Consider the following 72,089-nt stretch of genomic DNA (forward strand, 5'->3'; position numbering starts at 1 on the left):
AAATTCGAAACAGCTGCAGGGACTAAACTAAAAAGGGAAAAAGGAGAAAGGAGAGGGTTTAAATTCCATTAAGACTGTAAACAAGGGGAGCGCAAAGGCTGCAACTCCGCAGCTCCATACCTGGCGGTGCTCTGGTGGGAAAGGTGAATCCCCAGGAATAGAGTGAGGTCTGGGAGGTTCTCAGGCCACACGGGGAAAAGCGGTTCCACTGCTGGAAGGACATTTGGTAGAGACTGTTGAAGCCACCTGGTCCCAGCAGACCCCGGAAGGCAGCCACATTCGCTGGTGCTGGGGCAAGGGTGTTGAGGGTGAAGCCTGTTGCCAGATGTGTGCTGCAATTTTCCTTAATCCCTGAAACACTGATGCTATACTGTCTTGCGATCTTTTTGGGGGGCGGGCTGGCACCTGGCCGCAGTCTCAGGGCACCAGCAACAGCAGGGTCCAGTGGGCATTCCTGGGTGCAGCCTACATTCGGCCATTGCTCTTTCAGCCATTGCTCAGTGAGACCCTCCTGCAGAGGGGTGGAACGAGTCAAAGCCGCAGTCCTTCGGAAGTAAGGGGCCGGGGAAAACAGCCGCATCTGAGACAAAACTTGGGAGAGAGATACTGCCTGGGGCCTGGTCACGGAGAGTGGAAAAGCGGAGAGTGGAAGAGAGCTGAAGACGGAGGACCGGTGCACGATTGCTGATCTGGGAGAACAGACTGGGTGGCTGGGTGGCGCCATTTTTCACGGCTCCTGCGCATGCGCACGCGCACCTACAAGCGCCGCAGCAATCCACCCCAGTAGGCTAGCAGCGCCATCTAGTGGAGAGAGGAGCTGTTACACCAAGCCCCACCCAACTGGGCCAACTTTGCTCTTCAAGAACGCAAACCTCACCGCTGGCTTAATGTATGGACTATAAAGAGCTACATGGACTGACCTCTAGGGGAAAATGAAGCAATTTGAGTCCTACTTCAATCTGTTAGCAGGTTCATCTATTCAATTTTTTTTCTTTTTTTTCTCTTTTTCCTTTTTCTCTTTTACACTTTTCTTTTTCTTGAATACAGAAAGAGAAAAACTCATTTTTATTTTCAATTTTTATTAAAAATACCTGTCTTTAATTTTTTTTACTATATTTTTTATTTTTGTGCAATTTTTTTCAAATTCTACTTTACTTCCATCATTTTATTTTAGTCTACTTCAGTGTACTCACCTTTTCAAATTTTCAAACAATTTCTTTTTTTTCTTTTTTTCTCTTTTTCATTTCTTTTCTTTTTATTGAATGCAGAAATAGAAAAACTTCATTTTTACTTTCAATTTCTTTTAAAAATATTTTTATTTAATATTTATTACTATATTTTTTGTTTTTATGTAAATTTTTTCAAATTCTATCTTACTCCCATCATTTTATTTCAGTCTACTACAGTGTATTCACTTTTTCAAATTTTCAAATGATTTCTTTTTTTCTTTTCTTTTCTTTTGTCTTCTTTTATCCTTTTTCTGTTTTTAGTTTCTTTTCTTTTTCTTAAATACAGAAAATGAAAAAATTCATTTCTTTTAAATTTTTATTAAAATTACTTTTCTATAATTTTTTCTACTAAATTCTCTAATTTTGTGTATATTTTTTCAAATTCTATTTTACCCACATCATCTTTTTTCAAATTCTCAAACGATTTCCTTTTTTTTCTACCCCCCCTTTTTTTTTGTTTCTCTAATCTCTCAAACGATTTTCAACACCCAGACCAAAACACACCTAGGATCTAGCATCATCTATTTGATTTTTGTGTGTGTGTGTGTGTTTAATTTTTAATTTTTAATTTTAATTTTTTTTTAATTTTAATTTTTTTAATTTCAATTTCTCTACCTCATTAATTCTTTTTCTCCCTTGAAAATGACAAAATGAAGGAATTCACCCCAAAAGAAACAGCATGAAGAAATGACAGCCAGGGATTTAACCAACACAGACACAAGCAAGATGTCTGAACCAGAATTTAGAATCACAATAATAAAAATACTAGCTGGAGTTGAAAATAGATTAGAATCCCTTTCTGCAGAGATGAAAGAAGTAAAAAATAGCCAGAATGAAATTTAAAATGCTATAACTGAGCTGCAATCACGGATGAATGCAGTGGCAGCAAGGATGGATGAGGGAGAACAGAGAATCAGCGATACAGAGGACAAACTTATAGAGAATAACGAAGCAGAAAAAAAGTGGGAGATTAAGGCAAAAGAGTACAATTTAAGATTTAGAGAAATCAGTGACTCATTAAAAAGGAACAACATCAGAATCATGGGGGTCTCAGAGGAGGAAGAGACAGAAATAGAGATAGAAGGGTTATGTGAGAAAATCATAGCAGAAAACTTTCATAACCTGGGGAAAGACACAGACATCAAAATCCAGGAAGCACAGAGGACTCCCATTAGATTCAACAAAAACCGACCATCAACAAGGCATATCATAGTCAAATTCACAAAATACTCAGACAAGCAGAGAAACATGAAAGCAGCAAGGGAAAAAAAGTCCCTAACCTACAAGGGAAGACAGATCAGGTTTGCAGCAGACCTATCCACAGAAACTTGGCAGGCCAGAAAGGAGTGGCAGGATATATTCAGTGTGCTGAATCAGAAAAATATGCAGCCGGGAATTCTTTATCCAGCAAGGCTGTCATTCAAAATAGAAGGAGAGATAAAAAGTTTCCCAGAAAAACTAAAATTAAAGGAGTTTGTGAGCACTAAACCACCCCTGCAAGAAATTTTAAGGAGGACTCTCTGAGGAGAGAAAAGATAAAAAAAAAAGTATATATATATATATATATACAAATAAATAAATAAATACCAAAAGCAACAAAAGATTAGAAAGGGCCAGAGAACATCACCAGACTCCAACTCTACAAGCATCATAATGGCAATAGATTCATATCTTTCAGTACTCACTCTAAACGTCAATGGTCTCAATGCTCCAATCAAAAGACATAGGGTAACAGAATGGATAAGAAAACAAGATCCATCTATACAATGTTTACAAGAGACCCACTTTAGACCTAAAGACACCTACGGATTGAAAATAAGGGTATGGAGAACCATCTATCATGCTAATGGTCAACAAAAGAAAGCCAGAGTAGCCATACTTATGTCAGACAATCTAGACTTTAAAACAAAGACTGTATCAAGAGATGCAGAAGGTCATTATATCATAATCAAGGGGTCTATAGACCAAGAAGACCTAACAATTGTAAACATTTATGCAACAAATGTGAAAGCACCCAAATATATAAATCAGTTAATCACAAACATAAAGAAACTCATCGATAGTAATACCATAATAGTAGGAGACTTCGACACCCCACTCACAGCAATGGACAGATCATCTAATCAAAAAATCAACAAGGAAACAATGGCTTTGAATGACACACTGGACCAGATGGACTTAACAGATATATTCAGAACATTTCATCCTAAAGCAGCAGTGCACATAGAATGTTCTCCAGAATAGACCATATACTGGGATACAAATCAGTCCTAAGTAAGTACAAAAAGATAGGGATCATACTGTACATATTTTCAGACCACAATGCTATGAACCTCAAAATCAACCACAAGAAAAAATTTGGAAAGGTAACAAATACTTGGAGACTGAAGAACATCCTACTAAAGAATGAATGGGCTAACCAAGCAGTTAAAGAAGAAATTAAAAAGTATATGGAAGCCAATGAAAATGATAACACCACAACCCAAAACCTCTGGGGCACAGCAAAGGCGGTCATAAGAGGAACGTACATAGCAATCCAGGCCTTCCTAAAGAAGGAAGGAAGGTCTCAGATACACAACCTAACCTTATGCCTTAAGGAGCTGGAAAAAGAACAGAAAATAAAACCCAAAACCAGCAGAAGACAGGAAATAATAAAGATTAGAGCAGAAATTAATGCTATCGAAACCAAAAAGACAGTAGAACAGATCAATGAAACCAGAACCTGGTTCTTTGAAAGAATTAACAAAATTGATAAACCACTAGTCAGTTGGATCAAAAAGAAAAAGGAAAGGACCCAAATAAGTAAAATCAAGAGAGTTGCGGCAAGATGGCGGCTTAGGAGGACGCTGGGCTCACCGCACGTCCTGCTGATCACTTAGATTCCATCTACACCTGCCTAAATAACCCAGAAAACCGCCAGAGGATTAGCAGAACGGAGTCGCCGGAGCCAAACGCAGACGAGAGGCCCACGGAAGAGGGTAGGAAGGGCGGCGAGGCGGTGCGCGCTCCACGGACTGGCGGGAGGGAGCCGGGGCGGAGGGGCGGCTCGCCGGCCAAGCAGAGCCCCCGAGTCTGGCTTGCAAAAGCGGAGGGGCCTGACGGACTGTGTTCCGACAGCAAGCGCAACTTAGCGTCTGGGAGGTCATAAGTTAACAGCTCTGGTCGGAAAGCGGGAAGGCTGGAGGACAAAGGGAGGGAGAGCTGCTGAGCCCCCTGACAACAGAGCTCAGTTTGGTGGGGAACAAAGGCGCTCGCCAGCGCCATCTCCCCCGCCCATCCCCCAGCCGAAATCCCAAAGGGAACCGGTTCCTGCCAGGGAACTTGCTCGCTCCGCGCAAACACCCAACTCTGCGCTTCGGCGGAGCCAAACCTCCGGCAGCGGATCTGACTCCCTCCCGCTGCCACAGGGCCCCTCCTGAAGTGGATCACCTAAGGAGAAGCGATCTAAGCCTGCCCCTCCTGCCCCCGAGCACCTTGCCTACCCACCCCAGCTAATACGCCAGATCCCCAGCATCACAAGCCTGGCACGGTGCAAGTAGCCCAGACGAGCCACACCACCCCACAGTGAATCCCGCCCCTAGGAGAGGGGAAGAGAAGGCACACACCAGTCTGACTGTGGCCCCAGCGGTGGGCTGGGGGCAGACATCAGGTCTGACTGCGGCCCCGCCCACCAACTCCAGTTATACACCACAGCACAGGGGAAGTGCCCTGCAGGTCCTCACCACGCCAGGGACTATCCAAAATGACCAAGCGGAAGAACTCCCCTCAGAAGAATCTCCAGGAAATAACAACAGCTAATGAGCTGATCAAAAAGGATTTAAATAATATAACAGAAAGTGAATTTAGAATAATAGTCATAAAATTAATCGCTGGGCTTGAAAACAGTATACAGGACAGCAGAGAATCTCTTGCTACAGAGATCAAGGGACTAAGGAACAGTCACGAGGAGCTGAAAAACGCTTTAAACGAAATGCATAACAAAATGGAAACCACCACAGCTCGGCTTGAAGAGGCAGAGGAGAGAATAGGTGAACTAGAAGATAAAGTTATGGAAAAAGAGGAAGCTGAGAAAAAGAGAGATAAAAAAATCCAGGAGTATGAGGGGAAAATTAGAGAACTAAGTGATACACTAAAAAGAAATAATATACGCATAATTGGTATCCCAGAGGAGGAAGAGAGAGGGAAAGGTGCTGAAGGGGTACTTGAAGAAATCATAGCTGAGAACTTCCCTGAACTGGGGAAGGAAAAAGGCATTGAAATCCAAGAGGCACAGAGAACACCCTTCAGACGTAACTTGAATCGATCTTCTGCACGACATATCATAGTGAAACTGGCAAAATACAAGGATAAAGAGAAAATTCTGAAAGCAGCAAGGGGTAAATGTGCCCTCACATATAAAGGGAGACCTATAAGACTCGTGACTGATCTCTCTTTTGAAACTTGGCAGGCCAGAAAGAATTGGCACGAGATTTTCAGGGTGCTAGACAGAAAAAATATGCAGCCGAGAATCCTTTATCCAGCAAGTCTGTCATTTAGAATAGAAGGAGAGATAAAGGTCTTCCCAAACAAACAAAAACTGAAGGAATTTGTCACCACTAAACCAGCCCTACAAGAGATCCTAAGGGGGACCCTGTGAGACAAAGTCCCAGAGACATCACTACAAGCATAAAACATACAGACATCACAATGACTCTAAACCCGTATCTTTCTATAATAACACTGAATGTAAATGGATTAAGTGCGCCAACCAAAAGACATAGGGTATCAGAATGGATAAAAAAACAAGACCCATCTATTTGCTGCCTACAAGAGACTCATTTTAGACCTGAGGACACCTTTAGATTGAGAGTGAGGGGATGGAGAACTATTTATCATGCGACTGGAAGCCAAAAGAAAGCTGGAGTAGCCATACTTATATCAGACAAACTAGACTTTAAATTAAAGGCTGTAACAAGAGATGAAGAAGGACATTATATAATAGTTACAGGGTCTATCCATCAGGAAGAGCTAACAATTATAAATGTCTATGCGCCGAATACCGGAGCCCCCAAATATATAAAACAATTACTCATAAACATAAGCAACCTTATTGATAAGAATGTGGTAATTGCAGGGGACTTTAATACACCACTTACAGAAATGGATAGATCATCTAGACACACGGTCAACAAAGAAACAAGGGCCCTGAATGAGACATTGGATCAGATGGACTTGACAGATATATTTAGAACTCTGCATCCCAAAGCAACAGAATATACTTTCTTCTCGAGTGCACATGGAACATTCTCCAAGATAGATCATATACTGGGTCACAAAACAGCCCTTCATAAGTTTACAAGAATTGAAATTATACCATGCTTACTTTCAGACCACAATGCTATGAAGCTTGAAATCAACCACAGAAAAAAGTCTGGAAAACCTCCAAAAGCATGGAGGTTAAAGAACACCCTACTAACGAATGAGTGGGTCAACCAGGCAATTAGAGAAGAAATTAAAAAATATATGGAAACAAACGAAAATGAAAATACAACAATCCAAACGCTTTGGGACGCAGCAAAGGCAGTCCTGAGAGGAAAATACATTGCAATCCAGGCCTATCTCAAGAAACAAGAAAAATCCCAAATACAAAATCTAACAGCACACCTAAAGGAACTAGAAGCAGAACAGCAAAGGCAGCCTAAGCCCAGCAGAAGAAGAGAAATAATAAAGATCAGAGCAGAAATAAACAATATAGAAACTAAAAGAACTGTAGAGCAGATCAACGAAACCAAGAGTTGGTTTTTTGAAAAAATAAACAAAATTGACAAACCTCTAGCCAGGCTTCTCAAAAAGAAAAGGGAGATGACCCAAATAGATAAAATCATGAGTGAAAATGGAATTATTACAACCAATACCTCAGAGATACAAACAATTATCAGGGAATACTATGAAAAATTATATGCCAACAAATTGGACAACCTGGAAGAAATGGACAAATTCCTGAACACCCACACTCTTCCAAAACTCAATCAGGAGGAAACAGAAAGCTTGAACAGACCCATAACCAGCGAAGAAATTGAATCGGTTATCAAAAATCTCCCAACAAATAAGAGTCCAGGACCAGATGGCTTCCCAGGGGAGTTCTACCAGACGTTTAAAGCAGAGATAATACCTATCCTTCTCAAGCTATTCCAAGAAATAGAAAGGGAAGGAAAACTTCCAGACTCATTCTATGAAGCCAGTATTCCTTTGATTCCTAAACCAGACAGAGACCCAGTAAAAAAAGAGAACTACAGGCCAATATCCCTGATGAATATGGATGCAAAAATTCTCAATAAGATACTAGCAAATCGAATTCAACGGCATATAAAAAGAATTATTCACCATGATCAAGTGGGATTCATTCCTGGGATGCAGGGCTGGTTCAACATTCGCAAATCAATCAACGTGATACATCACATTAACAAAAAAAGAGAGAAGAACCATATGATCCTGTCAATCGATGCAGAAAAGGCCTTCGACAAAATCCAGCACCCTTTCTTAATAAAAACCCTTGAGAAAGTCGGGATAGAAGGAACATACTTAAAGATCATAAAAGCCATTTATGAAAAGCCCACAGCTAACATCATCCTCAATGGGGAAAAACTGAGAGCTTTTTCCCTGAGATCAGGAACACGACAAGGATGCCCACTCTCACCGCTGCTATTTAACATAGTGCTGGAAGTTCTAGCATCAGCAATCAGACAACAAAAGGAAATCAAAGGCATCAAAATTGGCAAAGATGAGGTCAAGCTTTCGCTTTTTGCAGATGACATGATATTATACATGGAAAATCCGATAGACTCCACCAAAAGTCTGCTAGAACTGATACATGAATTCAGCAAAGTTGCAGGATACAAAATCAATGTACAGAAATCAGTTGCATTCTTATACACTAACAATGAAGCAACAGAAAGACAAATAAAGAAACTGATCCCATTCACAATTGCACCAAGAAGCATAAAATACCTAGGAATAAATCTAACCAAAGATGTAAAGGATCTGTATGCTGAAAACTATAGAAAGCTTATGAAGGAAATTGAAGACAATTTAAAGAAATGGAAAGACATTCCCTGCTCATGGATTGGAAAAATAAATATTGTCAAAATGTCAATACTACCCAAAGCTATCTACACATTCAATGCAATCCCAATCAAAATTGCACCAGCATTCTTCTCGAAACTAGAACAAGCAATCCTAAAATTCATATGGAACCACAAAAGGCCCCGAATAGCCAAAGGAATTTTGAGGAAGAAGACCAAAGCAGGAGGCATCACAATCCCAGACTTTAGCCTCTACTACAAAGCTGTCATCATCAAGACAGCATGGTATTGGCACCAAAACAGACACATAGACCAATGGAATAGAATAGAAACCCCAGAACTAGACCCACAAACGTATGGCCAACTCATCTTTGACAAAGCAGGAAAGAACATCCAATGGAAAAAAGACAGCCTCTTTAACAAATGGTGCTGGGAGAATTGGACAGCAACATGCAGAAGGTTGAAACTAGACCACTTTCTCACACCATTCACAAAAATAAACTCAAAATGGATAAAGGACCTAAATGTGAGACAGGAAACCATCAAAACCTTAGAGGAGAAAGCAGGAAAAGACCTCTCTGACCTCAGCCGTAGCAATCTCTTACTCGACACATCCCCAAAGGCAAGGGAATTAAAAGCAAAAGTGAATTACTGGGACCTTATGAAGATAAAAAGCTTCTGCACAGCAAAGGAAACAACCAACAAAACTAAAAGGCAACCAACGGAATGGGAAAAGATATTCGCAAATGACATATTGGACAAAGGGCTAGTATCCAAAATCTATAAAGAGCTCACCAAACTCCACACCCAAAAAACAAATAACCCAGTGAAGAAATGGGCAGAAAACATGAATAGACACTTCTCTAAAGAAGACATCCGGATGGCCAACAGGCACATGAAAAGATGTTCAGCATCGCTCCTTATCAGGGAAATACAAATCAAAACCACACTCAGGTATCACCTCACTCCAGTCAGAGTGGCCAAAATGAACAAATCAGGAGACTATAGATGCTGGAGAGGATGTGGAGAAACGGGAACCCTCTTGCACTGTTGGTGGGAATGCAAATTGGTGCAGCCGCTCTGGAAAGCAGTGTGGAGGTTCCTCAGAAAATTAAAAATAGACCTACCCTATGACCCAGCAATAGCACTGCTAGGAATTTATCCAAGGGATACAGGAGCACTGATGCATAGGGCCACTTGTATCCCAGTGTTCATAGCAGCACTCTCAACAATAGCCAAATTATGGAAAGAGCCTAAATGTCCATCAACTGAGGAATGGATAAAGAAATTGTGGTTTATATACACAATGGAATATTACGTGGCAATGAGAAAAAATGAAATATGGCCTTTTGTAGCAACGTGGATGGAACTGGAGAGTGTGATGCTAAGTGAAATAAGCCATACAGAGAAAGACAGATACCATATGGTTTCACTCTTATGTGGATCCTGAGAAACTTAACGGGAACCCATGGGGGAGGGGAAGGAAAAAAAAAAAAAACAGGTTAGAATGGGAGAGAGCCAAAGCATAAGAAACTGTTAAAAACTGAGAACAAACTGAGGGTTGATGGGGGGTGGGAGGGAGGAGAGGGTGGGTGATGGGTATTGAGGAGGGCACCTTTTGGGATGAGCACTGGGTGTTGTATGGAAACCAATTTGTCAATAAATTTCAGAAAAAAAAAACAAATAAGTAAAATCAAGAATGAAAGAGGAGAGGTCACAACCAACACAACAGAAATAAAAACAATAATAAGAGAATATTATGAGCAATTATATGCCAATAAAATGGGCAATCTGGCAGAAATGGGCAAATTCCTAAAAACATATACACTACCAAAACTGAAACAGGAAGAAATAGAAAATTTGAACAGACCCATAACCAGTAAGGAAATCGAATTAGAGATCAAAAATCTGCCAAAAAACAACAGTTCAGGACCAGATGGCTTTCCAGGGGAATTCTACCAAACATTTAAGGAAGAGTTAACACCTATTCTCTTGAAACCGTTCTAAAAGATAGAAATGGAAGGAAAACTTCCAAATTCTTTCTATGAAGCCAGCATTATCTTGATTCTAAAAAGGAATCTCTTAAAGAGGAGAACTATAGACTAATTTTCCTGATAAACATGGATGCAAAAATCCTCAACAAGGTATTAGCCAACCGGATCCAACAATACATTAAAAAAATTATTCACCACAACCAAGTGGGATTTATACCTGGAATTCAGGGCTGGTTCAATATCCGCAAAACAATTAATGTGATTCATCACATCACTAAAAGAAAGGACAAGAACCATATGATCCTCTCAATAGATGCAGAGAAAGGATTTGACAAAATACAGCAACCTTTCTTGATAAAAACCCTCAAGAAAGTAGGGATAGAAGGATCATACCTCGAGATCATAAAAGCCATATATGAATGACCCAACGTGAATATCATCCTCATTGGGGAAAAACTGAGAACTTTCCCCCTAAGGTCAGGAACAAGACAAGGATGTCAACTCCCACCACTGTTATTCAACATAGTATTGGAAGTCTTAGCCTCTGCAATCAGACAGCACCAAGATATAAAAGGCATCCAAATTGGCCAGGAGGTCAAACTTTCACTCCTCGCAGATGACATGATACTCTATATGGAAAACCCAAAAGACTCCACCCAAAAACTGCTAGAACTGATTCATGAATTCAGCAAAGTTGCAGGATATAAAATCAATGCACAGAAATCGGTTGCATTCCTATACACCAACAATGAAGCGACAGAAAGAGAAATCAAGGAATCGATCCCATTTACAGTTGCACAAAAAAAACCATAAAATACCTTGGAATAAATCTAACCAAAGGGGTGAAAAATCTATACACTGAAAACTATAGAAAGCTTATGAAAGAAATGGAAGAAGACACAAAAAAATGGAAAAAGATTCCATGCTCCTGGATAGGAAGAACAAATATTGTTAAAATGTCAATACTACCCAAAGCAATCTACATATTTAAGCAATCCCTTATTAAGTTAACACCAGCATTCTTCACAGAGCTAGAACAAATAATTGTAAAATTTGTATGGAACCAGAAAAGACCCCGAATAGCCAAAGCAATCTTGAAAAAGAAAACCAAAGCAGTAGGCATCACAATCCCAGACTTCAAGCTGTACTAAAAAGCTGTAATCACCAAGACAGTATGGTACTGCCACAAGAACAGACACTCATTCCAAAAAATAGAAATGGAAGGAAAACTTCCAAATTCACTACCCTAATATCAATACCAGAAAGACTCCACTAAAAAAGAGAACAATAGGGCAATATCCCTGATGAACATGTATGCAAAAATTCTCAATAAAATACTAGCAAATCTAACCAACAGTACATTAAGTGAATCATTCACCACTATCAAGTAGGATTTATACCTGAGATGCATGGGTGATTCAATATTTGCAAATCAACCAACATGATACACCACATTAATAAAGAATAAGAATCATGTGGTCCTGGGGCGCCTGGGTGGCGCAGTCGGTTAAGCGTCCGACTTCAGCCAGGTCACGATCTCGCGGTCCGTGAGTTCGAGCCCCGCGTCAGGCTCTGGGCTGATGGCTCAGAGCCTGGAGCCTGTTTCCGATCCTGTGTCTCCCTCTCTCTCTGCCCCTCCCCCGTTCATGCTCTGCCTCTCTCTGTCCCAAAAATAAATTAAAAATGTTGAAAAAAAAAAATTTAAAAAAAAAAAAAAAAAAAAAAAAAGAATCATGTGGTCCTTTCAATGGATGCAGAACAAGCATTTGACAAAGTACAACATCCATTCATGATAAAAACCCTCAACAAAGTAGGGTTAAAGGGAACATACCTCACATAGTAAAAGCCATATACAAAAACACACAGCTAATATCATCCTCAATGGGGGAAAACTGAGATTTTCTTCTATGGTCAGGAACAAAACAGGGATTTCTACTCTCACTACTGTTATTTAACATAGTACTGGAAGTCCTAGCCACAGCAATCAGACAACACAAAGAAATAAAAGGCATCCAAATAAGAAGGAAGAAGTCAAACTTTCACTATTTGCAGATGACATTATACTCTATATAGAAAACCTGAAAGACTCCACCAAAAAGTTTCTAGAACTGATACATGAATCAGTAAAGTCTCAGGATAGAAAATCAAGATACATAAATCTGTTGCATTTCTATACACCAATAATGAAGCAGAAGAAAGAGAAATCAAGGAATCAATCCCATTTAAAATTGCACCAAAACCCATAAAACATCTAGGAATAAACCTAACCAAAGAGGTAAAAGTTTTATACTCTGAAAACTAAAAAACACGGATGAAAGAAATTGTAGATGACACAAAGAAATGGAAAAACATTCCATGCTCATGGATTGGAAGAACAAATATTGCTAAAATGTCTATACTACCCAATCTCCACATTTAATGCAATCCCTATCAAAATACCAACAGCATGTTTTGCAGAGCTACAGCAAGTAATCCTAAAACTTGTATGGAACCATAAAAAACCCAGCTAGCTAAGGAAGTCTTGAAAAAGAAAACCAAAGCTGGAGCATCACAATTCTGGACTTTAAGTTATATTACAAAGCTGTAGTGATCAAGACAGTATGGTACTGGCACAAAAATTGACACATGGATCAGTAGAACAGAATAGGAAACCCAGAAATGAACCCACAACTATATGGTCATTTAATCTTCAACAAAGCAGGAAAGAGTATCTAGTGGAAAAAAGTCTCTTCAAAAAATAGCGTTGAGAAAACTGGACAGTTACATGCAGAAGAATGAAACTGGACCACTTTCTTACACCATACACAAAAATAGATTCATAATAGATTAAAGACCTAACTGTTAGACAGGAAACGATTAAAATCCTAGAAAAAGAACACAGGCAGTAACCTCTTTGACACTGTCTACTAGATATGTCTCCTGATGCAAGGGAAACAAAAGCCAAAATAAACTATTGGGACTTCATCAAAGTAAAAAGCTTCTGTACAGTGAAGGAAACAATCAAGAAAACTAAAAGGCAACTTATGGATTGGGAGAAGATATTTGCAAATGACGTATCTGATACAGGGTTAGTATCCAAAATACATGAAGAACTTATAAAACTTAACAAATAATCCAGTGAAGAAATGTGCAGAATACATGACTAGACATTTTTCCAAAGATATACAGATGGCGAGCAGATACAAGAAAAGATGTTCAACATCATTTATCATCAGGGAAATACAAATCAAAACTACAAACTGATATCACCTCGCACCTGTCAGAATGGCTAAAATTAACAACACAGAAACAACAGGTGTTGGTGAGGATGCAGAGAAAGGGGAACTGTTACAGTGCTATGGCAATGCAAACTGGTACAGCCACTTTGGAAAGCAGTATGGAGGTTCCTCAAAAAGTTAAAACTAGAACTACTGTATGATCCAGCAATTGCACTACTAGGTATTTGCCCAAAGGATACAAAAATACTGATTTGAACACCCAGATGTTTATAGCAGCATTATCAACAATAGCCAAATTATAGGAAGAGTCCAAATGTCCATCAACTGATGAATGGATAAAGAAGATGTGGTGTGTGTGTGTGTGTGTGTGTGTGTGTGTGTGTGTGTATACAATGGAATATTACTCAGCCATAAGAAAAAAGAATTAAATCTTGCCATTTTTGCCAATGATGTGGATTAAGACAGAGAATATTATGCTAAGCAAAATAAGTCAGTCAGAGAAAGACAAATACCATATGACTTCACTCATATGTGGAATTTGAGAAACAAAACAAATGAATGTAGGGGGTATAAAAGAGAGGCAAACCAAGAAATAGACTCTTAGCTAAAGAGAACAAATTGATGGTTACCAGAGGGGAGGCAGGTGGGGGTGATTGTTTAGATAGGTGATGGGGATTAAGGAGGGCATTTGTGACGAACACCAGGTGTTGTTGTAAGTGTTGAATCGCTAAATTCTACACCTGAAACTAATATTATATTGTATGTTAACTAATTGGAATTTAAACAAAAACTTGAAATAAAAATAAATAAAATTACTTACTATATTAATGATAAATTTTTAAAATTTCAGTCCTTTTATGTTTATTGAGCCTTTTAATGGTTTGAGCATACATCTGGGTGAAAGTTTCATATGCAACCTGAAAGAGTATGCATTATTCTTTGTTATGTTCCCTTTTCTTTCTTTATTTTAAAGTTTATTTATTATGAGAGAAAGTGAGGAGGGGAAGGGAAGAGAAAGGACTCTGCACTGTCAGCAAGGAGCCTGACACAGACTCAGTCTCACAAATTGTGAGATCATGACCTGAGCCCAAATCAAGAGTCAGTCCCTTAACTTACTGAAACACAGGCACCCCTGTTGTGTTCCTTTTTCTATATATATGTTAATTAAATCAAGTTGTTTGATAGTATTGTTCTGGTCATCTGTGTTTTCTGGCAGAGAGAGGATCCTTTAAATTCTGTCAGTTTCTGTTACATCTATCATAGGAAATTTTCCATCTTGAAGTCTACTTATTGTTCTGGCCAACCCAGATTTCTTATGTTTATACATTCTGAGTTTTTCATTCTTTTTAATCTATTTGATTTTCTTATACATGTCATATAGGTCTTCTTTTGTGTGTAATAATCTCTGCCTTTTAAAATAGTATTCTTAGACCACTTATAGTTAAAATAATTATCAGTATGGCTGTTATTTTCAAATCTACCATTTGCAGTTCATGTGTTAATTGTTCGTCTTCACTTCATCCAGTATTCCTCTTTTCTTGCTTCTTCATGATTGTGTATATTTTATATTCACTATTTTAATTGATGTATTTTATATTTTATAAGATAGTCTTATATTGGATTTATATTAAGCGTCTGTACCTTATTACAGTCTAGTCTATTTTCAAATAATATTATACTACTTCATGTGGTATACATACAAAATATAATTTTTGGACAGAAGCACCTACACATCATAGATGTAGTCTGCCCTTGAGAGACTTAGTAAAGAGGTGTGTATTGGCCCTGGTGGGCTTGGTGCCTTTGGGTGGGGAATTCCAGGCTCAGAGAATGGTCTGGACTAAAGAACATGTAGATGGGTGTATCCTTTTGACCCTGTACACTTTCACCAAATGGAAGGGCAACAGCTAGATGAGGACTGCAGCAAGACTTTCTACGGTTCAAGGCCCAGGGTCTATGGGCAATATTACCTTCTAACATTGACTATGGTCTTTAGCATTATGTCCTCAATAATTGGTTATATCTCTTCATCAGAGCTTCTAATTTGAGATAGATTTGGAAATAATTTCTCTTGGAATTAACTTCACAGTAAAAAAGTAGAGTGGGAAAAAAGAAAAGGCTAAAAATCTAAGGAACCTTTAGACAAAGTGGTGAAAATATTTGAATTTTCACTGCCTGACAATTTCTCTGGATTAATTACTAAGGTAGTATAATTAACTAATTCATAACTTCATAGAATTGTTCTGGTCAGTACCAAAATTTTATGATTCCTTTCTCTTCTTTGGATCTTCCTCCTCTTTGCATGGGTCTAAATTCCTATTTTCACATATTTCTGTACATCTTTAAATGTCTAAATATTTTCCCCAAATTGAGGCTGTTTCTACTACCACTGAAAATATTAAATTTTTAAAATATTTTTTAATATTTATTTATTTTTGAGAGAGAGAGAGAGAGTATGAGTGGAGGAGGAGCAGAGAGAGGGTGACACAGAATCCAAAGCAGGCTCCAGGCTCTGAGCCGTCTGCACAGAACCCAATGCTGGGGCTCGAACTCATGAAGTGTGAGATCATGACCTGAGCCGAAGTCAGTCACTCAACCTACTAAGCCACCCAGGTGCACCGAAAATATTAAATTTTAATAATTATATTCTGTTTAATGTTATTACCTATTTCATGTAGAAATAATGACACTGGTACTTGGGAGAAGAGAACTCAATTGATTTGTACTAGCAAAATTGGGTTCACACACACACACACACACACACACACACAGCATAGTTAAAACCAATGATTATTTCAAAGAAAATGTTAAAAGTTTTGTTTTTCTTCCTTAGTTAAATGGGACTGTGCTATCCAAAGAATGACTGCTTCTCTAAACTATGTCTAAACTATGACAAATTTATGGGCACCTGGGTGGCTCAGTCGGTTAAGTTTCTGACTTCGGATCAGGTCATGATCTCATGGTTCATGAGTTCGAGTCCTGCATCAGCTCTATGCTGACAGCTTAGAGCCTGGAGCCTGCTTTGGATTCTGTGTCTGCCTCTCTCCTGATCACCTCTGTCTCTCTCTCTCTCTCTCTCTCTCTCTCAAAAATAAATAAACATTAAAAAAAACTTTTTAAAAAATCTATGACAATTTTGGCCTAATCACATATTAAACATTTATTAAGTTGTCACATCAGGATAGATCGTGTACCTAATATTAAAAAGCTATGTTCTCTTCTCAAAGAGCTAATGTTCTAAAGTTAAGAGAGGGAGAAATAACATAAACAAACAGAGACAGGAATGGATCCAAACTCAGTAGAGACTCTCTTTATTATAGTTTCCTTTTTTGATCACTCCCTGATTGTGTACAAATAGACTTTTGGCATGTGAAATTATGTCATTGTTTAAATTGGCAGTTTGGGAAACTGGCTTGACCTGACTCCACCTCTTTCAGCCTGAAGGATAGTCCAATCTTGGGTGGCCTTCCCATCAGAAAAGGTCTCAGACAGGATGCCAGAGCCTGGTCTGTGACCTACAGCACAGGAACTTTCCAGAGGCAGCTTTGAGATAACCCATCTCTAACAGCCAGAATATTAGTTGATTCAAAGTGACATAGATTCACTGGAGTACAGTGGATTTCAGTCTTCACAGTAGAGAGAGAGAGGGAAAAAAACTTGTTCAATTGATCATGTAGCATGATTACTAAATATTCTTGCCAACAGTCTTTTAAAAGTTATAGTTAAAATGTTGATGAAATGTGCAAAGGATACAGAGAATATAAAAAGTGAAGTTAGCCCTGGTGGGAGAGAAACAATGGGGAGAAAACCACTTACGTATAATGATATGACATATAGTCCTCACTCTTTTCTCCCTATTCACAGAAAGGAGATTGCCTTCTAATGCCTTATGAGAAGTTTTGGTAAGAGGAAAAAAATTCTGAGTTTGGTAGTGGCCTCCTCTTGGCACTAATTGATCATGAAATCATTTACATTGATCTCCTCAAATATCACATGCCTAGAAATGGTGCAAACACTGTTCTCCATGCTTATGTCTCCTTGAATTGGTCTGAATTAAACCTCTAACTGGACTAAGGGCTGGTATGTATTTTGCAGCCCATGCGTTTAATAAAACCTTCACCTATTTTTATTGACAGAACTCTACAGGAAAACGCAAGCCTCATGTCAAAGGGACTAAATGTGGGGCTCTATGAAGAGAACGACTGAAAGAAAACTTAGAGGTAGTTGTATATAACCTAGAAGGGAGAAAATGGTTTCTATTTTTTGGATAACCATTAGGTAATTACATCTGTGTGAGCTTACAAGCAGAAAGTGAAAACATTCCCATTAAAAGCTTTGTGAGTTCAGTCCACCAGTAGCATCGCTTAGATGGCCAGAAAGAATGTATAGCATAAAGCTAGCAGGAGGGTGTTCCACACTGCAGGATAGAATACTGTCTGATTCTGATGCATTGAGTCTCCAGAAAATATAGCACCGCTCTGGCATTTCTTGGCTGCAAAGAATCCATGGCAGCAATGACCATGGAAATTATCATGGAGTTAGGCAGAGATACTAACTTCTTGCCAAATATCCATGTGCTCCTCACATTACCCAGTCTCAATGCAATAAAGTGAGACTACTTCTGGTCAATGCTCTGTGAGCAGAAATGACCTATTTATTTTGGGGCCAAAGCATTCAAAAGCCAATGCAAGTCCTTCCAGTATTTCTTTGCCTTAATGACCCTTCAGGCCACTTATTGAGTTGGAAACATTGTAAGATGTGAAACCTGTTAGATTGGATCTACAAGTTACAACTTAGAGGAGAGTTCCAAGCTATCTTGGGATGGTTGTCAGATCCTCAGAGAATCTGGCATGTTCTTTGAGTAAGAAGGAACTTTTATATGCAAAGCCATTAAAATTTCAGGGTTTGTTTCTGTAGCATAACTGAGTGACTAACATAAGGAGACTATACCAATAGAAGGGAAGAAAAGGTTAAATGCCACACAATAGGTAAATAAATGTGTTCATGAGACATTTGTAGAAATACCTAAAATACTGTTTAGAGACTTTAGAGATATATAAATAACAGGCAGGTTAAGATTTGGTAAAATAAACGTTATTACTATTCATGTATTCCTTCCTCTTAAACCTTATTATGCTGTATATTAGAACTGATAGATCAGAGATGGCTTTTCCATTTCTCTTATTTTATATATGTGCCCCTTAAAACATGAGTGTGAAAAGTTGCTTGCCTAAGCCTTCTCAGCAAATTAGTGACAGAAAATGGGATGAAGGGCAGCTTGGGGGTCTAGGAGCCAGGTAGGCATAGTGAAGGCCCTTTACAGATGACTTCATTTTCCAGCTCTCTCAGGTGCTTCCCTCTCAATGTTCTTTTAGTACTTTGCTCTACTGGTACAACTATACTTATACTCTACTGCAATTTGTGAATTCCACAGTGAAATACTTGATTATAGAGATCATTAATCTTTGTCTTCAGTGTCCAACACAGAGACTGCAGCAAAAAATGAACTAAATAAAATTTTATTGAATAAATGAAACTTCAGGTGGTGTTAACACTAAATAAAGTTTTGGATAGGGTAGTGCTTTGTATATATGGAATATATACATTAAAATTATATAAAAAAATCCACTGATAATATTGGATAGTAGAGCAAAAAATATCTTCTCCAACACTGATAACAGTATATCTCTTACCATTCAGCCCAGAGGTTGGAATTCTCAAAAATAGAGTATACCTTAGTTTGGGTATTGAAGGTATTTAATAAAATAGAAATACAACCTGAGAAAAATGGAATGGCATATAATTATTTATCTGTTAAAACCTTGGTACAAATTAACCAACCATATAGTCTTAGCAGACATTAGGTTCCTGATGGAATGGGATGTAGTTCATTTTTAAGGAAGTGGGAACAAGAATACGGACCTATCTGAACAGGTAAGATATCAAAGTGTAGAATCTAGGCCATCGCTTAATGGCTTTATTAAAGTCATGAAGACATGAGAAAGGTGAATATTTTGTCATCATCTTATCAAAATTAATCAGAAAAGTGAATATTCTGTCATCATTTTGTCAAAATTACAAATTAGACCCATATATAAAGTGTCTCATGGATAATTAATTTGCCTTTTTTTTCCCTCATCACTTTCTAATACCTATCTTAAATTGTAAAGGAAAGGGAGGGAGGAAGGGAAGGAGGAGTTAAATATAAATTCCCTTTTCACATTATATAATATGACGTCATTGAGGTTAAATATATCTTGTTGGCAAATTCACTGCAATATGTTTTGTCAGTCAATGCCTAATACCTTGATAAGATAAATTTGCCTTCAGTTTGTCCCTACCTAATCAAACACAACTTACATTTTCATATCATCTATATGAAATCATCAGATTGAGATTAGGAAAAATACAGACTTCCAAGTCAATGTCTGTCCCCTATAAGAAAGGACAGCTATGTCTTAGCTATGCTAATGTTGATTATTAGATTATTCCTTTCTGTTTCATTTACTTAGGTACCAAATCACTTTGCTATATCCTTAGGTGAGGCAGCATAGTGCCCTCAATAAAATAAACAACATTTAGATAAACATTAGATAACAACATTATCTAACGTGTGAACATACCTACAGATACCATGCAAACTAAATCAAAAGTCTTTTTTTAATTAATGTTTTAAACTTTATTTAGTTATCTTGGGAGAGAGAGAGAGAGAGAGAGAGAGAGAGAGAGAGGAAGCATGAGCAGAGGAAGGGTAGAGAGAAAGGGAGAGAGAGAGAATCCCAAGCAGGCTCTACACTCAGCATGGAGCCTAGTGCAGGGCTCAAACTCTCAAACTGTGGGATTATAACCTGAGCTGAAACCAAGAGTGGAACACTTAACCAGCTGCACCACCCAAGTGCCCCCTAAATCAAAAGTCTTAAAGGAAAACAATTTCCTACACTTGCATGACCTTTGTAATAATAGTTTCCTTTTCTTAAAAACAAATAGTTTTATAAACTATGTATGTACTCCTAAATAGTAGAGTTTAGTTTTTCCTGGTTTTAAAATTTCTACAAAAGGAATAAAACTATATTCTTGCATGTCCTATTCTTTTCATTGAATATTGTAAGATTCACCATGTTCTGTGTAGCTATAGTAATATTCTTTGATATGACTATATGCAATTTTATTCATCTTGCTAATGACAGATACTGGTTTCCAGTTTGTTTAAAGCATTATGAACATTTGACAAATGTGGCAAGAAGTTACATATATAAGAACTAAAAATAAGACAAAATTTGGAACAGTATTTTATTGTAGTTTCCTCATAGATTTATTACTGAATCTGGAGTGAGAATATGTCCAAATCAATCATGAAATCAAACTAGGAATCATGTAGTCAAATCTTTTACTTAATAGATAAGGAAACAGAGGTCCAAAGAAGATTTCACTTGGTCATAGTGACATAATTATAGAGTCAAGGATGAAAGTCAGCTCTCCAACGTAGGTAACACAGAATTCTCTTAACTTTTTATGTTGCCAAATTTCTCCACCAGCACCAGTCTCCACCAGTGTTAAGGAATAAAGACCATCTGAAAACTTCCTGTTAGTCTACCCAAAAAGATCACAGTCCATGGTCAAAAATGGATAAAAAAATATTGGTGTTATATTTTGAAAAAAATTTTTAAATATTTTGGGCACCCATTTACCATGAGAGATGTGGCATTGAAAATACTTAAGGAAATCCTATTTAGATTTTAGATGTAGAGGATTTTTTATAAAATTTTAGGATAATGTTATTTTGCTTTAAAAATTTTTTAAACAAAATTTATATCTTTCCAAGTCATTAGCTATTTAAGGAACAAAACAAAACCAAAATGATTTGCTCAATACCATATAAAGAGTTGGCCATAAATTGGAAAGAAAAATCAAGCTTTGTGGTTTTTTTTTTTTTTTTTTTTTTTTTAAAGAATGAGAATGCAAAGGAAGAAACACCATTCCAGGAGAAACATTCTGGGTGGCATATTGGAAAAGACTCTGCAAAGTTCTGTGCAATTAAAAAAAAAAAAGATAACTTCCTCCCTGACAGTTTGAAATTTCAATATTTTTAGAAAGTGAAAGTTAAAATGTTATGCTACTTAAACTAAAATTCTGAAACAAGAAAGTAGATTATATAAATATAAATGTCATGGCTTGGGATAAATAAGATATTTATGAGATTATTTTTGCACTTTCTGCACTAGATCATATAACTTGATAGTGTTGACAATACGATGCTTCTTGTCCTTTTTAGTATGACACATATAGAAAGATGATGTGTATATAGATTGGCAGCTAAGGGGAGAGACATAGAGTAAAACAAACACATCTATAGAAATCTGTAAGTACCAATGGGAAAGTTGCTGGCAAAAGTCATTGATATAAGGAGCTTAGCCAGTGGATCTTCTTCCTCAAAATGTTTTCACTATGTGTCTCTAGGCAGTGTTGACATTTTTATATTCTACTATATGCATGCTTTTTCTTCATTTGGTTTTGCTTTGGCTTACTCCTAAGTAAAATGTAATTCCCTTTCAATTCTTACCTTGAAGTTAGACTTTCCAAATAAAAATATTCTCTTCTGTTTTATTTCCTAAAACAACCTAAGACATAGGGAAGAATAGAGGTTTTACCTTTCTTGAAACTTGCCGAATTCACTTGCAATGCAAATTTCTTAACTTTTTATAATTTATCAACTTCTGTATCATCATCATTACCAAACTATATGACTAGAATCTATTGGGCACTCATTGCATTATACGATTTGACCTCCTGCATTAAAATGGCTATTTTAGCAATGATTTGGAATTTATCCAAACATGGTTGAAACATGCATAATTCTTTCAGTTGTCCCTGAAATACTGGTGCTACTGAAATACTGCCATTAAATACTGAAATAAAGAGAAGAAACTATGTCACCAATGAGCTTGAAATCACCAAAACATGATGCTAGTCTATTCTCCCACAAGTCAGCTAATCTTTGCCTCAGATATAGGAAGAACAGAGAAAAATAAGAACATAATTTGTGACTCAATGTAAACTGTCACATTTTAAGGGACTATATTGTTTGTGAATATAAAAAAGAAACATGCAATCTAACGCATGCTTTTTTTCTTTGAATGAATATCTAGTGCTGAAATCCTAAAAATACTTTAGTACTGTTGATGTACTTATAAAATAAGGCTTGTGGTAGACGACCAGGAAGAAATGCTGTAGCAAGAAACATGACATTGAATTCAGCTGTCACTAAAGATGTTCAGAGATTAAGCAATATACATGAAAGTGTATGGCACCAATCAGGTAAACTGTAAATGTGTGATAGTGTTACAGAATGTGAATTCTGCCCAGTGGGGGGCCAAATCAAAAGATTTTTTTAGTGTAGAATGGTCCACAGCTGCATTAGTGCTCTGTTATCTGAAAGACAAAACCAAAAGAAAGAAAGAAAGAAAGAAAGAAAGAAAGAAAGAAAGAAAAGAAAGACCAGATAATTCAGTAATATAAAAGACATTTACAGAACCATTTCAATCAAAAAGGCTATTTCTTAGGATACAGGCATTTCATTATATGCCAATTCATTCAGCTGACACTTTTGTATAAAATTGTTTGACAGCATGGTAGGTGTTCATGGAAAATGAAGAGAAAAACTAATAAATTGCTACAGCAAGAGAGGGAACAGTGGTTTAAGTTTCAGCTTTGAGGAATATGCTAAATCTTCCATGAGATATATGTATTTTTTTTACTCTTCCTCAAAACAATGAAATATCACTCAAGTAAAATATAAACTGTTTAATTAAAGTGTTCATGACTTTTAGGTGCATTAATAGACATAATGAGAGCTGAAAATGCAAGATCCAGGAAGAGCTCTTTGATATCCAGACAAATGGAAGACGGACTTTAAACCCAAATTTGTAACTCACTCCCTACAAAATCACCAGGAAGTCATAGCTCTGATATGACTGACCTAAAATGGGAGGACCAATGGCCTATTCCTCTGGTTTGTTGTTAGAAGAATTTGTTTCCTTGCAGAGTTTCATCTGTATCCTGAACCCTCCAAAAACAAATAAAGTCAGCCTCTATGGTCCTCCTTCCTGCCCCAGTTAAATTCTTCTGACCCTGTCCCATTTTGAAAGCATTGAAGTTCAAAGGCACACTCTGGCATTGTTTCTTGTTTGTAGAGACCCCACAGACTTTAAGCCCTTTTAACTAATTAACTACTTACTTCCTATCTGCATCATTAGAATAACAGGACAGCTTAATACTGGTTCAAGGAAATAGCACTTTATTGCTTCCACAGGGTTGCCACCTAATTGAGTAATGTGGATAAACTTAAGGGAATGGTCATATAAATAAAATTTGCTAAGAGACTAGAAGGTAGATGTTCTTGCCACACCCATCCCTGCAAGAAAAGAGCCAGATAATATGTGAAGGGAGACACATATATCAAATCACTATGATGCACCTTTAAGTATCTTACAACTGGGGCGCCTGGGTGGCTCAGCTGGTTGAGCATCTGACTTCGGCTCAGGTCATGATCTCGCCATCCGGCTCAGGTCATGATCTCGCCATCCGTTAAGTTTGAGCCCCGCATCCGGCTCTGTGCTGACAGCTCAGAGCCTGGAGCCTGTTTCAGATTCTGTGTCTCCCTCTCTCTCTGATCCTCCCCCATTCATGCTCTGTCTCTCTCTGTCTCAAGAATGAATAAATGTTAAAAAAAATTTTAAACATAAGTATCTTACAATTGTATTTGTCAATTATATCTCAATATAGCTAAAAAATAATTAAATAATTAAATTAAACAAATAAAATGGTCTAGAGCTCTCTCATCTCTTGAGGCTACTTCTTCAGGACACATAGAGGACAATTCAAAAAAACACTGCTATAAAAGGATAGGGAAAAAATGTTTTTAAAGGCTTCAGGTAGCTCCTGACAAGTTTAAAATGTGTTCACTAGAAAAAAAAATATGTGAAAAATAAATGACTATGTTATTAATTCATTAAAAAAAATAAATTGAGAACAAAAGAAATTACAAGAAGAAAAAGTTCATGCATAGCAGACTTTCCTTTTTGTTTTTCTTTTTTTCTCTTTGAAATCTTTCTCCTCCCTATATTTCCTCCCACTCTGGAGAATTCTCTAATGATATTTGTTGTATTTTGGTGGCCCAGGACCTGACCTCCTTCTGGTGTTTGTGGAGTCCTCTACTCTGTGCAATGGTGAGAAGATGGCCTGTAACCTAATAGCCAGACAGGTCAGACGCTTGCTTCCCATGCTCCCCAGAGCTTTAGTATGGTCTTTGGGAGCAGCCAGATATACTTTCTCCATCTCAGAATAATATGTAAGATGTTCATAACCCAGAGAAGTAAGTGCAGTAGATAAGCTACTATAATGGGGACAAGAGCAGTTCAGAAATGTCCTGTCCTCCCAAGGCCACTATTTCTTTTTTTTTTTTTTTAATATGAAATCTGTTGTCAAATTGGTTTCCATACAACACCCAGTGCTCATCCCAACAGGTGCCCTCCTCAATACCCATCCCTCCCACTGCCCCCTCCCCACCATCAACCCTCAGATTGTTCTCAGTTTTTAAGAGTCTCTTATAGTTTGGCTCCCTCCCTCTCTGACTTTTTTTTCCTTCCCCTCCCCCATGGTCTTCTGTTAAGTTTCTCAGGATCCACATAAGAGTGAAAACATATGGTATCTGTCTTTCTCTGTATGACTTATTTCACTTAGCATCACACTCGCCAGTTCCATCCACGTTGCTACAAAAGGCCATATTTCATTCTTTCTCATTGCCACGTAGTATTCCATTGTGTATATAAACCACAATTTCTTTATCCATTCCTCAGTTGATGGACATTTAGGCTCTTTCCATAATTTGGCTATTGTTGAAAGTGCTGCTATAAACATTGGGGTACAAGTGCCCCCATGCATCAGTACTCCTGTATCCCTTGGGTAAATTCCTAGCAGTGCTATTGCTGGGTCATGGGGTAGATCTATTTTTAATTTTTTGAGGAACCTCCACACTGTTTTCCAGAGTGGCTGCACCAGTTTGCATTCCCACCAACAGTGCAAGAGGGTTCCTGTTTCTCCACATCCTCGCCAGCATCTATAGTTCTCCTGATTTGTTCATTTTAGCCACTCTGACTGGAGTGAGGTGGTATCTGAGTGTGGTTTTGATTTATATTTCCCTGATGAGGAGCGACGTTGAGCATCTTTTCACGTTCCTGTTGGCCATCTGGATGTCTTCTTTAGAGAAGTGTCTATTCATGTTTTCTTCCCATTTCTTCACTGGATTACTTATTTCTCAGGTGTGGAGTTTGGTGAGTTCTTTATAGGTTTTGGATACTAGCCCTTTGTCTGATATGTCATTTGCAAATATCTTTTCCCATTCCGTTGGTTGCCTTTTAGTTTTCTTGGTTGTTTCCTTTGAAGTGCAGAAGCTTTTTATCTTCATGAGGTCCCAATAGTTCATTTTTGCTTTTAATTCCCTTGCCTTTGGAGATGTGTCAAGTAAGAAATTGCTGCTGCTGAGGACAGAGAGGTTTTTTCCTGCTTTCTCCTCTAGGGTTTTGATGGTTTCCTGTCTCGCATTCAGGTCCTTTATCCATTTTGAGTTTATTTTTGTGAATGGTGTGAGAAAGTGGTCTAGTTTCAGCCTTCTGCATATTGCCATCCAGTTCTCCCAGCACCATTTGTTAAAGAGGCTGTCTTTTTTCCATTGGATGTTCTTTCCTGCTTTGTCAAAGATGAGTTGGCCATACGTTTGTGGGTCTAGTTCTGGGGTTTCTATTCTATTCCATTGGTCTATGTGTCTGTTTTTGTGCCAATACCATGCTGTCTTGATGATGACAGCTTTGTAGTAGAGGCTAAAGCCTGGGATTGTGATGCCTCCTGCTTTGGTCTTCTTCTTCAATATTACTTTGGCTATTCGGGGTCTTTTGTGGGTCCATACAAATTTTAGGATTGCTTGTTCTAGTTTCGAGAAGAATGCTGGTGCAATTTTGATTGGGATTGCATTGAATGTGTAGATAGCTTTGGGTAGTACTGATATTTTAATAATATTTATTTTTCCAATCCATGAGCATGGAATGTTTTCCATTTCTTCGGATCTTCTTCAATTTCCTTCATAACCTTTCTATAGTTTTCAGCATACAGATCTTTTACATCTTTGGTTAGATTTATTCCTAGGTATTTTATGCTTCTTGGTGCAATTGTGAATGGGATCAGTTTCTTTATTTGTCTTTCTGTTGCTTCATTGTTAGTGTATAAGAATGCAACTGATTTCTGTACACTGATTTTGTATCCTGTGACTTTGCTGAATTCATGTATCAGTTCTAGTAGACTTTTGGTGGAGTCTTTCGGATTTTCCATGTATAATATCATGTCATCTCCAAAACAGTGAAAGCTTGACTTCATCTTTGCCAATTTTGATGCCTTTGATTTCCTTTTGTTGTCTGATTGCTGATGCTAGAATTCCCAACACTATGTTAAACAACAGTGGTGAGAGTGGACACCCCTGTCGTGTTCCTGATCTCAGGGAGAAAGCTCTCAGTTTTTCCCCACTGAGGATGATATTAGCTGTGGGCTTTTCATAAATGGCTTTTATGATCCTTAAGTATGTTCCTTCTATCCCGGCTTTCTTGAGGATTTTTATTAAGAAAGTATGCTGAATTTTGTCAAATGCTTTTTCTGCATCGATTGACAGGATCATATGGCTCTTATCTTTTCTTTTATTAATGTGATGTATCACATTGATTGATTTGCAAATGTTGAACCAGCCCTGCAGTCCAGGAATCAATCCCACTTGATCATGGTGAATAATTCTTTTTATATGCTGTTGAATTCGATTTGCTAGTATCTTATTGAGAATTTTTGCATCCATATTCATCAGACAAGAGCAGTTCAGAAATGTCTTGTCCTCCCAAGGTCACTATTTCTTCCATTGCTTCAACAACAAATTCTTTCCTGATGGCCAACGGAGGTCCTGGATGATGTCCCTAGGGTCATGAGACCACAAGCAGTCTCATGAGCATTTAATATGCTGTGCTGAAGGAAACTTCTAGTATGTCTGGGAGTTGGAGTCCTTGATCACTAATGTAATTTACCTGCTGTGCATATAAAGAGGCAAATTACCTAGTATCATCTGTAACTGAGGTAAATAGTATCTAGTTCATTGTTCTGTGGTATTAGAGAATTCATGTAGAGTAACTGGCATAAAGTTTGTCTGTAACAAATAGTAGCTACCATTGTTATTGTTGTTTCTATTGTTTCTATTACTAACCCTGTGACTATTTCCATTACTATTCTATCTTGCCTCTACTAGCTTGTGAACTCAGACCTCATGTCCAGTTCCTTCAATTAAGCAGCAGCTAGTCACCTCTAACAACAAAGTCCTCCTTGTTGCCCTCTGTTTCTGTCTCTATGCAAACACATCCCATCATTTTTTCTTCTTCAAATAATGGCGGTTGATGTGAACGTACATGTAAATATATCTTCTTCTAGAATATATGACGGTGGGCACCGGGGTGGCTCAGTCGGTTGGGCATCCGACTTCGGCTCAGGTCATGATCTCAGGGCTAGTGAGTTCCAGCCACGTGTTGGGCTCTGTGCTGAAAGCTCGGAGCCTGGAGCCTGCTTCAGGTTCTGTGTTTCCCTCTCTCTCTCTGCCCATCCCCCACTCGCATTCTGTCTCTCTCTGTCTCTCAAAAATAAATAAACATTAAAAAAATTTTAGGATATAAGATGGTGACATTAGTGGTACTTTTATTCTTTTCTTCCTAATTCTTAAATGTTTATGTTTTTTAAAACAACTGCATATTACTTTAATAAACAGGAAAAAGTAAGAAAGCTATTTTAAGTAATATCTTCTTGACACCTAAGGCTATTCCATATTCATTTTGAATAGATACAGTTCTTTGGAATAAGGTGTACCCTTCCTTTTTTTTTATATTCCTATTTTTATTTTGTCCAAACAATTACACATAAGATGTAGTAATATGTAGTAATAGTCATGATATTCTGTGTACTACTTGGTTACAATTCATATTCCCACTGATGATATTTATTTCTCCTATCCTATACTGTTACATGTGTATTTCTCAGGATCCATGATTTCCAAATCTGTTAATTCTTTAACATATTCAACTTCTCATCCTACCTCCCATGTTATGGTTCTTTTTCATGTTTTAGAAGTTGTTGGTCATAATAACTGATTCCTAAGTTATAGCAGTGTTTGTCAAATCTGATCATGCCTCCTGGGTTACTGCATTACTGAACAGTGATCATATAAAGCTAATGCTTTCTCAAGATCATTCAAGAAAATCACACACACACAGAGAGAGAGAGAGAGAGAGAGAGAGAGAGAGAGAAAATGGCACATAATTCCATAGGAATTAATTTTTATGCGTGTAGAAGGGATATTTACTGGGATAAGTACTAAGGGAGTAAAGACTATTAAAGTTTACATTTATAAACTAAATTGAACTCATTACTAGAGTTTCCTGAGCTCTAATTGAGGTCCCAGGCAAAGCCTAGCAATGAAGACAATAATAAGCATAGCTCTCAGGGCAGCATCATTACTGGATCTTGAGTTGGTCATGACTGTTAGTTGTAGCTGTTCTTGGTTGCTAATTATAAGGCAACTATCAAACACCCCCATTCCCTTATCTGGCATATCTAGAAAAATGTGAGTTTGTTTCATATTCATAAGTGAGTCACTTATCCTATTATATATTCCTCCCATTGGTCCTAGGTCCCCAGTGAGCTGTCTGCCCTCTTTTTGATGCTAGCCCTACACTGAAATGTTTGGGCTAAAATCTCCCATCCATATATAAGTAGATATGGCTACCTCTTTGACATTCTCAGTGGTGAAATAAATACAGGACAGGGTATACTTCCTATGATTGCCACAGAAGTCTATTGGTATATATCAACCTTTACTGAAAGATGGAAGGTCAATAAAAAAAATTACAGTGGGGATCAGGTGCATTTAAGACTATATGCCAAATAGGGCTATTTCATAATCCAAGGAAAAACACGAAAATATCAAACACTTCCTAGGGAATTCTCCCATGGTTATACTCCAATTCTTGGTTGCTCCACCATATTTAGATTCTCCCTCCTCTATAAGGATTTCCTCCTCCAAACGTCCCTTGAGGGCAACCCCATTCCCTATTTACACAGGTTGATGTGAGTCTGGAAACCATCCACTTCTTACTCACAGGAATTCTGTGGATCCCATAACCCACTAGTAGTATATAGCCCAAATTCTGAGTTATTCATCTCACAAAGACTAAAGAGTTGGGGGATGACGTTGAGTGAATTACAAAATGGGATACAGTACTACAAAATCTGTTAGGTTGCAAGTACGTCTTCTTATTCTTACTGATAATCCAAATGGATCAAAAATATACATTCACAAACATCTTCCTAGGATAAACATCAATTCTTAGAAAGACTATAGTATAAGTCCTTATTGAAGTAGAGGAATATTTTACTAACTACAATATAATTAGTACAGTTGGCCCTCACTTAATGATACAATGTAAAAGAGTAAAAGTTTTCCTTTGTTTATACTTCTGTTTTCAGACTGTGCTCTTGGGCCTATCATTATGTAACAAACAACAATTCCAGTGACTTCTAACTTTGATGACTGTAGCCCAGCCCAAAAGCGGCATTCTATAAACTCCAGTGATTTTCTGCAGGAAGATTTTTTTTGTTGTTCTGATTGACAATGATTTGGTAAAGAAATACCTGAGTTTGGATGAACTACTCTGAGGAGTGTTCTTTCAGAATTCCTTAATGAACTTTACTTCTGGTGGCCTAGTGCTAGCTTACTTTCCTACCATCTTATGTCCTCATTCCCTAGTGCTTACTGGGTTCCCCAACAAATGATATACTTGGACTTGTATCCTTGTCTTGGGACCTGCTTCTGGGGATTGCAAGCAAAGACAATGGTCATCCTTCTGTCTTCAGATAGATCAGAAGCTTTCAGATTAAACTCATTTTATATTTTGGGCCAGGTCAGATTCCTAGGCAGGGTGAACTTGTATATTTTCTGAATGAGGGAAAAAAAAGCCAGTGCAATGATCCATTGTTCTTCTGAGCAACAAGATGGAGCTGTTGTTCATGTAGGTAAGAAAAGATTAATCTTCTAATAATTAAAATCTTAAAATTAAAAAAAATACCGTTTATCTTATGATTGCCCATTTAATTTTGTTTGAGTTTTTTTAATAATCCAAGTGCAGAGCAATACATTTAGCCACAATATTTTAGCCAATACTTTTTCTAAAAACTGGACTCTAAGTCATACATGTATCATCATTCAAATGTAAATAAATTACACTCCTTTCACAAAAACAGACCATGGTAATTTCCATAAATTCTAATGAACTCTATCCTCTCTCTGGTCAACTATTCTTGCAAGTCCTCTTACCTATTGGGAGTAGTACAGCTTTTGGAGCACAGGTTTAGGACTAATGTAGCTGGAGCTCTCCTGAGTTCTATGCATTCTCATTTTAACTTCATATAATACACTTAAACACTGCTTCAGATACCTCATGTAGAAAGGGTTCCTATTACATAAACGGAGCTATTGTGATTGATGAGGTGATGTATTTATTTTAAGTAGTTGGTCTAGCTCCTGGCTCATAGTATATAAGCCTCATTGTTCAGCATTATGATTATTGAAGTAGACTCATTCTTCAATTGGAAGAAAGAGTGAAACACAACACTTAACTGCCTAAGGGTCCTCACTTTCCAGACCAAGAGTTCCCAATGACAAAGGGGGCTTCCTTCTTTTCTTCTCTCCTTATATTATTAATCCCCATGGAAGCACTGGGGGTGGGTAGCCATTATCAGATAGGTAAATCTTGGTAGGCTTTTTGGAGCATTCTGAATGTTCATTCTAGAAAGACAACATGCCTCCAAACCATAAGTGAGATTTACATGGTATTGCTTTTCACTTTTCTGTTCCCCAAGTTTTTCTTCCTCCAAGGGCCACAGGCATCCTTGACTTAGCCTGTGCTCTTCTTTTTTCCATAATATGCTATGTTCAATAATAGCCAACACTAGGCTTTTATCTAAACCTTGAGGCATGGCCAAAGAGGTGACAGAAGTAAAAGTGATTCACTAATGGGAAGCTAAGAGGAAAACAAGGTCAACATGTGATCCCTTCCAGTTTTGTGGAAAAATACAGAAATAAAGTGTGATCATACTCTGCTTCTCTATTAAAGTATTGGTACTTAATTAAAACTTGAATTAAAGATCAGATTTGTTTCTGTTCCCCACTTTCCTCTTCACACCTTATTAATGGTGAATTTTGACCACTGTCAGCTCCTAGAACTGTAAGACATATGATATACACTATATAGAGAAATATAGTCATCTCCCTCCAACTTCCTGAAATAGATGTGAACAAAATGAAGAAAAAAAATGATAGATGTATCAAAGTCCTGATAGGAAATGGATGGTAATTGAGAATAATTTTAAAAGGTCTATTTACTTAGGAATCAGGAGAATGAATGGAAACCAGCAAAAGATAGTGTGTTCATCTGGGGAAAGAATGGAAGAGGTGATCATTGGGTTTATTGGTTTTCGTTTTTTAACTAATTGAATATCTGTAAGAGATCATACATGTTAAAAGGCTCATTCCTCCATAAAACAATATAGCTAAAATAGCAATCTATCTTAAATCTCCTTTGTGTTCCTACTCAGCTCTAACACTTAATGACATTATCTAATTGTCCCACTACCTAGCAAGCTAATCCAAAATATTTATCTGGCATTAATCATAAGTATGCTCCTTTCACCATCTGAGGTACAGAAAAGAATAAAATTTTTAAAAAATCTTGGAAATAAATCTTCATACTTTATAAGTTTGACAAATAATAAGGAGAAGTAAGAAGTAGGGAAAGGAACTAATTTGTATTAAGTATTTTGATTAGGCAACTATGCTATATGTTTGTAAAATTTCCTTTCTATTGTTTGTTACAATTATGGTTTTTCACTCTAGAACTATTAGATGATCCTCTGAATTCTGAGCAGTGTCATGGTGAGCTATTGCATTGCTGTAGTACAACAGCATATATTCTTACTAAGGTTACATTGCCATTATAAAACGGACAATGAAATCATTTGGAATCATTTCCTCCACAAGGGCCATGAACTTCCCTTCTTTAAGATAAGGGTTAGCACTGGGCATTCCCTTCCTGTACCTTAGAACCCAACTCTGTTTTTTTAGTAAGTTTGGAAAGAAATTTATCATTAGATGATAAGGGAAAAATTCAGTCTCTTTCTATTTATCATTAAAACCCTATTGGGAGCTTCATCTCTCTTGTCTAGAAGATTCTGCTCCCATCTTGCACATCTGTCATATTTATCTGTACACACAGGTTTCATATTCTTCTACTAATGCATTTACATTACAGGAAACTGGCAACATTAAGTATTTACAGGGTGAGAAGGTCAGAAAGAGAAATTGCCAGAATGCCTGGAGTTCAGTCAAAAGCCCAAGGGGTAGTACAGTAGGTGATGTTTTCTACTCTTTCTGTCTGAAGTTCAGAAGTGGCTACTAGATTTTTTCAAAGTAATATTAAGTTCCTTGGAAAAGGATCTTACTTCTGCTATAAGTTACAGGAAGAAATAAATCCTGTTGACTCCTACAACAAAAAGCTGTGACTTGGGTGTGCTACAATGTATCTCTATCTTCAAAGAGAGCTGTAAGAGTAAAATGACTTGCCTGTATTTAGTAAAACCTACTTCAATGGTTAGGCATTTATGTTCTGAGAGTTTTCAAAGGAAATGTATTCATTTCAGAGCAGTTGCTTGAAATGACTAATTTTCTGTTGCTTTTCCTAATTTCATTCTCATTTGATTTATCTTAGAGTTTGGGAGAAATGAACTATTCTCCATCAATTAATTTTCTAGAATTTTAGTCACATTGGGAAAAAAATTAAAACTTTATTAAAAAATGGTCCATTTTTGGACCGTTTTGGAGTGCCTGGCTGGCTCAGTCAGTTAAGTGTCTGTCTTTGATTTCAGCTCAGGTCATGATCTCACAGTTCATGGGATTGAGCCCAACATTGATTGGGGTTCTTTCTGTCTCTCTCTCTCTGCTCCGCCCCCCTCACTCACATGCTCTCTCTCTCTCTCTCAAAATAAATAAACTTAAAAAAAGGAAATTTAAAAATGGTCCATGTGGATAAAATTTATCATTTTAACCTCATACCTGTTGGCTCTGCTGTCCTGTGGGACAGTAATATCTTGTCCCCCTGAATTCTTGGCAGTCAGTGCTATACATGTTCAGCCAGTCACAGCTTAGTGCCTGCTTTGCACTGAGGTAGCATGACTAAACATGGTCTCTCCTTCACTGAGTTTATTTATTTAGAAGGCATTCAACACATATACATTAAATTAATGAATATGAATAACACAAATTCCTCTGGCTTATTGCCTCTACTTACAGATATATGAAAAACTGCTACTTAACCAGCAATCCTTCCCAATTATTTTGGAGTATCCCCAGGGAGTTTTCGATGTACTTGGAAATAGTTCTGCTTATGATCTTTTCTTTCATAATTGTTACTGTATGTCAGACCTGTTCTAACCACTGTTCTAATATACATTAATTCACCTATGTTGTCCTCATGACAACTATAGGACAAGAGCTGCACAACAAAAGGTGGAAGAAAAAACTTTCCTCCATCTTGATTTCTACTTGGTTAGCTGATCCTAGAAACACCAATCTTTCATGAAGATTGCTCATGAAAACTGGTGATTGGGTTCTGCTTTTAAACCCCGCCCTCCCCAAGGGCTGATGAACAACCTAGCAAGCCAGGAGTTGGGAAGAGTTATCATGTCATGCTCCCCCATTGTCCACCTGTCTCTTCTTTCTCCCCACATACATTTGCTGTGATTGTTCGGTTTTTTCTATACATCAAATATCAAAAATTTTCATTTACATTAACTTGCATATAGATATATTGAGGGGTTCCACAAACCAAGAAGAGAAATCCCATTTGTGCTGAACTAGGACAACTGTTAAACCATATGGAGCATTAAGCACTATTTCAAAATGTACATTCATACCCCTTCTCACTAACTGCTTTAATCAACCTTGGGACGGGAAGGCGGGTAACTAAGCAACTAAGCAATTGGTTTTCTAGGGCTGATGTAACATTACCACAAACTATGTGGCTAAAGACAACAGAAATTTATTCTCTCACAGTTCAGGAGGCCAGAAGTTCAAAATCAAGGTGTCAGCAGGGTTGGTCTTTTTGGGAGAGGAGAATCTCATACATCTCTCCTAGCTGCTGGTGATTGCTGGGTTCTTAGCACTCCTTGGCTCATGAACAAATCACTCCAATCTCTGCCTCTCTCACATGATGTTCTCTGTCTGTGTCTGTATCCCTGTGTCCAAACTTCTCTCTTCTTATAAGGATACCAGTCATATGGATTTAGGGCCCACCCAAATTCTGTATGACCTCATCTTGATTACATCTGCAAAGATCTTATTTCCAAATAAGCCCACATTCATAGATTTGGGGGGGGGGGCATGAATTTTGTGGAGACACTATTTAACCAAGTATAGCAATGATGTTTGTTAAATGGGAATAAAATGGTGACACTTTATAATAACTAGAGACAATTCTTTCCACGTCTAAAAGGACATTTTCTTTTACTTCTGCACGGAGGCTCTGTTGAGATTGGAAGAACACTAAACTTCAGAAAAGTCAAGTGTTATTGTAGGTTAGGTGCCCTTCACCTATCTGTCTATCTATCTATCTATCCATTGAGAAAGTCTTATCTAGTTACAGTACATGAGGTTTACTGATTTTGTACCTGACATTTCAGGATCTTGGTACTCAGAATGTAAAAGACACCAGTTCCTACTGCCTTCTTTCTGTCGTGTTCAATATTGTATCATGCAATCTTCCATATGAGGTTTGGGTTTTTTTTTTTCTTTTTATTTATAACGTTTGAATTTTTTTAAACTAAACTTTTTTTAAATTAAAACTAGGAAAACTTAAAGTAGGGACATGGAAGTTATTAATTTTGTTATATGAAGTACAGTAAAACCTTGGATGGTGAATAACTTGTTTTGCAAGTGTTCCACAAGATGAGCAAACATTTCTAATAAATTTTAACTTGATAAATGAGTGATGTCTTGCAATATGAGTAGTACCTGACACCGGATGCCACATGATCACAACTGAGCCAATGGTTCTTTTCCCATCTCTCGCTGCAGGATTGTGGGTGATCATCTCCCATGCTCAAATGCTCGGTCTCAGACATTGGTGTTTGGTAGAAATCAGTGATTTTTCAGAATGTTTGAAAGTGCCCACAACTGGCACTAGTGTATTTTTTGTCACTTCAAAGCACCAGTCCTATGGACAGTCTTTTCCATACAAGAGTAAGCTTAGGAATGCTTTGCTTCGTTCTAGGTCAGGTTGCCTAAAGATAGAGACCCTTTCCTCTGCTGCCTTATTGCCAGTTACATTAAATACAGTGCATGAAAAGAGTTTATTAATACTATACTATAGTCAACATTCTTTAGTGATAGTGAAAGTTGTCCTACACAATAACCCTCCTCTCTCTTGTCTCCCTTACCCCGGCCATGAAGGTTTTCAAAGGTAAGTGCAGGTTAATTGGTTTATTTTTCTTTTTCTTTTGTATTTTCTTTACTATTTTGTATTATGTTACAGTACTGTAATCATTTTTATATGAATATTTTTGGGTTGTGTAATGAATCATCAAAGTTTCCATTATTTCTTATAGGGAAATTCGCTTTGATATACAAATGCCTTGGATTACAAGCATGTTTCTGGATGAATTATGCTCGCAAACCAAGGTTTTACTGTATATGCTTTTGTATATTACTTCAGAATAAGTACTTACATTAGATACTTTAATCATACAAATAGAATTTAATTTTATCCTTGAATCAGATACAATGGGCACAGTAGATCCAGCACAGATATGGAAACTAGAATGATAATGTTACATTTCTATTTCCATTTCTACAGCAAACCCACATAATTATCCTGATTAAGTACATAATTTGTTTAATATATATTCTTTGTTTGCATCTTCTGACTCTATTATTCAGTGCCTTAGATGTATCTAAAATTTACCTTTTAGTGTCAAATTAGCATCTGTCATCAGCTACCCAAGAAGACTAGGTGTATGAAACAAGGAGTTATCCTAATGGTTGGATAAGGGAGTATTGGGCTTAATCAAATTTAATTAATATAAATGCCACATAACGTTTGGTTTTCAAGGAAATAGAATACAGTGAGATACAGGGAATAATACAGCCCAAATGTGGGCAAGTAAGAGCTTCTTTCAGCTCTAAGTGTAACCATTGCTTAATGCTCCTTTAATCATTCAGAAAGATGAGGATGTGGAGAAAGGGCAACATTGTTGCACTATTGGTGGGAATGCAAACTGGTGCAGCCGGTTTGGAAAACAGTATGGGGATTCCTCAAAAAATTAAAAATAAAACCACCCTATGATCCATCGATTGCATTACTAGGTATTTACCTAAAGGATACAAAAATACTGATTTGAAGGGATACATGCATCCTGATGTTTATAACCACATTATCAACAATAGTCAAATTGTGGATAGAGGCCAAATGTCCATTGACTGATGAATGGATAAAGAAGATGTGGTATCAATGGAGTACTACGTGGCAATGAGAAAGAATGAAATATGGCCCTTTGTAGCAACGTGGATGGAACTGGAGAGTGTTATGCTAAATGAAATAAGCCATACAGAGAAAGACAGATACCGTATGTGTTCACTCTTATGTGGATCCTGAGAAACTTAACAGAAACCCATGGGGGAGGGGAAGGAAAAAAAAAAAAGAGGTTAGAGTGGGAGAGAGCCAAAGCATAAGAGACTCTTAAAAACTGAGAACAAAATGAGGGTTGATGGGGGTGGGAGGGAGGGGAGGGTGGGTGATGGGTATTGAGGAGGGCACCTTTTGGGATGAACACTGGGTGTTGTATGGAAACAAATTTGACAATAAATTTCAAAAAAAAGAAAAAGAAAAGAGAAAGAAAAAAAAGAAGATGTGGTATATATAGGCAATGGAATATTATTCATCCATAAAGAAAAATGAAATCTTGCCATTTGTAATGACATGGATAGAGCTAGAGAGAATTATGCTAAGTGAAATAACTCAGAGAAAGACAAATACCATATGATTTCGCTCATATGTGGAATTTAAGAAACAAAACAGATGAACATAGTGAAAAAACGAGAAATGCAAACCAGAAAACAGACTCTTTACTATAGAGAATAAACTGAGGGTTGATAGAGGGAGGTGGGCAGAGGGATGGGTTAAACGGGTGATGGGTATTAAGGAGGACACTTGTGATGAACACTGGGTGTTGTTTGTAAGTGGTGAATCACTCTATTCTATACCTGAAACTAGTATTACACTGTATGTTAACTAATTGGAATTGAAATTAAAACTTGGGGAAAAAAATCATTCAGAGAGCTGGTTGGCTATTTCAGTGCTCTATAGTTAGCATTAAGAGTTTATTGCTATTCTGTAAAAATATTAATAATTAACACTACATATAGTACTTAGTCACATGTTAGTCAATAAGCATTTCATGTATATTAACTTACTTAATCCTTTCAATAGTTCTATTAATACAGGTACAATAATTATTTCTATTTTAGAGAAGAGAAAGCTAGGCACAGATGTACTATGTGACTTGCCTGAAGTCACAAATTGACAAGTGGCAAAGTCAGAATTTGAACCCACATAGGCTGGTTCTGGAGTTCATGCTCCTACCCTCGTTCTACATTGCCATGTTAAGGGGTAGGATGTGGTCTCTGCATATTTAAAATCACACTCTACAGAGTATGAACTGTGTGCTCCATTGATCGTTGAAGACTAGTTGGCAGTCTCTATCATATTGACAAAGACAGTATGAATATTATCTATGGAGTATTAAAATAACATAGCTGGAAAGCATATTTTATTGCGTTAGTCAACCAGTCTTCATGAATCAGCTTTTAGGTTCTATGCACTGTCTTATGTATTATTGATACAATGGTAAGTGAACCACAGCCCTTGAAGGTAGAGGGACACAGGCACGTAAATATCTATATCACATACTATCTGTTAGGGTTCAAAAGCACAGCACTGTCAGAGGAAAACATCTTGCCATGATGCCTCTGAATTGGCCACAACTCAGTATAAAGAACCAAACTCCTTAGATACCAAGCAATGTATGTTAATGAGGTTCCTGGACTTCATTCTGAAGTCCCAGTAGAGGGACATTCTGAATGTTTTGAAAAACCTGCCAGATCATCTGGGATCTGCAGACAGTGCAGGGCATGGCTCTCAGTCTGAGAAATGCTTGCTTGCATTTACATACCTTGCCTCAGCTTATCTGATGCAGGCAACCCAGTGCTTTGCTGATCAATGACAGGAGTTTAGCATTAAAGCCGTGCCCTTAAAATTTGGGGCAAGAATTAATGCAGGCTCACCAGTTAGGGAGTTTTCTAAAAGCCTCAATGATTTGATTATTATTAATCAGGGTTTATTAAGGGTGGGTCAGTGCACTAAGCACTTTGCATGCACCATCTCATTTAATCTTCACAGCTTCCCTATGAGGTAAGTAGTCATAATTATCTCTATTTTACAAATGAGAAACTGAGGTGTAAAGTTTGCACAAGGAGTGACTAATAGAAAGTGGCAAAGTCAGGACTCAGTTCCAGCTCTGTCAAAGTATAAGGCTAATGCAGGCCCTTAACTGCCATGCTATCCTGCCTCTGGTTCATTCAAAAAGCACCACTGAAGAGCCTTGCCACCCTGTGCACCTATAGAATGGAACCTTCAGAGTGCATTGTAGAGACAGGAGGTACCACGGCTCTGTATTATAAACAGTAAAGCCCTCCATATCCAATGGCTATTCTCCCTTCCACTTGTGACATTCGAACTTTTGAACAGTGTTTAACAGTACAGATGAGTATGCTTACATTAAGCATCAGTCTAACAAATGTCTTGTATTAAATAAAGGTAAGATCTCAGTATGGTATATATCTGGACCCTCTATCCCGTCAGGAAGCCAGCAGACTTTAATGACATTGTTGCTAGCTATTGTTTCATTTGAAGATCATCACTGTTAACTCAGAAGTGAAAGCTGGAGAGGGGAGAATATAAAGGACAGGGCAGGTAGATGTTTACTTAGAAGTAGAACTTCTGCATTAGGTCAGAAGAATTTGAAGTTGTTAGTGAAGTCATAACATTTAAGCTTATCATCTAAAAGTTGTTCCATTTTCTGAGAAATACAATTTAATAAGGCAAAATGTATAGATTATTAAGTTTTCAGTAAATGCATAATAAATAATTTGAAGTAAAACAGTGTTTTATGTAGAGATTATGTCTATAAGGACATTAAATTTAGAGAAAGCTATTGTTAAAAGTATTAAGATGATAAAGATACCTCTGTGAGACACACGGAGACTCTACTTAAATATGTATTCAGTCAATCAGTCAGTCAGTCAGTCATTCTTTCCAAACATTGAGTATTAGACATTTTATTAATAGAGTAGCAATAAAAATAGTAAAAATATTATTTTTAAAATATTTTAGATGGTTTGTGGATTTTAAGATCGACTTTAAAATGTTCCTTTTATTTAAAATCACAAGGAACTGAAGGGCCATATTGAAAGTCAGTTACCATAATAAAGGTTAGTATCCAAACTTGAGCCAATCAGTTAACTTCTCCAAGCCTCAATTTGCTCATCTGTAAAATTAAATGTTGGATTAGAAAACTCCTAAAGTCTTTTCAGCTATAAAATCTTATGCTTCATTCACAGACTTCCCATTTATTTGCTTAAGTATAAAATTAGTCTCTCTAGAATTAATCTCAAGAAGCTAAGTAGTCAGAAACATTTTATAAGCAATGAATGAGACTTGAAAGAGAACTAAACTGTGAATATATTGAGAGGAGAGGAGAGAAGCAGGTGGAGATTCTAGTTTGGAGAAAGAATGTAGGCTAGAGGATGTTGCCTCGAGATTGGAAACTGAGCTGTGGACAATGGAAAGTTACTAGAGATTTGCGAGCAGATGACTAAAAGTGGCACTATCTGGGCTTTATACAAAGGAATAAAGACTGTTGAAGAGTTGACCAATTTGAAGTGTTTGGGGAACTGTTTAGTTAGTTACCATTTAATGTTTCAAATACCAGAGCTATCACAGAAAGGAAGGAAGGAAGGAAGGAAGGAAGGAAGGAAGGAAGGAGAAAAATATTTCTCCTTTAAATATTCAAATATTCATCCAGATAGATGAAATAATCATTCTATGTATCTACCTAAGCTATCCACACTGTTTATTCCCGTGTATAATCATGCCGGGAGCACAGTAACACTGTAGATAGGAATACATAATTTCATGGTTAGATACCTGAGTTACAGATCCAACACCCTCTGGCAGATGTATATAAAATATATCTAAAGTCTCTTAATAATATCCTCTCTGTAAAGTGAGGATAATAGTATATCCATTTTAGGATTGTCATGAGGTTTAAATAAAATAATACTGTAAAGTATACAGCTAGTTCTTGACATGTGCCCAACAAATGCTATCAGTAACAATAATAATAGCTATTATTATTATTACTATTAATATGATCACTGCTTGAGTAAATATTAAACAAATATGACAAATAACAAGGGTATCCAAGAACCAAGTATGAGCAAGATGGTACTTGGAGTTGAACCCCATTTTTCTTGAAATGAGTAGTTGGAGTTGAGGGAGGTTTCCTTGAAATAAGTGACATTTGGTGGGTGATAAATTTGGGTTTAAATAGGTGATTTTAGAGACAGGACAAGCCAAAGCTCAAGGGTTATATTGGTCAATGCATCATCTGAAAGCAATGACTCCTTAATTCCTTTTATTTTCATATTTCTGAGCCACTTAACTTCTCAGCATGTTGAGAAGCACTGGTGTAATAAGAGAATTGTATTAAGTTTGGAGTATTGTGAAATTTGCTTATCTGGGTTTGAATTTTCGAAAACTTTAGTTCTATAGTCCTTTGAGTTTTAGAGGGCTGTGATCTTCTGCCCTAAATACTTGATGTATCTTTCTAGAACTAAAATTGGTTTGGAGAATTCACTCATGTTATACAGAGCAAACCAAGGTCCTGATACTTAATTTAAACATGAGTAAGCTTAAAAGAAACAGCATGACCCTATGTAAAACTACAGCTAAGTAAATAACCAAAAAAAGAAACAAAGAATGAAAAAGACACATAGGAAAGCCATTAATATAATTCAAAGACCCTTTTATGTATGGCCACATAGCTGCTCATATATAAAGAAGATAAACATTACAAACACAAAGAACTCTGAGAATATAATAAGCATGAGCTGTTCATTAAAAAAAAAATCTGCTTAATGACCTCCCTGTCACCAGTGGAGATATCAAAATAGAAGAACTAGTGGCAAGCACTGATTCCAATGAAATATGGAACTGATCTAAACAGAGGTAGGAAAATGTACACAGAAAATAAATTCTGTAAGCCCAGACAATGCGAAAATAATACAGTGATAAATGCACACTAAAAGGTTTATCTCAAAGGGGTGAGGGGCATTAAGGAGGACACTTGTTGGGATGAGCACTTGGTGTTATATGTAAATGATGAATCACTAAATTCTATTCCTGAAATTAAAAAAACATTTTTTTAAATAAATAAATAAAATTTTTAAAAAGCCAAAAATAAATAAATAGAAATAAAAGGTTTGTCTCTTCTTTCTCACTGGGAATTAATAGATACTGTCTAAAGTTGATAAATCAAGAAACAGAAGTTTACATACTTTGTATAAAATTAATAATATAACTGCCAGGGAATAAATTTCAGTACTGACATAATATATCAATCTATATTCGGATAACACAGAAAATACATTTTAAACAATCCCTCTTCCACCAAAATAAAAATAATAGTGAATACTTTTCCTGATTACAATGCATAAAAGTAGACAATAGTATAGAAACCAAAAAATTTCCAATGCATTTTCCATTCTGCAAAAACAAAAACAAAACAAAACAAAAATTTTCCCAAAAGAAGGAAAAACATCCCCATGGTCTTTTTCTATGGAAGACCTGAAAGAAAACGTAAGCTGAATAAAGTAGACATCAAAAATGAGTGGAAAAAATACTGAATGAGATTTTTAAAAATTTTTTTAATGTTTATTTTTGAGAGAGAGAGAGAGAGAGTGAGAGAGACAGAGAGAGCGGGGGAGGGGCAGAGAGAGAGGGAGACAAGAGAATCCCAAGCAGGATCCAGGCTCTGAGCTATCAGCACAAAGCCCAACACAGGGCTCGAACCAACAAACTGTGAGATCATGACCTGAGCCGAGGTTGGACACTTAACCAACTGAGCCACCCAAGTGCCCCCAGAATGAGATTTTTTTTTAAAAGGAAACTGCATATTTCCTCATTATTAAAATCTTACATTAGTGTACTATATTTGTTAGGACTGAGGAGCCAATATTGATACATTATTATTACTAACGTCTATAGTTTATACCAAGGTTGACTCTGTGTTGTACAGTTTTGACAAATGCAAAATGTCATGTATCCACCATATAGCGTCACACAGAATAGTTTCACTGTCCTAAAAATGCTCCATGTTCCACCATTCATCTCTCCCAAATATCCCTCAACCCCTGGCAACCACTGACCTTTTTAATATCTCTCTAGTTTTGCCTTTTCCAAAATGTCAAATAGTTAAAATCATGCAGTGTGTAGCCTTTTCAGACTGGCTTCTTCCATTCAGTAATATGCATTTAAGATTTCTCCACTTCTTTTCATGGCTTGATAGCTCCTTTGTTTTTAGCACTGAGTAATATTCCATTGTCAGGGTATTTATTCAGTTTGCGTATTCATTTACCTATTAAGGAACATCTGGTTGCTTTCAAGTTTTGGCAATTATGAATAAAGCTTCTATAAATATTCTTGTACAAGTTTTTATGTGGACATAATTTGCCAATTCATTTGGGTAAATACCTAGTAGTGCAATTTCTGGGTCATATGGTAATAGTATATTTTGTAAGAAAATTCCAAACTGTCTTCCAAAGCCACTGTACCATTTCGCATCCTTGCCAGCAATGAATGAGAGTTCCTGTTGTTCACATCCTTGTGACCATTTGGTGTCATCAGTGTTTTGAATTTTAGCTATTCTAATAGGTGTAGAGTAGTGTCTTATTGTTTTAATCTGCATTTCCTAATAACATGTGATATTGAACATCTTTCATATGATTAGTTGCCATTTGTACATCTGTTGTGAGGTGTCTCTTCAGATATTTTATCCATTTTGTAACTCAGTTATTTCTTTTCTTTGTTTCCAGGAACATTCATCATCTTCCACATTGATCTTATTTTGTTACTTTCAAAAGTGTCCCCTCTCTATGTAATTTTGTTATTTGCATTTTATATTTCAAGTTTATTTATTTATTTTCAGAGAGAGAGTGTGTGTGCAAGCAGGAGGAGGGGCAGAGAGAGAGAATCCTCAGCAGGCTCTGGCAGGCTCAGGCTCATGAACTGTGCGATCATGTATGACCTGAGCTGAAATCAAGAGTAAGACACTTTAATCAACTGAGGCACCCAGGCGCCCCTCTCTTTTAATTGTCATCAAAGGCACTTAGAATAATTTCTTTAATAGGTTTGTCCTTTAGGAAAACAACCACCAGGAAGAAATTTATCTTTGAAGAAAGACATGGGGTTTGGGGAATATAGAAGTAAGATTTTTCATTTTATAACCTGCTCTACTAATCGATTTTTCCCCATATGCATACAATTATTTTTAGTTTTCAAATAAACAGATAAGTTAAAAAACGAGGAGCGCCTGGCTCAGTCAGTTAAGTGTCCGACTTTCGCTCAGGTCATGATCTCACAGTTCGTGGGTTGGAACTCTGCGCTGACAGCTCAGAGCCTGCAGCCTGCTTCAGATTCTGTGACTCCCTCTTTCTGCCCCTCCCCTGCTCACGCTCTGTCTCTCTCTCTGTCTCTCAAAAATAAACATTTGGGACGCCTGGGTGGCTCAGTGGGTTAAGCAGTCGACTTCGGCTCAAGTCATGATCTCGCGGTCCGTGAGTTCGAGCCCCGCCTCGGGCTCTGTGCTGACAGCTCAGAGCCTGGAGCCTGTTTCAGATTCTGTGTCTCCCTCTCTCTGACCCTCCCCTGTTCAGGCTTTGTCTCTCTCTGTCTCAAAAATAAATAAATGTTAAAAAAAAATTAAAAATAAATAAAAATAAATAAACATTAAAAAAAATTAAAAAAAAAAACCGGAACTGCCATGATGACAAAAGAAACATTAATTATAAGAAGCCAGTGACAGACAGCCTTACTCTTCTCTAATGTTATTTCTCTTTTACTGCTCACTTTGTCAACTGTTGCCAAAAGAGAACATCACAAAACAGAATGTAAAGAACTAAAAAAGGAAAGCAAAGAAAAATCACATTAGCAAGATTTTGAAGAGAAACTGTGGTTTATAAATACAGAGGTAGAAGATTTATGTAATATATAGTGAGCCTCCTACTCAGCTTCTCACATGAACCCTCAGTCAAGCTGACTTCTAGTAGCTGACCACACGGAAGTCTTTCGATGCCTCACTAAGGCTGGAAAAACATGGGAGAGGATATTAAAGAAGAGAATATTTTATTAGTTCCTGGTTTCAGTGCTAAAAAAATTACTGGCTAAGGTAGAAATAAAATGGTTTTCCTCATACCGAACCAAAAACCAAATACTCCTGTGAATTTCACAGAATATAATTAAAGAGAACTTTTAACCCAACCATAAGTTTTCAATGCTGTCCCTGATTGCAAGATGGTCTATCTTTGCCTTGAACCAAGATTCAGGGTAGAAATGAAAATATCTCTTCACGTGGGGACTGCAGAAGCTGTTGCTAGGAATAAGTTAGGGTGCACATCTTCCTGGCTAGCTGCTTTCAAATTTCCAGATGATAAACCAAAGGATAAGCAGAAGGCACAATTCCAAATTGCTGCTGAGGGAACACCAAATATTCCTTTTCTTGTCCCTCTATATCTCATTTTAAGAAACAAACTTGCAGACAAAAACGACAGCAAATCCCCAAAGCTCCCCATGACTTGTGTGTATCTATCAACAATCTTATCTTGGAAGAAGAGAGGAAAGTTTAGAACTCCACCATTTTTGAGGGGTAAAAGAAGAAAACACTGTGTCCCTTCTTGGAAAGTTACTTTCCAAACATCTTGAGAGTGAGTCCAAATAAAATGCATGTTGTTTGCTTTTAAGCAGAAAACCTCTACCAAAATACTGCATGTAATGGTAGAATTGCGTCTCCTTCATTTTTAATTAAACAAATAACTGTAAAAAATGTCTGAGCTAGTTATGCCAAGGCCTTATTATTTTCGGATTTGGGAGAAAGTTCCAAATGAAGTAGTTTCAGTGATACAGCTTGGCTAATGGCCTCATCTCCCTAAGAGTCAATTCAGCCTTTTTCTCAAAATATCACCCTCCCCTATATTTCTCAGCTCTGAGATTCAAATCCAGATGGATTTTGGTCCTGCTTTTATAAAGCAATTCCTAAAGTTCATGGAAGGATTTGATAGAATGCCTTTAAATTGGATGTCTGTGTTAGGGAAGCAAAGTGAAATATTATTCAATTCAATTTAACAAATAGTTTTTATGTAAGGAAAAAAATGCTTCAAATAGCCTGTAACATTCTTTGGCATATTATCTCCTATACTGGAGAGTAGAACTATAGTCATTTCTATTTCTAAATAATACGGCCTGAGATCTGCCCATTTCTCTCTTTTCATCTTGACATTAACCATCATCACACTGAATTACCTAAATCATTATGTGTCCTCCATTCAGGCTGTCCCACTCAGTATGGTAGGATTCTTCAAAGAAAATTAAATTAGGGCAGACAATTAGAGGCTTAGAAATGTTTGAGCCCTTTGTCACAAGAATGACACTTCTATTGATTTTTCCTCAATAAGTCATCTTATGTGTAGAAAGAAAGAAATAATGGGGCCCCTGGGTGGCTCAGTTGGTTGATTGTCGGACTTCAGCTCAGGTCATGATCTCACACTTTGTGAGTTCGAGCCCCGCATCCGGCTCTGTGCTGACAGTTCAGAGCCTGGAGCCTGCTTCGGATTCTGTGTCTCCCTCTCTCTCTCTGCCCCTCTCCTGCTCATGCTCTGTCCCTCTCCGTCTCTTAAAAATAAATAAAGGTTAAAACAAATTTTATTAAGAAAGAAAGAAAGAAAAAACTGATATATAGAAACATATTAATCACAGCAGTATTTATAATGATGAAAATTGAGGGGCGCCTGGGCGCCTCAGTCAGTTAAGTGACTGACTCTTGATTTGCTCAGGTCATGATCTCATTGTTCATGGGTTCTAGCCCCACACTGGGCTCTGAGCTGACACTACAGAGCCTCCTTGGGATTCTCTCTCCCTTTCTCTCTGCCGCTTCCTGCTTGTTCTCTCTCTCTCTCTCTCTCTCTCTCTCTCTCTCTCTCTCTCGCTCTCAAAATAAATAAATAAATAAATAAATAAATAAATAAATAAATAAATGTTTTTTAAAAAAGAAAATTGAGGCGCACCTGGGTGGCTAAGTGGTTTAAGTGTCCAACTCTTAATTTTGGCTCAAGTCATGATCTTGTGCTTCGTGAGTCTGATCTCCACATCGGGCTCCCCACTTGCGGTGCAGAGCCTGCTTGGGATTCTCTCTCTTCCTCTCTGCTCCTCCCATGCACGGGTGCTCTCTCCCTTTCAAAATAAATAAATAAACTTTAAAAAGAAAATTGAAAATAAACTTAATGTCCAAGAATCAGGGAAAGGTTAAGGAAAACCCCCACGTTTAAATTCTGAACCATTAAAAATGTTGGTTTACCAAACAACCAAATTATTGTGGGATAATGATTATTTAATTATTAATTATTAAATCTATGTTAAAATATAATTTTATTGTGATTTTTCTATCCTTTTATATTTTTCCTATGATCTCTCGTGGAGTTGCACTACTTTTATAATTTTTTAAGTTTATTTATTTATTTTGAGAGAGAGAGCAAGCAGGGAAGGGCAGAAAGAGAGGGAGAGAGAGAATCCCAAGCAGGTTCCAGAACAGAACCTGTATCAGAGCAGGTATCAGAGCAGAACCTGATGCGGGGCTCAAACCCACAAACCATGAGATCATGAGCTGAGCCAAAACCAAGAGTTGGACATCAACTGATTGAGCCACTCAGGCATCCCTATAATTTTTTTTAAAAGCATGTTTCTGAAAGTTGGAGCAAACAAAGACATATTTTTGTCATACACTTATTATGTTATGAAGGTTTGTTTTTGTTGTAGTGGTTACCAGTTCACATGCTGACAGAGGACCCAGACTAAAGCAGGAAACCAGCATCTCTGGAACTCTTGGAAGAGAAGATGGACTGACAGAGGTAAATATCTGTCTTCCTCCTGGAGAAATCGGATGACAACCAGGAGCCTAGAAATTATAGCTACTGGGAATAGATGAAGCAGTTAACAGGGAAAAGAGATCCTGAAAAATGAGGTGTTTCTTCTAAAATAATAATATTACTTAATATTTGCAGGGCATTTCACAGTTGAAACAGTTTGCAAACATGATCTCATGCTATCCCTCCAACAACTTTGTTAGAGAAGTGTAATTGTTTTGGTTTCACGTTTCATGAAGCTGAAGCTTAGGGAAGTTAAGTAATTTGCCCATAGTCACAACGCTTTTAAGTGAAAGCTTGGGTTCTCAACTCAGGTTTCCTGATTTTCAATTCAAGCTCTTTCTGCTTCCACATTGTTACATAATGTACTATATGTTGTTCAAGACACTACCCACATGCAACACACACTGCTGAAATTAAAAGGGGGAAAAAGAAGCATGGGTTCTAGTCTCCTTGAACTTAACAACGTAATAGAAAGAAAAGGATCCAGATAAGAGTACAGGTCATATTTAAGTGCCAAGTCAGTAGTGTGGACTGAAAATGCAATAAAAGTTGAGAGGAAAGAACATCAGCTGTGAGCAGAGGAGACTGTGAAAGGATGGTCTGGTTATCAGGGAAGGAGTTGGGGAAGGGAGAATGGTGCCATGGCTACCGTGGGGAGAAGAGGAGACTGAATAAAAAAGCAGAAAGGATGCCAGACCAGCTTCAATTATCTTCTTCCATCTGCATGGAGATTCACTCATCCTATTTGTAATATAAGCTCTCAGAGTATAAGTAAGTAAATGTGTCGATTTTTGTAGCTTTTAGTTTTGAGTTTTGCTTGTGTGTGCACGCACACGAGTGTGTGTGTGTGATCACAGTGAATTACAGTCATTGTACACCTTTCTCCATTATCTGAGATGATGATTTCCCTCCACTGATTAATTTACTCAACCAGCCACATATGTGTGAGCCTATGATGAACCAGACATTGGCACCGGTGTGGCACTGACTACACAAAGTGTACCCGACACTGCTGACTGCCCTGAAAGTGCCTACTCTCCAAAGGGAGAGACTATATAAAAAATGCTAACAATTGGGGCGCCTGGGTGGCGCAGTCGGTTAAGCGTCCGACTTCAGCCAGGTCACGATCTCGCGGTCCGTGAGTTCGAGCCCCGCGTAGGACTCTGGGCTGATGGCTCAGAGCCTGGAGCCTGTTTCCGATTCTGTGTCTCCCTCTCTCTCTGCCCCTCCCCCATTCATGCTCTGTCTGTCTCTGTCCCAAAAATAAATAAACGTTGAAAAAAAAATTTTTTAAAAAATGCTAACAATTACATGCATAATGATCAGGATGAAAACTCAGCAATCTATAACGTAAAGGGGAAGCACCTACTCCTGCAGAAATGGGGATATGGTGTAGAAAGAGCTAGCTAAGGATAAATTGAAACTACCAAGCAAAGAAAGGAGGATGGGCAATTTCAGCAGAGGAGGCTACATGGCCAAAGTTAAGGGTGCAAGGAAAGGCCAGTGTATCAGGAATTGCTAGCAATTTGGTACTTTTGGAGATGAGGGTAAAAGGCAAAAAGGAGATTAAATTAGGTTTTGTAAACTATTTTAAGGAACTTGAACTTTAATCTGTACAGATAATGGAGATACACAAGACTTTAAAGCACAGGCACAGGTAGTGTAATTAGTAATTACACTAATTAGTAATATCGTGGCTATACTATACCGCACTACTCTATACCATACTATACATTACTATACTTTACTATATGTTACTAAGTATATTCCAAACATTTTTTCAGATTTTATGGGAAAATATCTTTTAAAAATAAACACTATGAACCTTATTAACTTTATTCAAATTTCTATGTCAATGCCTAAGCTTTTATCTCATTAATGGGAACTTAAGGAGAAATTTAGTAGAGCATGATTATATGTCCTCAGTATGACAGATGATTCCTGTTTACCCTCTACCAAGATTTGGGTTTAGCTTGTTTATGTCACAGGAGGACTACAACCCAGAAAGTGGCTATAAAGGTCTATGGGATATTTTTCGACTGCTTACTAGAAAAAGAAGGGTAAAGATATCCCTACAGGATGAAGACCCTTGGGGACATAATTTAAAGGGAGTCAAATTTTTTTTCACCTTCTATAAGCACTCTCTTTTTAAAAAAAATTCTAATGCTTTTATTTTTGACAGAGAGGGAGAGAGAGAGAGACAGAGCACAAGTAGGGGAAGGGCAGAGAGAGAGGACACAGAATCTGAAGCAGGCTCCAGGCTCTGAGCTGTCAGCACAGAGCCCAATGCGGGGCTAGAACTCACAAACCATGAGATCATGACCTAAGCCTAAATTGGATGCCTCACCGACTGAGCCCCCCGGGCGCCCCTGTAAACACTTACATTTAACAACCACAAAAAATAAAATAAAATAAAAACACACAGAAAAAAAATCTTTGCATTTTGCTTCATTGTTTGCTTTAAAAAATTTTTATGTATAGGTTGAGAAATGTGTTTTCCTAAAAACTATGACTAATCCAGTTGCCTAGATTCAAAACTAGGAATTAGGAACTGAGACCTGTTTCTGTAGCTGATTTTCTACTTAGTATTATAAAAAGCCTTTCTGTGACTCAGCCCCTGTTAGAATCGGATTCTGGGGTTGTCCATGCTTCTTGATGAAAAAAAAAATGGAGATATTTCCACATTCCTTAAATGCAATCTATCTTAGAGTTATGAAAACCCTGGAATCAAAGAATTTAGACTTCAAGGATGGGACTTTATAAGTTCTCTGAATCAATATTCCCTCTTGATCATTGCATCCAAGGTCCCATGCAGCAATGTTCTGTATACAGTTACACTAAGAGTTTGGAGAAGACCTAGAATAGTCTAGTTTGTCTATCTAGGAAGCAAGGATCACACAGGTGAAGGCAGTTCTAAGAAAGGATTCAGAAAGCAGATATTCTGAAAGCCAAAGACCTTGAATGAAGCTGGTTCCTTATGGGATGGGGGGAAATGGTGCCTCTCTCAGTGTGATGTTAATGTTACCTCTAACGCTGCCTGCCTGGTATCATTTCCCTCAAGTTGGCCTTCATATCACCCATACCTACAGTCTGACTCAAAATCCTTATTATTAATAGTTTTTTTTTTAGTGTAACTGGTAATGACAGCAACATGGCATGAATGTTTTAATTCCCCATTCTCTGCCCATCAGACATTACTACCTGGGCATGTCTCATTCCCTCACTGAACCCAGACTCAGCCTTAGAATTTGTCACAGCCTAGTACTCTGGGCAGCCACTGCCAATGGACTTAAACTTATCCCATCAGATACAATTTCTTTGCCATCCCCAGATTAGAATTTAAGATACATATACTGGTTCCAAAATTTCTCTGTTGCACTGAAAAGATGGTGTGATATTTTTGCTTAATACATTCTTTTTCATTGAATGCCCAATTTTCATTTAAGCTTACTCAGACAAGTATTTCTCCCGTTGGCTGAGAGATGGTGTCAAATGCTTTACTCTGTGCTGTAGCTCTGAAAGCTCTTATTCCAATAAGCTGACTTTCTTTGGTGTTACTTTTTCCTGTGCTAATTACTTTCATCATCCTACCCACAGGGAGGTAGATATTAACACCGGTATATACATTTTTAAAAACCTCAATTTGTAAAATAAATAAAAGCCCTGCCCTTTCCCCTAGGTTTCTACAAGGTGCCTAGTTAAATACGGCCCTGTGTGAGTTCTGGTTTCCTTATTTGGTTGTAGAGGGCAGAGACTTTGCTTTTTATGATTCACCCTGCATATTCATGACCCCTGCCACAGGATGCTTTTTGAATCTTCTTCATAGTTTTGGATAAGATGAATTTGCACATCCCCCAACCCATGTTTGCTTGCTGAGGCTCTCTCCAAGTGGCTGCCATAGTCCCCTGTGTGGGTAGAGGAAAGGTGGTTCATTCATTTAGTGAACAAATGTATATTGAATGCCCACTATGAGCCAGGCTCTACACTAGAGACCATGTTTGCTGTGGTTGGTCAAATAGAAATGATTCCTGGCCTCATGGAGCACAGGGTTCAGTGCAGAAGACAAGCAATAAACAGAGATAAATGACATACTAGCATGGTGTGATAAATGCTTTGAAGGGCAAGGACGTAAGATTTATAAGAGAATGTATGTAGAGAATCCATTTATATTGAGTGATTAAGGAAGACACCAATGAAGAGGTAACCTTGAAATGGAGACCTGAAGATAAGCAGTTATTCATGAGGAGTAAGGAGAAGTGTTCTACTCAGAAGGAGAAGTGTGAGTGTAGGCCCTGAGGTGGCATTTGATGTGAACAATGACCCCAGCTCCCCTATGAGGGCCTCATCTGGCTCTCAAATAGCCAGAGTAGCTTTGGCAGGCAAATACAAATCCCAGTCCAGGAAAGAGGAAGACCACCTTCGGAGCAAGGTCTCATGTAAGAAAGATTTTCCATTTTACCTGGGGTGAGATATGCCTGTTAATTGATTTAGGAATGTTTCACAGCAGTATGCATGGGCCAGGAATGAGGCTTTATATTCATGGTAAAAATTTAAGCATTTGGGACTGCTATTTGGGAAGGTCTGCACTGCAAAGGCCAAAGTCAAGACTGGAATGCTGGCTCCCCCATGTCTTCTGACAGTTTGGTCTCCTTGCTGCTGTAGTTCAAATGATTTTCCATCACTCTGGCCTTTGGGAACTAAGGTGCCAGATTCTCTGAAGAGAGCATTGTCCTGATAAAGGAAAACCATGAAGGCACTGGATGTTTTTTAACTGTGGAACATAAGAGAGAAGGGAGGTAATGTTTTAATGTTTTGTTTTTTTCCCCCAATTTGCTTTACTTTTTAGACCAGATTGTTTGGACACTGAAAGTCATATTTTTGCACTTCTTTTGTGGCATTTTGACTGCCACAAAAGAGCCAGAAAAACTATTCCAGACCCAGAAAAACTAAAACATAAATAAATCCAGACAGGCTCTTACAAGCAGTTAAATTAGTCCTATATTTAACTTTTTTTTTCTTTTCTAAGTAACTATTACTTGAGCTGAAGCTTAGCTTACCAGATCTGACTCATTTGAAAGTTTTCTGAAACAAAATACTTGACAGAGTTTCTTCCTGTATTAAAATTAATCACATATATGAAGACTTTTTCCAAGTCTCTACAGAGTGAAGGAAAGCAAAAAGGGGAATTAATTGCCTAACAATTCACCTACAAAGTTGCTTATAATTGGTCTACATTTCTCCAAAACAAACATAACAAAGGTTTTTTCTAACAGCTTAAAAAAGGTGGGGAGAACAAGACAAATGATTCACTTTATTTTGCATAAGGAAAATAAGTGGTAAGGCACACTCACTTCCCTTGCATCCACTACTCTCCTTTTTACTTCACCCATTGCACTCAACAATTAAATGAGCTAAAATCTACTAAGTCCCCCCAAATACTGGGCCCATATTGCCCCCTGTATAGCATGCGTTAAATTAAAAAAAAATAGAGGAATTAAAGAAGCACAGGAAGCAGAAAAAAGAGAATGAAGAAGGCAAAGGAGGAGAAGCAAGCAGAAAGAAACTGTGGAGAGAATTCGGAAATGTTCAGACTACACAAAGTGAAATTAAATTCTTCCAGAATGCTTCAAGAACCTATATGATATCTTCTTAAACTCAAGTTACACTAACAGACACTCTCAAACAGATAAATTCTGTAAAAAGCAAAGTGAAAGTAAACCCTACAAGTTTCTGATCTATAGATGTCATGTGCCTATACCCTGAAACTATTCTATTCTTTATAAAAAGTGCCTAAAGTCTCTCGGTTTTGAGTAAGTCTAACAGGTTCTGACTAGTAAGTCTAACAGGTTCAGCCCTCCCCCAGCATACAAACATGAAGCTGGGCAACAGTCTATGAAAGACAGCAAGCAATCTCTGAAAGAAGAGACACTAACAAGAGAAGCCTCATATTAGCCCTACCTCCCTGCTTGGGATTTTCTGCACTGAAGCCAATGACATGGAATCAGCAAAGCAAGATTGCCCTGCCAACTTGAGGAAGCTGAAGTGGCTGGAATCTGCATGGCAGACACCAGAGAAGAGGGGATTGCACAGAGTAGAGCCCCAGTAGTTTTCATGGTGATCGGAGTGATGGGGGGAGTTCTACATAAGTCCTTGACAAAGGCTGTGCTTGACATGAGCAACACAAGCTGTGTGAGGTTTACCAGAGAGTGGAGAATGAAATAGAGATACTAGTGGTTCTGCTAAGGACAATGGAGTTCTGGCCCAGTGGGAGTGGAAAGACAGCTCCAACACCTTGTTAACATCACAGGCACTTAGTTGAGACACAAGAAAGGATGTGATGGGTTGTGTAAATGAAATTATATTGTTGTAAGGTTATTGCATTTCTTAACTGAGAACTATGAAGTGCAAAATGGCTCAATATTGATTATAGACTTGGATAAGGTCAGGTATATGTTATTAACCCTAAAGCGACCACTAAGAAATAACAAAAGTAGATATAGATAATAATTCAACAAAGGAAATAAAATTTAATATAAAAATTGCATAAACACAAAAGAACATAGAAAAGAAACAAGAGAAAAACAAAAGGGACAAATGAGAAACAAATATCAAGATGATAGATATAAACTGAATTGTATCAATAATTACATCAGGGGCGCCTAAGTGGCTCAGTCAGTTGGGCATCTGACTCTTGATTTTGGCTCAGGTCATGATCTCAGGGTCCAGGGATTAAACACTAAAGATTCTCTCTCTCTCCCTCTGCTCCTCTCCTGTACTCACACTCTCATTCTCTCTCTCTCTCTAAAACAAAAACAAACCAAACAAAAATTGCATTAAACATTAATGGTCTAAACAATCCAATTAAAAGGCAGGAATTGTCAGACTGGACAAAAAAGGCAATATCAAACTAGATTTCTGCCTAAAAGAGATATTCTTTAAATTTAAAGACACAAACTAATCAATTTGATTAGATTTTGCAGAAATAATTTTTTTTATTTTCAAATGAATAAATTTAAAGACACAAATATATAGAAAGAAGGAGGAAGCTGGGTAGTTAATATCAAGGTAGACATCAAGACTAAGAGGTTTTTTTTAAATTTTTTAATGTTTATTTATTATTGAGAAACAGAGAGATATAGAACATGAGCATGGGAGAGGCAGAGAGAGAGGGAGACACAGAATCCGAAGCAGGCTCCAGGCTCTGAGCTGTCAGCACAGAGCCCGACGTGGGGCTTAAAGTCACAAACCATGAGATCATGACCTGAGCTGAAGTCAGATGCTTTACCCACTGAGCCACCCAGGCACCCCAAAGACTAAGAGTTTTTAAAAAGGACAGAGGGCCATTTCATGATGATAAAATGTAATAATTAGGAAAAATTAACAATCTTAAATATGTATACTCCAAACAACAGAGCTTTAAGCTTCATGAAGCAAAAATTGATAGATCTAGAGATAGAAATCAACTAATATAAATTTAGCAAGTTTGTAGAGTACAAAGTCATTATACAAAATGATTCCATTTCTGTATTGGCAGCAATTGAAAAATTCAATAAAATGCTACTTACACACAAAACATAAAATACCTAGAGATAAATTTCATAAAAGATGTGTAAAACTTCTACATCAAAAACTATAAAATATTTCTGTCAATTATATTTTAAAAAGCTTATTTATTTTGAGAAAGAAAGAGGGAGAGAATGGGGAGAGAGACAGAAAGACAGAGACAGAGACAGAGACAGAGACAGAGACAGAGAATCTCAAGCAGCCTCCATGCTGGCAGCACAGAGCCTGATGTGGGGCTCAATCTCATGAACTGTGAGAACATGACCTGAGCAGAAATCAGGAGTCAGACACTTAACTGACTGAGCCACCCAGGCACCCTAACTATGCTTTTATTTAAAAATCTATAAAAGGGGAGCTTGTATAGCTCAGTCTGTTAAGTGTCTGACTCTTGGTTTCAGCTCAGGTCATGTTCTCACAGTTTTTATGAGTTCAAGCCCCTCATAGGGTCTGCACAGCTGGCAGTGCAGAACCTGCTTGGAATTTCTTGGAAATATCAACATGAATTCATTTTAAAAGTACATTTCCTGGGTCTTTCCATTAGAGTAGCCTAAAAACAATGGCACCCCAGTAGCAAGAAAAATACATATCACTCAGATATTAGTTTTGAATACTATTCCCTAATAAAAGGAACTGAGCATTTTGGAGAATTATTTGATTCCAGATATGGGACAGGAAAAATCTACAGTAAGCATGGGATGCTTTCTTGGTCTAGAAAGCAGAGGAGTGCTCAAAGACCAACACGGTAATATCAAAAGCACAGAGGAGCATACTGAAAGGGGCTCCTCCTGACCAAATGTGACACAATTGGAGCATCAAAAAGTAGAGATAATAATATATTATAATACATTAAATGTAAAATATCCTATGAGTCCATTGTGATATTTAAAAGAGAAAGGAATGGGGGAGGAGTGGTTTGTCTTTTGAGAAAAATTCCAGTTAATAGATAAGATGAGTCATTTTTCCATCTCCAATGTAGTAACTTATCTAGGTAAATAATATCAATGAATGCTAAAATTGGGATGTGGGATTGTGGGAAACAAGATACTCACACAGTTGCAAAGAATCACTCCTAGATCACTTATTAGATATAACTTTGTAAATTCAAGTACAATTAACAACACAGTATTATATTAGTTACAGGTGTATGATGTAATGATTCAACAATTCTACACATTACTCAGTGCTTATTAGATATAATTTTAAATAAAATTAAACAAGTTATGAATTTATCATTAATAGTAGTAGTTCAATCTGACACTATATGTCCTCTGATGTGATGCATTAAGTACACAACACCTCCCATAAATTAATCTTATCAGAAATATTTAACCCAAATCCAAACATCAGAAAGCAATAAGACAAACCCATATACTCTTTCCTTTTCCAAGTCAGTACCATTAAAAACAAAACTAAAAACAAAATGCAGGGACTATTCTAAATTAAAAAGGCAAAAACATGGGAATGCAAGCTGGTGCAGCTGGAAAACAGTATGGAGGTTTCTCAAAAAACTAAAAATAGAACTCCCCTATGACCCAGCTATTGCACTACTAGGTATTTATCCAAGGGATACAGGTGTGCTGTTTCAAAGAGACACATGCACCCCCATGTTTATAATAGCACTAACAACAATAGCCAAAGTATGGAAAGAGCCCAAATATCCATCGATGGATGAATGAAGAAGATGTGGTATATATACAATGGAGTATTACTCGGCAATCAAAAAGAATGAAATCTTACCATTTGCAACTATGTAGGTGGAACTGGAGGGTATTATGCTAAGTGAAATTAGTCAGAGAAAGACAAAAATCATATGACTTCACTCATATGAGGACTTCAAGAGACAAAACAGATGAGCATAAGGGAAGGGAAACAAAAATAATATAAAAACAGGGAGGGGGACAAAACAGAAGAGACTCATAAATATGGAGAACAAACAGAAGGTTACTGGAGGGGTTGTGGGAGGGGGCATGGGCTAAATGGGTAAGGGGCACTAACGAATCTACTCCTGAAATCATTGTTGCACTATATGCTAACTAATTTGGATGTAAATTTAAAAATATATAAAATAAAATAAAATAAAATAAAATAAAATAAAATAAAATAAAATAAAATAAAATGCAAAAACAGCTAAATGTGATTTTTGCACCTGGGTTGAATCTTTGAGAAAAAAATTAGATACGACAATGGAATTATGGTTCTGTTAAAAAGGCCCTTAATGGGGGCACCTGAGTGGCTTAGTTGGTTAAGTGTTCAACTCTTGATTTCAGCTCAAGTCATGATCTCACAATCATGAAATCAAGCCCTCGGTGAGGCTTTGCAATGAATGTGGAGCCTGCTTGGGATTCTCTCTCCCCCTCTCTCTGCTCTTCCCCTGCTCATGTGCATGTGATATCTCTCTCTCTCTCTCTCTCTCTCTCTCTCTCTCTCAAAAATAAATAAATAAACATTTTTTAAAGTTCCTTAAGGTTAATGAGACCATGTTAATATTTTAGGGATGAAAGGTTATTGTGCATACAACTTACTTTTAAATAATTTAGGAACGAGAGGAAGAGAGAAAGAGAGAAGAAAGGGGTGAAAGAGAGAGAGAAAGAGAGAGACAGAGTCAAATGTAAGAAATTAGTGATTGTATACAAAGTGTATTTGAATGTTCATTGCACTAGTCTTCCAAAATTTTTGCAAACTTGAACATTTTCCAAATAAAGAGTTCCAGAAAAGTAAAACAAGTACTTGCCTTGAAACTATAGCCTTACTGTCTGATCAAATTGCCTATTGTCTATGGAATAATGAAAACAAAAAGTGATGACAGATATAACTTTAACTTTGTTTTATTCATTATTTGAGATATGTATAGCATCCTTGCTCATTTACTGACACACACTGCTCTCAGAACCAACCAACTCACATTTGGGAGTGAGTTTGGGCTCTGCATGGCATTCCTATAGCCATGTTGTCATGTCTTCATGGAATATGTGAATGCCTCTGCTGTTTCCCCTTTGTCATAGCAGAAAGGAGTCAAGCCAGCAATCTGTTCAGTTCTAGTGTCAATTTTGACTTTTATTCCGCCCCCCCAAAAAAAATCAAGAAGACGATCAATTATTCACCAAATGAAGGTGGTAGGAAAAGCAGATGGGTTGAAAAGCTTCCTGCCAACACCAGAATTCCAGAGTCAAATGCCTTAGGGTGTTGAGAGAGCTTTGAGACACTTTAGGAAATGGCCCTAATACAGGAAGGACAATCTAGTCCATGATTTTCCAGAAGTGTTTTTGAATGTTGATGGATTCAAAACCACACTCTTTCTCAGTACTTTAATAAGCTATTAAATGCTTCCCTTTCATCTCAAACAAATAGATTAAATCAAAACTGTAGGTTTGCATGTGTGTCGGGGAGGAGTTGTGAGGTCCTAAGTTCCCTAATAGGGCCACATGTTTCTAAATGGTGAGGCTAAGATTAGTGTTTTGAGACAGAGGGCCTGGAATTGATGCCAGGAAGGCAAAGAAAATCTCCTTCTTGTTGGTGATACATTCTTTTTCTCATAAAGACCCTTCACTAGGTTCTCTCTGTGTACAAAAAGTCCTCATTGTCTAAGAATTGGTTCTTTAAAAAGCCACTTAAAGTGAATTCACTTTCAAAAGAGGATCAAAGTTATTTGTTAAATTGTGGAAAAAACTATTTTATAGAGCTTTATCTTGAAATAAGATTATTTAACAAAATTTAAGAATAAATTGTTGAATTTGGAGGCTTTTCCCTAAAATTAATACTATGCAATACCCTTCCACTGTATGTTTATTTTCTTAGATACAACATTTAAAGCATGCACACACACACACACACACACACACACACAGAAAGTTCATAAAGTATATTCATTGAAATTAAAACTTTTGGCTCTTTAAAAGACAATATTAAGAAAATAAAAATAAAATCACAGCCATCAACTGGGAGGAAACATTTGCAAAACACATATTTGATAAAGGACTTTGTCTAGGATATGTATAAAGGACTCAGCAGAAAATCAATAAGAAAACAATGTCTCTGAATGACACATTGGACCACATGGACATAACATATATATAGAACATTCCATCTGAAAACAACAGAATACACATTCTTTTCAAGTGAACTTGGAACATTTTCCAGAATAAATCACATATTAGGCCACAAAACAAGCCTCAATAAATGTAAGAAGGTCAAAATCATACCATACATCTTTTTTGATCAAACAGTATGAAGTAGAAATAAATCACAAGCCAAAAACAGAAAAAATGCAAACATGTGGAGACTAAACAACATGGTACTAAACAACCAATGGGTCAATGAGGTAATCAAAGAACAAATTTAAAAAATACACAGAGACAAATGAAAACACAACAGTCCATAATCCTTGGGAAGTAGCAAAAGCAGTTCTAACAGAGAAGCAATACAACAGAGAAGCAATACAAGCTTCTAACAGAGAAGCAATACAAGCCTACCACAGGAAAGAATAAAAAGCTCAAATAAACAATCTAACCTTACACCTAAAGGAACTAGAAAAAGAAGAATAAACAAAGCCCAAGATGGGTGGAATAAAGGAAAAAATAAAGATTAGCAGAAATAAATGACAGAGACTTAAAAATTTTGAAAAAAAAATCAATGAAACCAAGAACTGGTTCTTTGATACAATAAACAAACTTGACAAACCCTTAGCCAAACTCATCAAGAAAAAATAAATTAAGTCAGAAATGAAAGAGAAGAAATAAAAACTGACACCACAGAAATACAAAGAATTATAAGAGAATACTATGAAAAGTTATATACCGACAAACTGGACAACTTAGAAGAAATGGATAGGTTCCTAGAAACACACAATCTTCCAAAATTGAACCCAGGAAAAAACAGAAAATCTGAACAGACTGACTACAGTCTGATTATAGTAATAAAATTGAATCAGTAGTCAAAAAACTATCAAAAAATGAAAGTCCAAGACCAGATGGATTCATAAGTGAATTCTACCAAACACTTAAAGAAGAGTTAATACCTATTCTTCTCAAACCAGTCCAAAAAGTAGAAGAGTAAGGGAAGCTTTCAAATACATTCTATGAGGCCAGCATTACCCTGATAGCAAAACCAAAGATGCCACACACACAAAAAGAAAATTACAGGCCAATGTTCCTCATGAACATAAATGCAAAAAATACTTAACAAAATATTAGCAAACCACATACAACAATACATTAAAAAAGATCATTCACTACAATCAGGTGGGATTTATTCCAAGGATGCAAGGATGGTTCAATATTTGCCAATCAATCAGGGTGATGTACCACATGAACAATACAAAAGATGAAAATCATATGATCATTTCAATAGATACAGAAAGACTCTTTGACAAAGTACAACATCCATTCACAATAAAAACTTGCAACAAAGTGGGGTTAGTGGGAACATACCTCAACATCATAAAGGTCATATATGAAAAACCCACAGTTAACACCATGCTCAATGGTGAAAAACTGAGAACTTTTCCTTTAAGATCAGGAACAAGTAAAGGATGTTCACTATGGCCAACTTTATTCAACATAGTACTGGAAGTCTAGCTACAGCAATCAGACAAGAAAAAGAAATAAGACATATCTATATGGGTAAAGAAGAAGTTAAACTGTCACTATTTGCACACAACATGATGTTATACATAGAAAATCCTAAGGATTCCATTAAAATACTACTTGATGTAATAAATGAATTCAGTAAAGTTGCAGGATACAAAGCAAATACCCCAAAATTGGTAGTGTTTCTATATACTAATGATGAAGGAGCCAAAAGAGAAACTAAGAAAACAACACCATTTACAATTGCACCAAAAAGAATAAAATATGTAGGAATAAATTTAATCAAAGGTGTAAAAGGCCTGTACTCCAAAAGCTACAAAACACTAATGGAAAAAATTGAAGATGACACAAATAGAAAGATATACTATGCTCATGGATTGGAAGAATATTGTTAAAATTTCCACATTACCCAAAGCAATCTATAGATTCAATACAATCCTTATCAAAATACCAATAGCATTTTTTTAAACCACAAAAAATAATACTAAAATTTGTATGGAATCACAAAAGACCCAAAATAGCCAAAGCAATCTTGAGAAAGAAGAATGAATGTGGAGGTATCACAATTCCAGATTTCAAGATACACTACAAAGCTACAATAATCAAAACAGAATGGTACTGGCATACAAACAGACACATAGATCAACAGAACAGACTAGATAGCCAAGAAATAAACCCACGCTTATTTGGTCAATTATCTCTGACAAAGGAGGCTAGAATATACAGCAGGGAAAATATGGTCTCTTCAATAAATGGTTCTGAGAAAACTGTATAGCTACATGGAAAAGAATAAAACTGGACCACTTTTAACACCATACACAAAAATAAATTCAAAAGGGATTAAAGATCTAAACATGAAATTTGAAACCACAAAAATCCCAGAAGAGAACACAGGTAGTAGTTTCTCTGACATTGACTATAGCAACTTTTTCTAGATACATATCCTAAGGCAAGGGAAACAGAAGCGAAGATAAACTATTGGGACTATGCCAAAATAAAAATCTTTTGCACAGCAAAGGAAACCACCAACAAAACAAAAAGATAACCTACTGAATGGGAAAAGATATTTTCAAATAATATATTTGATGAGGGGTTAATATCCAAAATATTTAAAAAAAAAAACATTTCAACTCAACACCAAAAAAACCCACAAGCAATCCAACTACAAAATGGGCAGAGGACCTAAATAGACATTTTTCCGAAGAAGATATACAGATGGCCAATAGACACAGGAAAAGACAGTCAACATCACTAATCATCAGGGAAATGAAAATCAAAACCACAATGAGATATCACCTGTTAGAATAGCTAAAATAAAAAAGATAAGAAATAATAAGCATTGGAGAGGCTATGGAGGAAAAGGAACCTTCATTGTTGGTGGGAATGTAAACTGGTACAGTCTCCAGGAAAATAGGATGGAAGTTCCTAAAAAGTTAAGAATAGAAATACCATATGATTCAATAATTTCACTATTGGGCACTTACCCAAAGGCAACAAAAACACTAATTCAAAAAGATATATGCACCCCTATATTTATTTCAACATTATTTACAATAGTCAACAAATGGAAGCAATGTAAGCATCCATTAACAGATGAATGGATAAAGAAGATATCACACACACACACACACACACACACACACACACACACACAATGGAGTATTATGCAGTCATAAAAAGGGATGAAATTATGCCATATGAGACAATATGGATGGACCTGGAGAGTATTATGTTAAGTTAAATAAGTCATACTGAGAAAGACAAATACCATAGGATTCTGTTCATAAGTGAAATCTAAAAAGAAAAACAAACAAAAAGCAGAATCAGACCTATAAATACAGAGAACAAACTGATGGCTGCCAGAGGGGAGGATGTGGGGGTTTGAGCAAAATGGGAGTCAGAGATACAAGCTTCCAGTTATGGAATGAATAAGTCATGGGAATAAAAGGCATAACATAAGAAATATAGTCAATAACAATGTATCAGGACAGATGATAGCTACCCTTGTGAACATAGCATAATGTATAAACTTGTCAAATCAGTAAGTTGTACACCTGAAACTAATATAACATTGTATGTCAACTACTACTCAAATAAAAAAAGAACTGAATAATAAGAAAACTTCATATTTTAAATGGACAAATACAGCATGTGCTCATTGTCAAATATTTGGAAATAACAGACACATGAAGTATAAAGCAGAATTTATCTATAATCCTACTACTTAGAGATAATTATTGCTAAATAAGATATTAAGTCACAGGTCCTCCCAAGTTTTTTGAGAAAATATGCCATTTATATTCTATTTTTATATTATTTTACAATCTGTATTTTTTTTACTCTACAGTATATATATATTATTGAGCATGTTTCTATATCCTTTGATATTTTCAAACATGATTTTTTTAATAACTATAATGGAGAGACCATAATTTATTTACCCAATTTTGTATAGACATGTATATCATATTCAATTATTATACAACTTACACTATTGTGATATACATTGCTATACATAATTTTTAGCCAAATTTCAGTTTATTCTATAAGTTATTATGATTTCACAAATATGACATTAGATTCTATTAAAAACTACCCCCAAAACCAAGAGCATACTGTGTACAGTATATGTTAGCCAATTTGACAATAAATTATATTTTAAAAATTATCTACATTTTATCTAAAAATTTTTTTAATGTTTTATTTATTTTTGAGAAAGAGAGAGACAGAGTATGAGCAGGGGAGGGGCAGAGAGAGAGGGAGACAGAATCCACGAAGCAGGCCCCAGGCTCTGAGCTGTTAGCACAGCGCCTGACTCGGGGATGGAACCCATGAACCACAAGATCATGACCTGAGCCAGAGTCGGAGGCCTCACCGACTGAGCCACCCAGGTGCCCCTATCTACATTTTATTTATTTTTTAAAGTTTATTTATTTATTTTGAAAAAGAGAGAGAGAGAAAGCAGGGGATGGAGCAGAGAGAGAGAAGAGAGAATAGCACAGAATCTGATGTGGGGCTTGATCTCACAAACAGTGGGATCATGGCCTGAGCTGAAATAAAAAGTCAGACACTTACCTGACTAAGCCACTCAGGTACCCCCCAGATTATCTACATTTTAATGAATTTTGTTTTTATATACAGAAAACATATCTTAATTCACTAAACTGAATGCATTTTGTGTTTCTTTTTTTCATTTTGTATCTCTACAACAGAAACCCAACAAATGGAGTTGTTCGTGCAGATGTCCAAGGATGAAGTTGTCAGGGTACAGCAAGTGCCTTCAGTCAAGAAACAAGATGGGATGTGAATTTGTATAAATGACAGCTTTACCAAGATTTATGTGCTAAGTTTGTGGAAAGAGTTCTGGAAAAGCAAGAAAAAAATTTCTGTTCAAATTCCCATGTTTATTGGGGGAACGGAGGCATCAAGCATTTTATTTTCCATCTCTGTTAGCACAACTCAGAACTTCTACACTTTCTCATTGTTGTTTTTTGTTCTCTGAAACATATTAATGAGAGGCCAGCAGTGAGTTCAAGTTTTTCAATGCCAAGTTGAGAGTGCCACACCTCACATACCACTTCCCTTGGAAATTCAGACAATCCAAGTTTTCCAAAATCTTTTTGTTCTTTGAAACTCCATGTTTTACCACAGTGCATGTCTCATTAGGTATTTAATAAAATATTTGTTAGTTGTTTTCCCAGCAAGAAGGTTTTGTTCTTAGAAGACAAGCAATAACATACAATCATTAGATTTGATTGACTATAATTGATTTGAATGTTAATGAAACAGTGACTCCAATGTGTTTTATTTCAATTAAACTTTGACGACACTTAAGTAGTTGTCTTGCTTCCCCCAAATTGCCACCCCTACTTCTCCCCACCATCGCATTTGACACTGTTCCTGTGCTATCAACATTGTTTGTCTGAAAGCCTTTTAATCAGCTGTGGGTGAAGTTGGAGAGGAGCACTCAGGCTCTTCCAGCTCTACCACCTCCCATGTTAGTTGCCAAGGGAACCATCTCACTGAGTCAACAATAAAAGACTCATCAAATTTGTTTGTTGTTTTCATTTGCTTTGATGAGAGCCACTGAAATGTCCTCTTGCATCAGACTACATGTGCCAATCTCTTCTCCCATTTCTTCTCATATGATCTGAAAGCAATTTTTACTCATAAGGGATGAAAGAGGGAGGTTGACAAGCTAGCATTGTTAAAGTTAGCTGAGATCGATGCCATAGAAACAATATGTATTTGCTTTCTAAAAGGAAAAATTAAAATTTGATATTTAGATATTTGGACAGAATTTTTAGTTGTATGTCCTGTTTGATTGGAGTGGGGTCGTATTTTATTTGTATTTTGTAGGTCTGTATTTTATGCTGACCAGTATTTTGAAACATCAATAAGGAAAATGGTGAGGCTGCCCTCTAAGGCAGGACAGAATCTAAACTTCCTTTGTTTGCTTCTCTACTACTCTCGTCAACTGGCACAAATGTAACTCTCAACAAATGTAGAGAATTTCTCACCAAAGTCTGCTGCCAACCTACAGAAGTTCTGTACTGTTTCAAAATATCCAGCCAAGTTACCATCTGGAAAAATGTAGAGGCTGGTGAGGAAAAGTCTATGTAGGCTTTCTACTCAATATACCCTACCCTTACCTATTTTGAGTTGTAAACAATAAAGCTCCATGAACACAGGAGAAGGAAATCCCTTTGAAGAGAAAGAATGGTCCCAAGGCCACTTGTGAGAGTTTGGGGTGCGAGAAAAATTTGTTCTGCCTACCTACCCCCATTTTCAATCTTTTATGTGGAAAATATGAAGTTAAAATGGGCATTGCAGGGAATTTTCACTGGGAAAAATGAAAACAATGTTCTAGGATAGCCAAGCTGAACAGAAGGGCAGATAGAGTAGGGTCTGGAAGGGAAAAGCCAGCCCTACTCTTTTTACCTAGGTTTCTATGTGGTAGAAAGAAGTGGTCCGCTTGCTTTTACTATATTTTTGTACCAATTGAGACACCTCTTTCTGAGTCATTGCCCAGCATCTCAGTTGTGATGGTTTCTCAAATTGTGATCATTTATTACTTGCATCAGCATCACCTGAGTCTCATAAAGTAACTGCAGTGTCCTACTCAGGATTCCACATCAGCTGAATCAATCTGAGACTGGAAGCCACACATCCATATGCTTAACAATTACCCCCAGGTGATTCTTATTTCTACAACGCATAAAGACTAATGCAAGAACGTCTGTGGTAATGGTAAAACAGGGCAATCTTCTCAGAACATAAGTTCTAAATATGGATGAGCTTTGGGATAGGAGGGTCCATAACATACCTAAAGATGTTTGAAATGTTTTGTGTGTAACTGTGTCTACATACATCTTTCTGGTGACGGGCTTTAGATCTTTAATCAGATCCCCCAGGGAGTCCATGACTTTCCCAAATGTTCGGAGCCACTTGTTTGTGTCATGCTTGAGTTGATGTCTGGAATAGTGGCAATAAAATAAAATGTCTTGAATAACTTCCTCACCCACTCTCACTCCTTCCCTTTCCTCCCCTGCAACACCCTCAACTTGAATATTGGAATTGTTCAGATTTATCAAAGTCTCAATTACCAAGCCTATCTGGTTTGTAAACAAACAAAATGAAACAGTATTATAATGGCTTTCTTTTTTGGACTACATGATTGCTTCAAACCAGAAAACAAAAGGTTAATTTTGTCCTCTGTCCACATTACAAAAACAAAATCAGTGTTGATGCAGTCACTCCACTTCACCAAAAACCAAAGTGGTTTCTGAGAAATCCCTCACCACTTTGAAGAGTGAACGATTGGAACACTCATGATTAGAGAAATCAGATTAATTGGCCCAGAGTGTGATGTGAGAATGTGTTCTTTAATGACGATGGCTGTGCAAAATGGATGCACACAGCGCTCGTCCCGAATGGTGCAGAGAACTAAGGCCATGTTTCTCAAAGTGTGCTTAGAAAACCACATGACCAGAGTTATCTTGGAAGCCTGTTAAGATGCCAATTCCCTATATCCACCCAGACTTTAAGAATCAGAATCAGGGGCACCTGGGTGGCACAGTCAGTTAAGCGTCCGACTTCAGCCAGGTCATGATCTTGCGGTCCGTGAGTTCAAGCCCGGCGTCAGGCTTTGGGCTGATGGCTCAGAGCCTGGAGCCTGCTTCCGATTCTGTGTCTCCCTCTCTCTCTGCCCCTCCCCCGTTCATGCTCTGTCTCTCTCTGTCCCAAAAATAAATAAACGTTGAAAAAAAAATTTTTAATAAAAAAAAAAAAAAAGAATCAGAATCATTAGCAGTGGGTCCAGAAAACTGGCAGTTATAACAGGTATTGAAGAGATTGGTGACTATGAAACATTCTAAAATTTGAGAGTTTTCTTGGTAACATTTTTTCTGAGTCATCTTTACATGAGGATAAAAGTTATGAACAGAGAAGCCAGTGTTATTGAACCCAGAACCTGAAGCATATCATCGGTAAGTAGCAAAATGGCACCCAGTCTCTACACACAGGAGATTATAATCCTGTCCAGATGTTTGTTTCAGAAGGCTGAGAATTGAAAAATAATTGCATAATCATAAAAATTCTTCCCTGGACACAATTAAGAAGCTTATTACACCATTGTGTTTAGTGGATGTCTTAAAACTTCATTATTCTACATTTGAAAAATCCCAATGAGTTATCTTCTCCACTCAATCAATAGGACTCAAGTATGAAAGGATAAATTTTAAAATTATAGGGCAATTCATATCCCACCTCTAAGACTTTCTGATAAAGGATGTTTAGAACTGAGCCTGACCATCCCCTGGCCTAGGAAGACTTGGGGGAAGGGGAAGGGCCTCACATATTTGGTTTACTGCTTTCAGAAGGGTGTGTCTGTGAGACCAGGGAATCCATTTCCATTTTGGTCAGTCCCAAGAGAAACAAAATATTCCTGTTTATTCTTTTCCTTTTATTAGTCTCTGAAATTGTCACTGCTTAGAGCTCAGGCTCAGATGATTCTTGATATTCATTGTTTCCACACCAAAGCATTTCTAAGGAAGTTGGGAATAGATCTATAGCCATAAATAACATAATTCATTTGTCATCAGGTAATTATCAAGAATATTTGCTATGTCTTATTGTCTATTTTTGCTCTCTCCCAATGTCTATGCAAAAGAGAGACCTACCTTCTGGAAACAAAGTCAGTTGTGTTTTAACATTACCTTCTTTTTTGAAAAGAGAAAAAGAATGCTAAAGCAAGGCACTAAATTTACTTGTAGGTGTAGATGCAAACTGATGTCAGAGAGTTGTATACACCCCTGCCTGCTGCCTAAACTTCTGTGATATGAATTGCACAGTAGGGTTTGCTGAAAGACCTTTTCACTAGTCTTCCCAACCAAGTTAATGAGGTCACCTACACTGCTCCCAGGAAGATCTGAGTTATTAGAACTGATACGGGCAGCAACTCCTGGCTTGTTATTTATTGTTGACAGAATAGTGCCCCCCCACCCTCTGCCCACATCCTAATCCACAGAGTCTGTGAATCTATTACTTTATATGGCAGGGAAATTAATGTTGCAGGTAGAATTAAGTTTGCTAACAGCTGATGTTAAGAAAGGGAGATTATCCTAAATTATTCAGATGAGCCCAATGTAAACAGAAGGGTCCTTAAAAGTGGAAGAGGGAGACAAAAGAGTCAGTGTGAGGATATTCAATGTGAGGACTTGACAGACAGGTCATTGCTGGCTTTGAAGATGGAAAGGGGCAATAAGCCAAGGAATGTGGGCAGCTTCTAGAAGATGGAGAAGGTAAGGAAATTAATTCTTTCTAGAAGTTCCATAATGTAACACAGCCCTCCCAACACCTTGATTTCAGTCAGTAAGACTCACTTCAGATTTCTGACCTACAGAACTATGAGACAGGAAATTTGTGTTGTGGTAAGCCGCTAAGGTTGTAGTAATGTATTACAGCAGCATTAGTAAACTAATACATCCATCTAAATATTTATATCTCTTTTAACTTCTCCCTTTCAGAACAAGTAAATTTTTAGTACTTTAAAAAGTAACCTCGACTTTTCTTCAAATGGAGGAACTTTGAGACAGTTTCCTGTTTCATTTTAATTATTTCTAACATCTGAGCAATGCTTGACCTTTTCTAGTTATATTAGACACTTATAATGATCATCATGATATAATCATAGAGAATCTTGAGCACTGAGGGGGCTTCAGCTTCTGGGGAGACAGTAATGTTCAAGTGTGAGCTAATGACTTTAGGAGCTCTAGATATCTTAGAGGAAAGTGGAGAATGGGATGGAAAAGATGTTCAGTCAGGAGAAAGTTCATCTTCTAGATTCTGCTATGAAGAGAAACAGTTTCGACTGTTCACAGAATAGAAAACTACTTAGCAATATTTAAATTTTGATGATGTGCAGATCTTCTCAGGCGTTATACACAGGATGGTAACACTTATAGTTTTAACCTCTTATTCTGTTGCTTATTTCTAAGTAAAGAACCTAGCTAGGATTCTATTCTCTTCCACACCCACCAGATTTCCTTCTCAATTAATTACTGTTTGTGTTTAGAAGAGCTGGTTTAAGAACTGTTTTTTTTCTTTCAGCACTATCTCCTACTGGCTGTAATAATCACCATATTCTCTACCCTAAAACAGCCAAATCCTATTTCTTTGAGAATGAAAATTCTTTTCATTTCCTTCATTCCATAAAAATGTAACATTTTAAATACATTAAGCATTCTTTCTTTCCAACTCTGAAAATCATCAAAGCAACTTTTTGTAGGACTTAAGATTTTAGGATAGATCCCCAAACAACGTCTTTAAAATCTGGAGATGGTAACTAACCTATATGGAGTACCTAACATATGCCAGGTTCTCTACTAGGTAATTTCACACATTGCAAAATGTTGTGTATCCACCATCCGTATTAAAGTATCATGCAGAATAGTTTCATGGCCCTAAAAATGTCACCTATTCATCCATCTCTCCCTCCCACTGAACCTCTGACACCAATGATATTCTCACTTTCTCTATAGTTTTACCTGTTCCAAAATGTTGTATGGTTGGTATCATACAGTTTGAATCTTTCTCAGACTAACTTCTCTCACTTAGCAATATGCATTTAGGGCTCCTCCATGTCTTTTCATAATTGGTAGCTCATTTCTTTTTATCACTTAATAATTCTCCATTGTATGGGTAGCCTACAGTTTATTTATTCATTTACTTATTGAAGGATTTCTTGGTTGCTTCCAATTTTTGGCAATTATAAATAAAGCTACTATAAACATTCACGTGCAGGTTTTTGTGTCAGTGTAAGTTTTTAACTCATATGGGTAAATTCCAAGGAACGTGATTGATGGATATGATAAGCTTATATTTAGCCTTGTAAAAAACTGATAAACCATTTTCCAAAGTGTACCATTTCTGCATCACCATCAACAGTGAATGAGAGTTACTGTTGCTCCATAGTCTCATCAGCATTTGGTGTTGCCGGTGTTTGAGATTTTTGCCATTCTAATAGATGTATAGTAGTATCTTATTGTTGTTTTAATTTGCAATTCCCTGATGACATATGATTTTGAGCACCTTTTCAAGTTCCTGTTTGCCATCTGTGTAACTTCTTTGATAAGGGATCTCTTCTGATTCTTTCTTTGCCCATTTTATAATTGGATTTTTTGTTTTCTTCTTGTTGAGTTCTTTGTATATTTTGATTTTTTTTAATGTTCATATACTTTTGAGGGTGAGAGAGAGACAGAGTGTGAGTGAGGGAGGGGAAGAGAGAGAAGGAGACACAGAATCTGAAGCAGGCTCTAGGCTCTGAGCTGTCAGCACAGAGCCCGACATGGGGCTTGAAGTCATGAACCCTGAGATGATGATATGAGCCAAAGTCAGACGCTTAACCTAGTGAGCCACCCAGGTGTCCCTATGGCTCTTTGTGTAGTTTGGATGCCAGTCCTTTTAACAAATGCATGGTTTGCAAATATTATCTCCCAGTCTGTGGCTTGTCTTTATATTCTTTTGAGAGTGTCTTTCACAGAGCACAAGTCTTTAATTTATTGAAGTCCAACTTGCCAGTCTTCTTTTTCATGAAACATGCTCTTAGTGTTGTATCTAAAAAGCCATTACCAAAGCCTAGATCACCTAGATTTTCCCCAATTTTTCTTCCAAGAGTTTTATTGTTTTGCATTTTAACTTTAGGTCTATGATCCATTCTGAGTTAACTTTTGTGAAAGGTGTAAAGTCTATGTCTAGATTCACTTTTTGCATGTCAGTGACCATTTGTTGAAAAGACTATCTTCACTACATTGTATTGCCTTTGCTCCTTTGTCAAAGAGCAGTTGACTATCCTTGTGTGGGTTTATTTCTGGGTTCTCTATTAGGTTCCTTTAATCCATTTTTCTATTCTTTCATCAATAATACACTTTCTTAACTAGAATCTTAGAATAATATGAAAAGAATGCTGTTATAATGTCCTTTATAGCAGGGCATGGGGATATCTTTGTTATATTGAGCAGATATTTTATTTCTTCGCAAGTTAATTATTCTTCCCCTACAACATTTGAAGTATGGCACAGGGCAAGTGGTTCTGCTTAGTGTTGGTCTCTACTGGGACATCTGGGTATCTCTTCCATCTTTTTCTCTCTATATCCTGAAGAAATCCACTGTGATTAGTTTGGATTAAAGACAATTAGTCATTGAGTGGGTAGAGTTACAGATGAAGTTAAAAATAGAGAATTCAAAAGTGTGAGGTCTCATTTGAACTCCCTTTTCCACTAATATTGATATACTTTCTTATCTCACACTCTTCTAAGGCAGACATTTTGAATGCATATCTCCATATCACCCATGCATTTGGATAAATTCTTAGTCACTTCATCTCCTCTCTACTTCTTTTAAGACCTTCCAAGAGTGGTAACATCAGAGGCTTTGTTTAGAGGTTAAATA

The sequence above is a fragment of the Prionailurus viverrinus genome, chromosome A1 (assembly GCF_022837055.1).
Source record: "Prionailurus viverrinus isolate Anna chromosome A1, UM_Priviv_1.0, whole genome shotgun sequence".
Classification (NCBI taxonomy): domain Eukaryota; kingdom Metazoa; phylum Chordata; class Mammalia; order Carnivora; family Felidae; genus Prionailurus; species Prionailurus viverrinus.